Raw genomic sequence first — 72,089 nt, forward strand, 5'->3', positions numbered from 1 at the left:
AACATTTCATTCACAATAACCGAATAATGAGTAGCTTCCTAAACTTAATCAGCTCGTGTACATTCCATCTTCCAATCTTGTATCATTCTTTCAAGTTCGCGGAGGTTTTGATGAATGCGTTATTAATTTTTTTTATAACAATTGAGGGATTCTATTAATGTTCCAAATGTTTGACTCTTATCAGCTTCAATGGCTGTCTTGAGTTCCTCGTTTTTTGTAGTTTGTGGACATCCCATACGCCGTACGTGATGCATTCTGAAGGAATTCGTCGCCGTAATTAAATGAATTAAACTGCTGTTGTACTGTCCGTTTACTTACTACATTCCTATCAAATGTTTGGTGTATTTTTAAATCCGTTTTGCTCTGACACATCTACTCCCGTAAAACATGTCTACAGTTTCTATGTTAGATCTGCTCTCATTGATGTTCCTGTTTACCTCTGGCGACAACAACTGCAATATTAGAAGAAACACTATACCTTCCTCTTCCTCTTTTTTGCCTCAAAACGAAAGGCATACGGAGGGCAAGATGTACAATGACGTATAAATCTGATAGAACACTTTTAGGTGAAAATATTTCTAAGAAGGGATCCAGATTTGATTTCCAGCTGAAATATATGAGTTGTCCGAAGCCAGAGCAAACTTTTTTTTTCGTTCCGTTGAAAAGTTGCCTTTATGGAAACAGTAACAACATGATACGAACTGCTGTCAGTGGGAAATGGGCTCCACCTGACTGAAGCGTCAATTTCTACGGTTACTGTGTTGTTCTATAAGGTTTGATGAGAAATTCACTAAACTTAAATGATTTCATACTTAAACTTAGAAATCGGCAAAAATATAGTTAGTTCACTCTGGTTTAAGACAGCTCAAATAACAATAATATTATTGTCTGTAATTATTATTATTTGTTTTCCTGTTATGAAATATGTAATAATAGAAGCAAACCAGTTTTATATATAATATTTATTTTGTTGGTAATTCGTGCCAGGTTATCACTGTTTTCATACGGGCTAATTTTCCTCAGCACAAAAATGGTTTCATATAACTCGTATACGTTTAGAATACCCGTATACGTAGATCCATGTGTCATATGACATCGCTGCCAGAAAGGAAAGTTAAAATATACTTGTCTCAATTCCTCTTACCAATGTTTTTATTTCTCCGAAGTGGTATTTATTTTCGCCCATCATGGTCTTTACCTTTCTGTCTACGGGACATAAACGTGAAGGTAATAGGTCACTTTAGAAGTACCCTGCAGAAGCATAGTTTTCCTTTAATTTACCATATTTCTTTCCTGGATAAGAAAACATGTAACACTATATTTTTCAATTAGTTGGTGGTGTTGCGAAAGTAAACGAGATATTGTGTGTTGCATTATCATTGCCTGGACATTAGCATATTTCTAAATTGATTTTTTCCCTTACCCTTACATTCTTAAAAAAATATACAATTTCAGAACTCTTATGATATGATCAAGAAAAATAGAGATCAAAATCTCCTGAAATCCTCAAGTTTACTCGGGTTTACATGAATTTTTAAATAATTTTCAAGTATTGGTTTTTAGAAGTTCTACTCAGGTTTTTAAAGTACAGTTTTTATCATGTTATTAGAGGTTCAAAATATAGGTTGCATATTCCTTACAGTGCTGGTATGGGTCACAAAGTTCATGACCTATGACCCAGAAGACCGAAAGGTATTCAGACCCATGACGACTCACGAGACTCGGTGACCTGGACACACCCATGAACCATAGTGACCTAACACCCGTGCAGACCCAGATTTACTCATTACCTGGAGTAATTCAGGCAGACCCAAGATGACCCGGACAGACCCATGACTTGGTATGACCCGGAGAAGAAAGAATTTGTCATACGCATGGGAAGTACTGCTAATGAGATTGTAACAAACACGATTCTCTTCTTTATATCTGTCTTCTCACTAAATACATAATTTTCTTTTCCACTTGTTATGTGCATATGTGCATGTCAAATCATTGCACTGAAAGATAATTACAAGGTTTATCTGAGTAGGAACAAGTAAGAGTCACAGAAAATATAAGATTCGTGTTTTTCTTGTCCGGTTTCGTCAAAAAAACATGTAAAATTTGTCGTTTATAATATAAAACATGCTACTGAGCCCACACAGTTTTGTTAAATGCTTTTATATAGCCTATGTTCAATTCACTATATTATTGTATTTCAGTGTGAGAAGATGAAGAAACGTGAAATTTTGTTTGAAGTATTCAAGATATCGTCTCTCGATTAAGAAATTCCATACCGAGAATCAAACAAGTGGTTGTTCGAGTTCAAGTAGTGGTCATCATTAATGAACTATAAAATTGTTGAACAAAGGGCGAATGGTACCATTCTCAACCCAGCGGCAATTCTCAGGACAACCTCAAAATAGACGAACAAGTACCAATTAACAACTTCTCGGCAATTAAGTTGGGCATGGTAATTACCACTCTTGAGATTTTTTACAAATCCGTATCGTAACTCTCACTCACAGAAAATTTATAAGTATACTATTAAGTCGTCCTAATGATTTTCATTTTTTTTTTTTTTTTTTTAGAAAAATGACTTTTAATTCTATAAGCTGTGCCGAGTTAGTAAATAAGTCACTACCATATTAACTTTTAAAATTACGAGCAGAGGTGGACTAGCTTCATGAAAAGGGCGATGGTACAGATGTTGGAAGAGCTCCATACCAATTGGTGGGAAAATGGGAGATATATCATTTATAGACGCATGTTGTTATAAAATATAATTTCTATAACAACAAGTGATTTTCGGTATAACATAAAATAATTTAGAAATAAAGATATGAGTGCTGTTTTAATATGATTTTTAATTACAAAAGACAACCGCGACATCCCAAACAACATAGCTATAACTTCAGGTTAGGCAGACCTACACGCGGCTTGAAAATTTATTTGCAACTTAAATCCATAAGATACTCGAATTATACTATTTTGTTCCAGAAAATAATGAAAATATTTCAGGAAAATTTGTTTATTTTAGTTATTAAACGTATTTTGGGGGACCTCTATAAACGAGTGGAAGCGTCAGAGAAATGTCCGGTTGTCCAGCGGGCAGTCCATCTCTGGGCCACTCCTTCACTTTGTGAGTTTCGTATCACTCACTGTATATTGCAGAACCAATTTGGGCATAAACTCTAACATTACATCATAGTAAGTTTCGGTCGATCCCGAGAAGAATCTAGACTGTAAGATAAGACATGGTAAACTTCTACACATAGAATCATGTTTCATTCCTTTAAGGAACTTTGAAAAGGTATGTAAAGTTTGGTATTCAAGATGATTATTTATAAAAGTATCAAATATTAAAACTGAAATGAAATAAGGTGACTTGAATTCTTTAGTTGAGTTCATGTTTGTGCTTCAGGGCTGCAATAGACAGAAAATATATGCAAGCAAGTGCTGATAAAGAGTAGATGAACAAAGACGGTGCAGGGAAACGGGAAAATCCACATGCATAATGTTATCTATCACAAACTCAGATAACCGAAATGAAAAATCAAAAAAAAAAAAAAAAAATGTAATGCTGTATTCTGTATTATTTATTTGTTGAAGTTATTGAAAGCAAATAGGCAATGTTCATATTTCTCACAAGAGACCATTCTTTTTTTGACAATTTGATTTCTGAAAATGTTTGCTACCATCGAATGCAGCACCCAAAGAAACCGAAAAAACCAGGTTTTTAGCGACAGACCGTAAACAGGGCCGGAGATAAAGGGCTCCAAAGTTCGAATACAGGTCGCAGAAAGTGCATATAAATATCATGTAATTGAAACGAGTGAAGGAATTGAGATGAAATTTAAGGTGAGAGTATCTAGTGTGACGCTCTTCGGAATAAGTATAATGCACGTCATGTCGGCCATCTTGAAAGTCGCTATATTGAAGTTCTAGAAAATAAAGAAACGGGAAGGAAATCATGTAGCATATCAATTTAGGTAGCTTGTTCCCAGAAATTCAAATATGTAATTAGTTTCTACTAACCATAATGTGTTGAATAGTTACCGATGCTGGAAATTTTGAGCAGGCGAAATTAATGGTAGTGTCTTCTGCCCTTTCAGTCTATTCAACGTAAACCAAGAATAAGATCAAAATAGTGCTTGAGAACAGTTCTACAATTATTACAGGTGATAAGAAATTATTATGTTGTTAAGGCAATCTTGAAGTATGCATGAAAGCAACCGATATAAAACCTTAAGGTGTCAAAAGTTCAGAAGTAAGTTGGACTAATTTTGAACTGACAACAGCTCTTATGGACGTTTACTTGCATCTGTTGTGTACCTTAAGAATGATTGTGTGGTTAATACAAAAGTGTGAACTACAGTAAGCACATCTGGAGAACGATAAAGATAAATAATCAAGCTCATCACAGTTTTCACCAGTATTGAAATTAAAGCAGTAGTCAACAGAAGTCCGAAATGATTCAGATGTTATATTGATAGGATTGTATGCACCTTTCAAGCTTGATTTAACAACATAATACTCCTTCATCCACAGCAATAACTCTAACACTGTGCCCACACTCACAGCCATATTTTGATTATGTTTCTGGTTTACATTGAATCGACTGAAAAGGTAGATGACCATTAATTTCGCCTGTTCAAAATTTCCAGAATCCGTAACTACTCAACACATAAGGGTTGGTAAAAACGAACTTCATATTTGAATTTCTGGGAACAAGCTACCTAAATTGATATGCCACATTATTTCCTTTCCCTTTCTTTATTTTCGAGAACTTCAATATGGCGACTATTCAGATGGTCGACATGATGCGCAATATACTTATTCCGGAGAGCTTCACACTCAATACTCACACCTCAAATTTCATCTCAATTCCTCCACTCGTTTCAATTACATGATATTTATATGCACTTTCTGCGTCCTGCATTCGAACTTTGGAGCCCTTTATCTCCGGCCCTGTTTACGGTCTGCAGCTAAAAACTTGTTTCTCTCGGTTTCTTTGAGTGCTGCATCCGATGATAGCAACCATTGTTAGAAATCAAATTGTCATAAAAAGAATGGTCCCTTGTCAGAACAATTTACGAAATGCGCGTGATTCCTATTGAACATGGTGTATTTGCGTAAAAGGCCTCACATCTTTCGTTTTAAAGTTATTCTTCTTGGTCTTAAAAATACTAGTTTTTCCCTAGCTTCTGAACACGCGAGATTGGGAATAGTAGGAAACGATTATTTAGTTATCAATAATGTGGAAAAGATTTGTAGAAATCTTTGAAATTGACGTTCATTTCTAGAATATAATTTAATAATTAGGTAAGTAAGACCGATGTGCATCTACTGATTGTTATATAACATTTTTGGATCACTGGTTCTTATTTTTTAATTTTATTGTTCTTCTCGAGTATTTGGAGATTGATCAATAATATTCTTGGACATGAGTTTCATATCCTATAATCATAGTGTAAATGTTAGAAGTTTGCGAATTAGTATTTATTTTATTTTGAGAAAAAGTTAACTTTGTACAAACGATCTACAATGGAAATGATATACACCATTCTTTGAGTTAAGAGGAGGGAATTTCGGTCTAGAACGCCTTAGAAAGCATAATAATAATGGAAGCAGGGATGCTGGCTGTGCATCACACAGTTGAACGAATGCAATCTGATTAGGCAGAGATCTTCATAATGTGCAGTGGCAAGGAGCTTTCTTTGTTAGTTGGTTGGTTGATTTGGAGTTTAGTTCCCCCTCAGCATCGTAACTACATGAAACATGGACCTACAGCTTAACATGGGATCCAAACCACATGAGTTTCCAATGGGAATCGAGGTCGAGCCTCCCGCACCAAAGGCACAGGCGCTAACCATATAACCACGACTACATAAAATAAATATTTTAGTGTTAAAAATAAATAAGTGCAAGGAGTATGTATACTCCAATGAAATGAATTGAAACTTACAACAGCTCTGTTTAGTGTTAGAAAAGTGGGAAGGGGAAAATAAATTTACTAACTTTAAAGAGATAGAACTTGAATAGCATGTTCTAAAATATAATTTTACATTCTACATTGATGAAAAATTCATGTAGCTTTGACATTATTATTGCATTTTCACTAAGCCTTATTTAACTGATGCTAGTAAATGTATGCATAAAATATTTCTTCTATGTTCACTTTACCTGACGAAAAATCGACTTCTTTGTTTTAAACATTTTTGTGACTTTGATTGTTCTTTATACCCACAATGAAAGTTTTCCGTAGAAAAGAAAATTCTAGAACTAAAATAAATTCTAGAATTAAGCATTAAATTCTAGAACTCGCAGTCAGAGTCGTCGTGACTTAGCTTTCAAGGTTACTTAGTAAAATATGTGTTTTCGAAACACTAATATCTGCGGAGGTAGGAGCTGGTGAAGGCTAATTATCTCCTGCAATGCCATTGTTCTGGTAAAATCATTTAAAAGATTTTCCAACATAATACTGTAAGTAATTATGGAATTCATGTAGTTTTTCTTAAGTTTTGTAAAACTCGATGAATGATTACGCAAAGTACACAAGACACATTTATTAACACAACCATATTTAATCGGTTTCCTCTCCTTCCTTATGAGTATTTTAAGTTTTCACCGTAAAGTACTAAATACTCTTAATTAGCTATAGTCTCGTGACTGGTAAATGCTTGAAACTAACAGAAATTGACGATACGGAGACATCCTACCTATGTTTCAATGAAGTTTTCTGTTATGTAGAAAACCAATAATAATGTATTATTTCGATCATTCAGAAAATCAATGACAGTAAAGTATTCTGATTATAGAGAAAATAAACAACTTTCATGTTGATAATAATTGTTTAGGATTTGGGAGCTCTCTGGATGTTTTGGACTAAATTCTGAAATTATTAGTAAGGTTGAATTAACAATTCACTAATTGCGTTTTATATTAGGGATTAAATAAGCTAAACGTGTTTATAGTTATTGTGTGCTTCTTTATAATCATATTTCAACTGAGAAAAGGAAATGGATATATTCCCTCGCATTGTCCTTGAACAATGAACAAAGTTGATGTTAATTCAATTTCCATAATAAGTTCAAAATGTATTTGAGATATTTTTGGTACTGAGCCAGCAGTGAACAATTTGAATAAGAAAATTCTGTAGCTTGCTTTTTCTTTAATTAGGATTGATTTATTATTGATGGAGTTTGTTTTGAAGGAATCACGTAAATTGGCCTAGGAATGTAATTGTGAAATTTCAACTATGTTTTTGTCATGATCTAAACCAAAAGTAAAGAATGTGGTGTACGCAACGCGCCTCTTGAGTATGTATAAAATTTTACACGTGGTGCTCAAAAACTTTTGAAATGTATTTCCTTTTATGATAGCTCATCATCATCGTCACTACTAATCAAGAGGATAGAAAAGAAACTTTGCAAAGAAAGGGAAATGCACTTTCTTTCTCACTCTTAGTTAGATAAAGATGATTCATTTTTGCACTTTCTGTTGAGTAGTTTTGCTTAGCAATAACTTGACTATTGAAAAAAAAATACAAAAAGCTACTTTGCTTGTGTCATTTGAAAAAATATCCACTGTTAATCCCTTACTAAGAAGTTGCATTCAAAAATATTTGGCGATTGATAAGTAAAAATAATAGTTTTCCTCGAAAGAAAATATGCACTTTATGCTGGAAACATATTGTCAGAAAATATGGTGAATTTTAATTATGTTAGGTACACTTTACATCGTAAATACCTTTAAATTTTCAATTCAAGGTGATGTTTGATTGTATTTTTACCATCGCTTTTATTGAATTGAAAGTATTGTATTTTTATTAGTGAACATAACTATGCTTGGAGATGCATATTTTTCTATATCTTTTTATCATAATTTGAACTGACCATTTTAATTATATTTTGCATTTTCTCCTGATTATTGGAAACTATGTTTAATAAAAACTTTTAGTTGAAATGTAAACTTCATTAATTATGTAGTCATGTCAGCAGTATTCTATAATTATTTCTTATCTGTAAATATCGGTTTTGTACTATATTTTGCCCTTTTTAACTTATATTGTGCATTTCATGGCACATAATGGAAAAGACATAAGGATGAACTGAATTTTCTTTTTATCATTACTTCTTCTTGATAGCGTATTTTAATTTTTTATATTCATATGCAAGTTTCTTTTTGTTCATCTTATATATCAGAATGCAATTTTCACACCCCTCCTTTTTCTGAACGCAGTCCAGTCATCCGTTGATGCCTCTTGTGCCATGCGCTTTCTGTCCATCCCGCAGACTCAATGGACACTCGAATTGGATTGGGTTAGAGACCCATGCAGTCTCTATTCGCCGAGTAGATTCATTTCGTCAGTTACTCTGTCAATGATTTCTGTTCCTACCAATAGAAAAACTCCTATCCCTCTTTAAGTTCTCCGCCTTTCCTCCCCACCTTAATTATTTCTCCCACTCGGCTATTTACCTCATACCTCTCTACAGTTTGCCTTGCGGTTATTGTTCTTACGTGCGGTCATTAGGGACTTTTCCTTTTTCTTTTCTTTCTATTTTTTCTTTCTTTTACAAGGTTAAGTTTGTGATTTTTGCGACTTTCTTTAAGGATCTTTAAACCAAGATTTCCGTTCCAAATTAATTGTAAAAATAAATAATATAGTCTGAAATAATAATAATAACCATAGAGTTGATATTGCTAACAATATTTGATTGAAATTACTTCAGTAGTTCAGTCCTTTCGAAATGGGAATTCATAATCAACGTTTATTATCCTTTCAATTTGAGGAGTAGTTCTTTATCTTTAGTAGTCTATGATATAGTTTTTCTTTCTTCTATTGGTGGAAAACTTATACTTTAGTGAAGTTTAATTTCCTTTTTACATCAGATGTAACTGTTTGGCTAGTATTACAATTAATAATGTGATTTTCTATTGCTTTTGTGAATAGTATTATGGAATGTAAAACCAAAGAACTTGTTTTGTTTTAGAATGTAAGTCCTATCCTTTTTAAAAGCTTGGCATTTAACTAGAGAAAAGTATCTCTGGAGTATGGCGGAGAAATGTTTTTGTCGTCTCTTGAACTCGACTTTTCCTCCTTTCATAATAGTCATACATATTTTGTTCTTGCATATATGGATTTTTTGCCTCACCCTTTTGTTCTCTTTGCTATTTTTCTCTCCACTTCCCCTACTGGTTTGTTATATGCGCTTGTCTGTATTCTCTTAAAAAATGCGCAAGAGATGTGTGCATGTGTATATGTGTTCAAGTGAGGAAGAGAGAGGATGGGTACGTGGTATATGTTCTGTGTGGGAGTGTGGGTTGAGTGTACATGCGTTCCTATGTATACGAAGTATGTTTCTGGACATTTGTGAATGTGTGTGTTTGTATGTATGTGTAAGCATGTATGTATGTATGCATGTGTGGGTGAGAGAAAGACTAAGAGCTTTCCCCCCTGATACGAACATAGCAGCTCTAGTCGGCCGAAGCCCTGCCCAGTCCAGTCGAGTCCAAGCCTTTGCACAATCTGTCAAATAAATACAACGGACGTGACAGAACAGTGCTCCACTGGCCACAGATGCAGATAGAGCCGCAACGAGCGATCCGCCCAAGCTCGCCACTCCTAGGACCTCCCACCCTTTTCTCTGTCTGTGTGTGAGAGTGTATGCATTCGCTCTCTCTATCTTTTCTCTTCCTCTCTCTTTCTTTCTTTCTCTCGATCTCTCTCAGTGTGCGGCGCAGAGTGTGTGTGCACCATATTTTCTCACTCGTCTAAACTGGGCAGGGTCAGCCAGACTTCATCTGTATCGTCCATCGAGGGCAACATTGAAGAAAATACGAATAAGTCAGGTTGTCATCCATTCGCAAGATTCTTAAAATTGTCTTACATATGTATGTGCCCTCCAAGACATCTTCGAGTCTCCGAGCATGTTAGGTTGAGCCACCCTATAACACCTGAAATGACAAAGAAGAAAAAACTGATTAGAAAACTAGTGATAGTGAATTATTTTTTAAAATATATATATTTCAGTTTACTTCAAGCTTCCTCAGTGCAGTCCTTTCGACACTACTTACGATTGGCTTAGTAAAGTGTCGGTGTTGGTGTTAGTTTCTAACGTTGCTGTGAAGTGAAAAAAAGTTTTGAATTCTCGAACAAAATATGTAGTTTTAAAGTAAAGTGTCTTTGAAGACACAGTAGTTTCGTCGAAGTGTCTTAGGAATCCATCTTCTTAGTGTAACTGTGAAAATGAAGATTGTTCTTATACATGCTTCTAAGTGCCTTTTGCTTCACTGATCGTGTAGGAGCTGAAGATTGTACATGCCTACTCCTGAGAAGTCCAGCAAGCATCTGAGAGACTCAGCTTCTTCTTGGCCAGAGCCAGTGGACCTTCACGGTCTCCCAGCTGCGGTGTCCAGTCTCAGTGAGTGCTCGAGGAGGTGGGTTGACGTCTTTACCTCGGTTTTCTCTTCCCCTCTTCTTCTCTTATATCCCACCCTTCGCCCCCTCTTATTCCCTCAGAAAGCCTAAAGGGGGTCCATCCGAGCCATGGTAACGTTTCGTAGAATCCTTTTCCTCCTCTCCTTTTGGAGTTGTGTCGCCGATTCTTAGAGGGGGACACTGTTCACGAAAGCAAGCGCCGGGCGAATCACATTAGGACTTTGTGGAAGGAGGGAGGTAAGGAGGATCGGTCTACGTCTGCGTTGAGAGAAAATGAGCGAGGGAGGAGATCTACTCGAGGCCGGCCGTTCCAAGTCAAACTTCTCCATCCTCACAGAACACCCAACAACTTGCAAGCACCTCTTCAAACCTTCCTAAGTACCCTTGGGAATTCAAAGCGAGCATCGGCACACTTGATCACTTCCCTTCCCAGAACGTAAGAGGAAGGAAGGAGCAATCTGTCTCATCCCATTCTACACACACACACACACACACACACACACACACACACACATATATATATATATATATATATATATATATATATATATATATATATATATATATATATATATATATATATATATATATATAACACAATAAGAAAATATATTGAATTGTCAAGAAATTTGAACTCCAAGAATAATGTCTTAGGAACAAGACAACATTATAATGCAAAATGACTCCTAGGGAATTTCTTTAATTTAAGATTGGTGTCATCTCGAAAGATCATTTTTAAATATTCTTTAATAATGGAAACATTTAGTTTGTTTCTCTGTGTCTTTTTTAAATATTCTCGAACAATGGAAACATTTAGTTTGTCTTGAAACTAATTGTTATCGTGATACGATTTGCTAAGCAATATAGATCACAGAAATTCCTTGTTCATAAATTCTTCTTCATTTTTAGATTTATTTACGATTGGTTATATTTTGACATTTTTAAAGGATATTTACTGGTATATATATATATATATATTAGATATGCTAGAGCAGCATTAAAATCTAATTATAAATTAATTTTTCTTGGATTTAGCTTTTCTTTAGAACATGCTGGTGAGTCTAAAGATACATGTTATGTCTATTTCGAAGTCTCAGTGATTAGAAATAGTAAGTACCCATTGATTACAAATAGTTTCTCATTTGCCCCTGTAGACTATAATACTAATATAAAATGCGAGTTTTAGCCTAATGATGTTTAACTTCATAAAATTTCTCACTAATTTCCTTATTGATTATCGGCATTGTATTTTAAAAAATAATACTGAAATAATTGCTTCTATTAAACTAGTATATTAATATTTCAAAATAATCAAGTACAGAAACTTAACTATTTTATCTCCATGTAATAATAATGTATCTGAATATAGTTTAATGCTTGTAATACATTATACTGGAGTCGTGTCTTAAACTGTACCATTAAAAGTTTGATACGCCATATCTTTCATATAATACATTCTCATAATGATTCTCCATATTATAGAAACGGTACTAGTTCTAGTACTGCAAAATTTGATACGTACTGCAAGTTCTGCATATCTAGTTCAATATTACTGCCTATAATTTCCTCTGGTTCGTCTTTCACGGGCTTCAAACATCTAAACACCTTTCTGTCGTAAAGAAAACAATAAACTACTGTCGAAATTTAATAATAAAGCCAATTATCATGAAAGCGAAATCACAAGTTTTATTTTTTCATAAATATCATAATGCTTCATTTCTTGTTATTCTTTCAACATCATATGTAAATAAGTTTAAACTTTGAAACGGAACATCAATACGAATTGGTATCAATGTGACACCATAGCTAACAAGTACCGGCAATTGTTTCTTCTTATAAGCTTAAGTCTAATTGTTGAAAATTGCATCATAAGAAATAATATAAAATATATATATAGATGTGTAATCTACTTTAATACTTGATAGTTTCCGATAGCATGAAATATAAAATTTGGAGTACAGCCATATTAATAAGTAATACAGTTCATCGGATCCAAATTTCGAGATTTGATAAATACGTCCCTAGTTTACATATTTTGATAAATTGAACAATTAACTGTCGTAATTCGAAGTATTGCTTGTGTTTCGATATATAGAATGCTTATGGTACTTCTAATGCGTTGAAATGGTCATAACACGCAGACACAAATATTGTCTCTTTCTGACGCGCGCGCACAACGTTCCTTGACTAGTGGCTGTTCATCACTATATGAGATAACTCTTTTCACACTGTGCTTGACATTTCATGGTATATACTCCTTTAAGTCACATTATGTTTGTGCACACCGTGTTTTCAATTGAGAAACTTTTTTTTTTGTAGAACAGTTTATACATTCTAATAATCTTATAAAATTTAAATACTATAATTAACAGCAACGGCTAAAGTTGCAAATGAATACGTTTTATTTGACATTAATGATGGAATATTTTTCAATAGTTGGATTGTACGTTATGCATTTTATTTGATACTTCAATAATAACAGTATCTTGTTAATAATTAGTTTGGATCATTTTACTATAATTTCTACTGTTGCAAAACGAAAATTCAATTATATTTTTAAACCATTAGTAGGATCCTTTAAAATAAAAGTTGAGAGATATTCATGTGACCTTAGATGTGCGTGGTAAAATTGTTGGCCTGAATCCAATTTATTCTTTTTAAGAAGGGCTTGATTTAAGCTTTGTGGTGTGGTCGAATCTGATGGATATGTTTTCAAGGGCATATTTCACAGAGAAACCACATTCAGAACACTTGATAAAAGTTTTCCATTATCTATTTTATTAAGTAACTTTCTGGCAAGAATTTATTTGTTTATTATATTTCAATATACTTGCCCGAATTTAACTGATTTAATTCATTTCTAATTTCAGTTAATAATTTCTTTTTCCCCGTTGTTGAGCAATAACTATTAAAATAATATAAAATAATATATATTTGTAGCTCATATTAAATGAACTGTCCAAAGCAAACCGTAAATACATATATCTAGGTACAATATATTTTCTTTCCCTTGTAATTTAATCTTAACTTTTTGATTTGAAATACATAATCTAATTAACCTTAAAACAAAGTTTAGTTAACTCAAAGTAAAAAGTTACGGGGCATGTATAAAAATGATGATGCACGACGATTCTAAATAGTAAATGTTCACATATTCTTTGAAGCTGTTTTCAAGATACGTTTAACTACAAAAGTTGGGAACTCCTGACATTAGAAGATGGTTAGTAAATTTCAATATATATATATATATATATATATATATATATATATATATATATATATATATATATATATATATATATATAATTAAGTATAAATGAACTCTGATCGTAACTTCAAATACAGAAACTATCAAAAGTTGAAGCAGCATATTTCTTTGAACTCTGTGAAAAGCACTTAGAACGAAATTCCGGGAACATATTTTCCATCAGAAGTATATAAGATCAAACCTGAGGAAATAGTGTTTGCACCTGTCTTTACTGTGTTTAGTTCCTTTGTATGATTTTTTTATGCACTTTTCACAAAATGTTTAGGGTTGGAATTGTATATTCCTTTGCATCTCAGGGTCCTCTTATATTAACGAGAACATTTGATTAGTCACAATTTCCTATCTGAAAAAGATTAATAGTACGTAAATGTTCTTACATTATTTCTTCTCTCTTGTCGTCATCACTTGTTAGTATCACATCAGTATTGTGCGCGTGTGATTATTATCAATCTTGTAGATGTTTAGAATACAAGGAAATTTACCTATATGTGTGGAGTTACCGGTATATTGAAATATATTTATTCAATTTAAAAAAAAAAGTTAAATTAGCATCGAGAGTTAGAAAATCAAAAATGGTACATTGAAAGAGATAACGATCATATATCTTTAATATTACAGAATTATCAATGTTTACTATACACTATACATTATATTACGTGAGCACATATTGACTGGATGTTGGAAGAACTGTTAGCCAGTTTTTAGACTCATTTCTAGACTAAACGGATATCAAGATTTATTTTACATTTTTACGGAAACAGAACAAATGTTTGTTCTTTATTATTCTGTTTTTCATATATTTTTAAAAACATATATTTCTCAATATCACGTGCATCAAGTATTGAAATTAGTGTATTGAGTCTTTCGTGTAACTCCATCCATTACGACTCTGGAACTTATTACATTATAAAATAATATTCTGATCATAATACAATTATTTACCAAAACTAGAGTAAAGTGTTACAATTTCAACAACTGAACGTTATCTTAATCAGACACGCAATGAGCCCAGTCTGAGTGTCTGATGAGATAACGTAAATTGTTGAAACTATAACGCTTCATTTTAGTTTTAGTAAATAATTGTATTAAGCTCTGGTCAGAAAGTGCTAGTTATTTATGAGTCTTTCGTATAATATATTTCCTGACACTTAGTTAACTTTCCTTTGGTTTTGTTGATTTAATGCGATTGTTTAAGTTGATACAGAATGTATGTTCTGTTTTACGGCTTAATGATTTTTTGTTCCTTGTAAACTAGCAGAAAATTCTTGGCCAAAAGCTATTCTGCTCTTCAAATGTTAAAAATTTCAAAATGTTTGAAAAATTGCTATGCATATACATATTTTCAATCGGAGATATTAAAAAATACTATCACTTATAACCGTAACAGTCAGTGTTTTGCAACTCTTTGTGTTGCTGCGTGTCTCCGTGTTGCTGCGCCTTTCCTCCTGTGTTATCTCTATGGAATTTGTGCAACTTTAGAACAACTTCATGTTCTCTGAAGAAGAAATATCCATTCTCATATTTTGGATCCGAGTTGTTTGAAAGAAATATACAATAATAATTTTTAAAATTTCTTCTTAGTTTCATTCCGTCTAAGGTTATATTTAAAAAATGTGCAAGTGAACGAGATATCACTCAATATGCACCAAAAACTCCCAATACATCAAATTTCGTGCCTGTACGCCTATAAGATGGAAACGTAATGATGCTAATTTTCTACTCCTTTTACGTGATATGTCGGACTTGCTAAAAAGATTTGTGCAAAATTTCAAATTCTAACACCAAACGGTTTCAAAGACATAACGAAGAAAATAACCTTATTTTGCCTTCCTTGGGCTCAAAGTTTACAAATTTCTCTGTTTCCACAGTGTAGGTTTTAAGGAAAACAGTTGTACAAACTTCCAAATTTCTAAATTTAACGGTAACGTACATATAGTAATGAGTCACTCAGTAAAAGAGCTTAATTGTAATACTAATGTATTCGTAATTAACTTACTCATAAACAATATTATACTGAAATGCTAAGTCTCGTACATCCTTAGAAAATTATTAGTATCGTAACAATTCTGAAAACATTTCAACTAAGATATACATATAATAGTGAACAAATGTTTCGTTAAAAGTTAACAAACTGCAGTTTCCTAATGTAAAGTAATCTGACATTTTTCAATATGAACAAGATAATATTTACGATAATAATAATACAATTCGTCTCTGTTTCTTGTATACTGCACTAAGAAATATGCCAATCAGATTCGGGAATAACAAATGTGGACATTTTGAAAATTGCAAGAAAATTTAAAAATTTATATTGATCTATTACTATTATTTACTGTACTAAGTGATGTAATTAGTATAAATATTTTTTGTTCTAAAGCTTTCTACAAAATCTTGCATATACTGTAAGTAAATTATATTGTCAAATAATATGGTATTTCTGTTTTCCATCTTTTTAGACTATTAACATGCTAACCGTATAATTAGATGAATACCTATCGCCTATTTTTGAATTAATCGGCAAATGCATATCACTGGCATCAAGTAATTTGAAATGATAAAAAGGCGAGAACTAATAAAATATTAAATAAAATAATAAATAAAAGAATACCGTTTTAACGCCCACATTTCTCGTTAATTATTAATTATTTTCTACCATGTTTATACTAAACTGACATTAAATAATCATAATTAGTATAGTACTCATGCATTGTTATATATTCCCTCCTTCAAAAAATACTAGCTTTCTTAACAATAGAATAAAACTCAATATTTCGTTATTCAAGTTGCCCTCATTTCCTAGTAGCATTTTCACTTGCCGTCGTCATGTACATAAATTTTTTATATAATTACAACCAGAATTTAATTATTTAATAGTTGAAGACGGATTAAATATATAATATGGAGTTAAAGGAGTACATGAATACGCATATTTGATAGAGTGCACTGACGAAAATAGAATTGAAGTGAAGGGCTGCTTTTTTCACCGACTCCAGTGCATGGTGGGTTGCCTACCATCACGGCGTTTCGTGCCGTCTGGCGGCCGTCTGGAAACCGGTGATGGTAAAAAGATCAAGTTAGGCACTTTGACATAGTTCCTTTAATATAATGATTCTTTCATTATTTTACTCTTTATAATAATGATTCTTTTATTATTTTACCCTTTAATATAATGATTCTTTCATTATTTTACATATTAAGTACTTTAATTACAGAAACTAAAATTGTTGAAAGTTCTTAAACAAAATTTGTAATGTGGGTGTTGACAAGATTATTTATGTTTCTTAGATGTGTACTTCACCTAAGACTGCAATTACATTTTTATGTGTTTATCCTATAAGTAATTATATAAATTAAAACTTGTTTCTTTGTGCTTCCTATAGTTGCTAATATACCATGAATGACATGTTATATCTCAGAAATATAGTATACTATTTTTTTAAAAAAAAGGATAGAAAATATAAAATATTTTTTAAAAAATAATGACCGGAATATTCTCTATTCCTCGAAATGAAAATAGTAAACATGAACTTTTAAACTTCTTACGTAATTTTCTTGCATTATGTATAATTTTAGTTTGCGTTTTCTTTTCTCAGATGAATATTTGTTTTGAAACTACGTACTATAACTCATTTTTCAATCTTGTAAAAATATTTTTATTGTTAACAACGTAGATCAATATTGAACAAGATTATTCTTTTTCTACTTTCTTGTAGTTTCAGTAATTTGTGTACACCATTTTCGCATAGAAATAAACATAATTCAACAGTATTCTTTACATCAACTAAATATGCATAAACAATTGTATAACACTAACTTGTAACTGCACGAATAATACACTCTGAAATTTGCTTTGTTTTCACTGTTTCACATTTTATATTGTACTTTATATTACGTGTACTTTTCGTAAACTTTTTAAATATTTTATGGAGCCAGTTCACAAACTAATAATAATAATAATAATAATAATAATAATAATAATAATAATAATAATAATAATAATAATAATAATAATAATAATATCTTATAAAGTCAGTTAGTCTTTTTATTTCATAAAGTCGTTTTATATTTTATGGTCATTTTTATAGACAAATAGTCTTATAAAAACATTCTTTTCTTTTGTTCATTGAGACCTCTTTATTGAAATCGCATGTCCACAAAATGTTACACGAAGATTTATGATTTCCACTTTAGTAAAAATATTCTATTTTGTCTGTCTAATAATTTTCACTTAAAGATTTATTTTTGTGCAAAGTAAACTGAATGACTTAAATATTTATACTCAAGTGGAGTGCTTCAATAAAATGTCTATACATATATAAGTATTTCTAAGAAAAGTAACAGTATGGTAATAATAGTAAAAACTACAATAAAATAATTGAAATACTTGATATCTCTTAATATCAAGTATTTTTTTTCAAATTTTAATTCAGTTATGAAAGTGTCACACAAAGAGAAAAACAGTAACAAATCTTTCTGAAACCGAGGGTAGTATTTTCCTTGGTAAGATTATATATATATATATATATATATATATATATATATATATATATATATATATATATATACATAAAACACATAAGATATACATAATATCTTATGTATATACATAATATATACATAAGATTATATATATATGAATTCTAGGTATTATAATTTACCTTCATTTATTGTCTATATGTAGAGCTAGGCCAGAATTTTTGTCTGAAGGAGTAAAATGACGTCATTCAATTTATGAACTGCTGTTCCTTAATATTTTACCGGAATGTTAAGGCGTGTAAATGAGCGTCTATTTCCAAAAAATGAAAGCATATTTTTCTTATTTTTCGAATGTAATTTTTATGCAGAGTAACAACATTTTGAATAATTCAATCAAATTCAAGAAATTAATCTTGAGATTTTGTTCAAACATATATGTATTGAATCCATAATCAGATGATAGGCTTTGCACTTTTTTACAAATATATTTTTATTTCTTGCTTATTATGAGAATTTTATTATTAGAAGCATAGTACTGAGGAGTCAAAAGCGCTATCAAGAATGAATGAAACGAACAAATATAATATTAAAATTGCAGAGATAGATTATCTATCCTTATTGTCTCAATTTGTCCTTGATTCAACTCAAAGTTATTGTTAAACTCAAAGTTATTATTTTCTGAAAATTGACGGAATTATAGCATTATTATTCCATAACAGCACATTAGAATGAGAAGAGAAAGTTGCTACCAACTGATGATGATGAATGTGCATTAGGGTGGTTTGAAAAAAATCATTTTTTTATTTTCGGAACGCTATAGTGCGCAAACGTTGCCATTGGTATAGACAAGAAAAATCCCAAAAAGATTTTTTTATTTATATATCTTCTGGTCCCGCATCGCTGTTGAAATTTAAAAAATCCGGTAAAAATAAATTTTCAATATTTTTCTAAAAGGACTAAAGGATATAAGATGACTCTGTATAGCTTAAAGGTTTCTTCAAGTACATAAAAACAACTTTAAAATAAATAAAGTATATTTATATACAATCTTCTGGTTGCGCAGCTGTCAAAAATTTGCAAAATTGGCGAATTTAGCAAAATTTGAGTTTTGCATGTTTTTATTTTATTTTCTTAAAACAAGTAAGATAAGGACGCTACTCACAACGAGGGGTTGGCTGCACTTGAAGTTCCACTACCAACCTCTTGATTATTTGCTATTGTATTAACAAGTTTATAATTTTACATAATTCGTCCCCTACAAATTTGCATTTTCCCTTTATTTTTGTCCATAACTATTGACTTTAAACTCTTATTTATGCGGTGGCAGCGGTGTCTTAGTGACAGATCGTTGACCTCTTGCTCTTGGTTCGAACCCCGCTCGCGTCAACTGAGTTTTTTGGCGGACAAGCACCGTATGTGTGGGTTTTCTCGGGATTCTGCCATTTCCTCCCACTTTCTTCATTCCACTATTTCATTCATTTCTCATCATCACCGTCTCCTTTAGCCTAGCCGGCATCAGCGTGGGATGTAAAACTTAAAAAATTCCATTTTTAATTTTTTCTGATTTATGTGAAAATGTAAGCATGGATGATCTTGACAGTAGTGTAGCGCTGATGAAGCTATCTCAAGCACTGTGTCCACTCACTATACCGGAAGCTTCCGTCACAAGCTTAACGTATCCTCCGATAGCATGAGTATGACATGGAAACTTCTTGTAATTCATAACTAGCTTAGTGTCTGCTTATAAACTACCTTATTTCGTCATTAGTCAATGGTCTTAACAAAGGAGGAGAAGTAAGATTATAAGTATCCCATTGTATTATATGGTGCAACCTTTAGCTATAAAGTTCATGCTTGCTCGGAAAAAAGTCTAATAAAAATGTCTTAGGATCACTTTCAAAAGCTGCTTTCCTTGTCTTCAAAAGTCGTCTGTACCTAAGCTCTCGAATGTGGTTTCTGTCAGCAATGACCATCGCCAATAGCAAATTTTCGGGATGAGCAAAGTAAGCATTCCGTTCTATAACGGGATCCACAACTTAGCTCTTCTGGCCAAATACAACTTTTTCTGAATGGTCTCGTAAACATGCTGTTTACTTTCTGTCAAATTGTTGCTCAACTTAATGGCAAAGCACATAGGCATATACATAACTTTAAGATAAAGGTGATAATTTGCCTCATTATCTGAAGGACTTTCCACACTAATGTATAGCCGCAGAACTCTATTAGCTGTAGTGTCATCTTGAATATGACAAAGGGCCAGAGTCGCGAACTGAAAAGTCTTCAGAGCAGTGTCCTAACTGATGACTTTTGATATGTCTAGTAAATACAGTTTGTTTAGGCTGACCAACTGTATTACTATACATATCAAAAGTATCTGCCTGTCTACTTCAGGGATCACAAAATTGATAGGTTTAAATTCAATAACTGGTAGAAGGAAACGGGAATCCCGAGAAAACTCACGCACACGGTGTTTGTTCACCACAAAGTTCAGTTGGTGCGAGCTGGGATCGAACCAACGACCCCATGAATGAGAAGTGAACGCTTTAGGACTGAGCACCCGCTGCCCTCGCATAAATCAGAGTATAAAATCATTAGTAATGGACAAAATAAAGGGGAAAATGCAAATTTGTAGAGGACGAATTATGTAAAAGTATAAACTTTTTAAGACAATAATAAATAATGCAATATTTTTTTCTTTTTGCATTTTTCTTGTCTATACCAATGGCAACTTTTGCGCACTATAGCGTTCCAGAAATAGAAAATTGATTTTTTTCGAACCACCCTAATGTGCATCTCAAATAAACCTTAAAAGATGTTATGACTTCTTCGAATCCGCCCCACAGTAGTATGTGAAATAAATGATGTAATTATTTTTAGTGTAGTGAGTTCTTACCTTTCTCAGGACTAAACACAATGTTCACTACCATTTTCTATAAACAATCGTTAAAAGTAGATTGAGTCTTACTAAAATATATGAAATGCTTTCGTACATTTAAATATAATGTACTTTCAAATATAATACTGAGAGTTGTTAATCATTTTTTAACATTACAGTATAAAAACACGAACTACTTAATCTGTAGCTACAGAAGCACTAATTTCTGCATTTTTCAATACTGACGGTTTTGAGAGTGTTTTTAGAATTTGTTTATGCATATGCCGAGAACACAATCTAGGAATCATGATGTAATTTGTGAGTAAGATTATATTTTTTTCTTATTCGCTTTGTCATAATAATTTTAACATTACTTTCTTCATAAATCAAACTGTGAAGCAAGAGTGTGTCTGCAAAAAAGAAAAGAAAATGGCTGCGTTCACTTCTGTGAACCTTATGTAATTAAAGTGATATCTTAAAGGAACACATTAAATAGATGAATACCAGACATGAATAAAAGAATGATGTATTGCTTTGCAGTAAAAGCTGACACAGGATTAGAGTTCATAAATTTACAAAATTCTATCTTACTGCAGTAAAACAATTTGTGATGGCCACGTTTGGCGATATATTTGGACTTAAGATCTTCAATTAACTACTGGATGGGCAATAGGATACGGCTATAGTGTTTGGGTTGACAGAAGGAGAATTATGAACAATACTATTTTCTCGAGGCTTTTTAAAAGTTCAGTAGAGTTTCGTATTTCTCTTATGAGTCGTATTAGTGAAGTTTACAGGTGCTCTTAAAATATCTCCAAAGGTACAGAATTACCAAAATTTAATGAGATTACTTTCGAGTAATATTCACAATAAATCATGTCGAATATCTAAGTTGCAGGTTTATTTATGATTGCTTGGAAAAGGTTTCTCACGAGTTCATCCCGCCATTTTCGGTTGGTATTTCCTCCGTTTGTTTGTCGTCGAAGTGATGCGAGAAATTCTCTTCCTTCTCTCACTTCTATAGCAGCTAAACACTTCGTTTTTATTTTGTTTTTGTTGCACTTCTGGTTACTACTTCCGTTTCAGGAGATATTTTCGTGGAGTATAAATGTCATATAAGACAAGATAATGAAAAGGATTTCCAAAAAGGTGTTTGAAGAATTTGAAGAGTTCAGGCTATGATATATACATATATATACATACATCGCTTTTGGTTTCATTTAATCTGAGAATCTTGGCGTCTCGCTCGATATGGGCAGTAATTTGGCTTAGGGATTGAGTATTAAATTTAATACTTTATGAATCTTAAAAGCGATATCTGCTGAGTAAAACTAAAACAAAGAAGGAAAGTTGGGAAAGATGTAGAGAGATATTCATACTGTAGACCGAGAAATCAGATATTTTTGAAGAATTTAATAATCGTTTAACTGCTTTTGAAATAAAACGACCATTTTATCTTAAGTATCTTGCCTATGCAGAACATTATAAATTATATTACCTAAAGTGTAATAATATTGTTAAATTTCTTACGACAAAGTATGCGATACAGGTTAAACAATTTTAAGAATATTTCATATACTTTCATTCTGTAGTTATTACATATAAATAAACATCTTGCTGCAGACAAAACCTAGTTTATTAACTCAACTTAGTTTTTTTTAATTTTTTTTTTTACAGTAACCTGTATCAGTATTTATGAACTTAGTTTATATTAATCATATCGCTTCAATATTCAACATAGTAGGAAAGCATTATTTATGAAAATATTACTAAGTTATTTTTCTTGTAGTTAATGTGTAAAACAAATATCATACTTTATTTTAAATGCATCAGTTATGTGTGTATGTATGTAAGCTGGTGTTACAATTTAAATTAGATTTAACTTCAACCCTACATATATGGACGGATCAAAGTTACAATGATGTAAGTAATATTTGCTTATCTGACTGATATTACTTTTCTTATAAACAAAACAGCTGTTTTACTAGAACTTCCACTCTCGCCTTTTGAAATATGTCATCTTTCAGAATAAAGTTCTGATTTGCTTCAGATTTTGTCAACAGAATGACTTACCTAGATTTGGTGTTTGTGTCTGGATCATTATTTTGATAAAGTGACTTACATCATTGTAACTTTCACTCATCCATATATGTTTAGCTTCATTCCTTTCCGAATTTGTTCAACTTTAGTGTGATAATGTTACAATTTCGGATTTTTATTTCTTTAAAAGCATAAGCTGAAACTAACACAGAAGTCTTAGTTTTACGAAATACTCTTGATCGAGTAAGTAAAAATATCACGTGTATACCAGGTGGAGTTGTTTTTCTACGATGTGCTATTTTCCTTTACTATTATTGAAAACCAGTAGTGGGAATTTATTTATACTAGTTGTTGAATTTCAACCACTTCTGTTTCTAGTAAAGAGTTCGGGATGGAGAAATAATGTATTCTTTGCACAATTAATCGATTGCAGAAAAATCTATCTTCCATTTTATCTCCGAATCTCTTTATCTATTACCGTTTCTGTTCACCGTGATCAACGTTAAAATCGAAAATTCGTTAATTTCTACAACTTTCGGTTTGAGTATCATGTCCAGAAACAAACTCAATTCCTACTTTTTGACTCTCTACATTTTGACCAAATTTGGTGCTGATTGATCAATAGTTCTCGAGACTTTTGTCTCCCTGACGGACATGGTAAATATATAAAGGAGACTCGGTAAAAGAAACTCCTTAATAAACTGTAGCAAACCTTATGTACGTTGCTAGCTTTTAGTTTAACGTCCCACGTTTATACTCCTAAGTTAAGGAAGGCGATGGTAATGAACAAAGTGGTGGAAGAAAGGAAGTGGAACAAGCCCTAGAAAAGCAAGACATACCCTACAAATGGGCTTGCAAACTGCAAGGCCCATTTGGCGCGAACTGGGATTGAGCCAAGAACTTCATGCACCAGATATGAGCGCTCTACCACTGAGTTACCGCCCCATTATTAAATGTTTCATAAAACTGCCATGGTGGGATTGGGTGTTGCAGGTATATATATATATATGAATTATACCGATAAACTTTAAGAGTTCATTTCTGACAATGAAATAACATTTAAAAAATATGTGGACATGTGGGAAAAAGGGTATAGTTTTGGAGCTAGGGCCGTCCATGAAGAAATACATCACAACACGCGTTATTCCAAATATGAAAAACCGCAGAGCGTGAGGTCTCTAACACCTTTCACTCCCCACCGACACATTAAATGTTCTTGTTGTCAAGGCTTACTATTTGCCTACTTTAGATCCACCAATAAGTCTGAGCATATCTGGAAATTCCACGTTTATGAATTATACCCTGAGGAGAACCCCTTGCTTACCCATTCTACATTGCTGAAATATACATTTTTGGACGGCATATGGTGACTTCCTTTGCACTGATATAGCCCGCCACTCCACGATTTCTCGTGTTTGAAATAACGTATGTTGCAGTTTATTTTTTGCATGCTTTTGGACGTTCATAACTCTGAAATTATGCACTTTTTCCCGCAGATTGATATGGTTTTTTTCCTTATTTTTGTATGAAGTATCACGCCTTTCAGTTTGTTGATATAGTTCATTAACATCTTAATATCTTGAACATCTTGTATATATGCACTTGGAATAAACGTGATTAATTTTGTTGAATGTTTACTTATGAGGTTTACTTATGAAAGATAAGGAAGAAACATTTCCATTTGAATAGTCTAAATTTAAAATATGAAAGTTTAAACTGTTTTTCAAACAATTATTATTATTGTTGTAGTAGCATTGCATATTAAAATGAAAATATTTGACTGTATGCAGTTTGGTTTATGTGACCTCTTTCATATTTATGCTTATGTTATTCCAAGAATAGAAATAAAATGAAGATGAGAAATGTACTGATGTTTTGAAAGTTTAATATTCAGATTCTTTAGTTTTATAAATTTGTTTTATCAACTAAACGAGATTTAAAATTAAATCTTCAATTATTTTTAATCCAGACATATTTTTCTGTTTGCTTTAGTCGAAATATTTGTGCCTAAGTGTTTGGTTTGGTTTTTATGCAAGTTATGGGAAAGCAAGAGATTCTTTCAGAGAAATTTTATATTGTTTGTATGAGGAGTCGAATATGTTACAGGAAACTTGATGTAAAGATAAATGTTTGTGATCGAAAAATCGAAAGTAGATTGAAATTATTCCAGGAAAATTTCATTATGGTATAAATCTGATAATGGAATACATGCGTATAACGCTAAAAAAAGGAGAAAAGGAAAAAGATTTGTTAATAGAAATTTTACAGTTGATCTTCTATATCTAGGATTTGGCCAGACTATGTCGAGTTACTTCATTATGCATATTCTATTTCGTTTCTTTTTAGAAGATTTTGTTATGTCTGTTGTAGCTCCATTATGAATACTCTGTTCTGAAGATTATATCACGAGTTCGTTTGCGTGCTTTCTATTGTTTTGTTCATAGTCTTGCGTCGCATCATTTTGGTCTATGTACTCCGCGTTTGTCCATTTCACTAGTGATATAGTACACTATCATTTCAATTGCTCTTCATTTTGTTTAGCTTAGGATGACTCAATACATATATTTTCTATATTGGATTATGTAATTCTCAAAAATCTATATCTTGAGGGAATAAAAATTAATATTGGTAGTATTTATCATAAGACCAAAAAATAACTGGTTTAAATATCCGAAACACTCCACTTATTAATTCTACTTTAGTTGTAATATACTTTTGTGCTATATTCAGGACCACAGTAACACACTCTGGAATCTTAGGCTATACTTGCGGAACTACCTCCTCTGTTCCCAAAAAGGAATGTAATGTAATATCAAATATTTGGGCACGATGGCTTAGTGGTAGAGCGATTACTTCTGTGCTTGGGGTCCCTGGTTCGATTCCCAGCCAAGTAAGTTTGTGGTGGACAATATCGCGTATGTGGATTTTTCGGGGTACTCCCGTTTCCTCCCACTTTCTCATTCCACCAATTCTTCCATGATCATTTACTTGCTTTAATCATTATCTCTCTTAGCCTAACGGGCATAAACGTGGGATGTTAAACTGAAAAATTACATTTTTACAATTTCAAATATATTTCTACATATTATAAGGATATAGGTAAGAGTTTCCTATCATTCTTGAACAAGATGTTGGTGAAGGTTGTGTTTCACACTATCAAGAAATACTTCACAATAAATGTTGGGGAGGACGACAAATTTTTTAATGAAGATTTTCTATATGAAGTGGTCTGTAGTTTACTATTCTTATTTTAAAATTAGAGTCTTCGGTAAGCGTAAGCTTGCACACCACATGGTTTTCCACCACAGAAAAATGGTTACATCAACACCACACACGGAGTTATTTCAACATCGAAATAGGTATCGTAGTAACACAGAAGTGGAGTCGAACTAACAACAAAAATGGTGTTAATCTGGTGGTCTGACCTTGAATTTTAACACAGGAAGTGTCGAATTAACACCAAAACGGTGTTATTTATACGGCTCTGACCTTGAATTATGACACAGATTCGGTGTTGAAATAATAAGAAAAAGATGTTGAAGTAACACGGGGACTGTCTTATATTGATATTTGACATGGTGTAATATTAACACAAAATAATTAACACACTACACACTGTTACTTTCTTCGTGTTGGTGCAACATCTCCACAAGTAACACTCAACACTTTTCTCCACACTACCGACCCTGACATGGTGTCGAATCAACACCGAAAACACTAACACAAATCCGAATTTAACACCGCTCAACACCGGTTGTGTGTTAAAGATAAGTGCCAACACCGCGGGGTCTGTGTTGAACTAACACCACACAGTGGTAGTCACGCTGGAACCAATGCCTTGTGTTAAAATTGAGTTAAATTAACACAACCATTTTTTACCGTGTGCTTACCGAATTTGAATGTGCTGTTGTTCATTCTGTTGTAGTACTTGAAGAAAATGTTATATTTTGATCTCAAAACGGGAAAAGCGTATTATAATCTGTAATACAGAAACGCCCACATAGGAAATTTCTAGTACAATAAATTTATTTATTCTGTAATTTAAGTTGGTGGAGAGAGAGTCAAATATTACGATCCTAATTTTCAGCCTACTTAGCCTAAACCCGAGTTTGGGCCTTGGCATAATTTTTATAAATTAAGCTCATTATATTTCTGTATCCTTTCATCTTTTAATCTAATCTTCTAATTTAGTGTCAGTTAAACTTATTTTATACTATTACATACAAACATTTATTTAGAATAATGATTCGTCTAACTCCTCGGATCTGTATATTATTTACCTAGGTATATGTACCTCGAAGATGAGCATGCTGCACAAGAGGTTCCAGCAAATGAAGGAAACAATTTCTTAGAAAAAAAATTAATAGTATAAAAAAGTGACTTTCGTTTACAATATTTTTTAACAAGGCTGTGAATTTAATTGTTGTCTTCTTGAAACATTTAGCTAAATTAACTTTTCGATACGTTTTAGAACTTAGTTTGACCCTAAAATTATTCTTTTCTGTATTGTTCTATATTTTTCTGTATTAGATATAGAAATAATTGTGAAAGAATGCAACATATTGTTTACAGAAGATGACTGAAGTGGTTTGCCAAATCAATACCCACGTTCAGCAATTATATCATGAAGCTAAATGAAACGAATACTAAATGCAAGCAATAGATGGTGAAGAAAAAAACTAAAGAAATCAAGAAGATTGTAAGAAAGAACACAGATAAAACGTTCAACTTCATGTGTTCTGGAATCAAATCAAAGATCCTTAGCATCAGACGTGACTGCTCCACTATTAAATACCTACCTTCCCTCTGCCTATCAATATGAAATTATATAAGAGATCAAATTAATACCACCCCAAGCTCAAAATCTAGGAAATGTATTTATTCCTAAGGAATAAATTATATTACCGATCACTGTTTATGTTATTTAATTTAATTTATTTACTTGAGAACAGTGCGATCTTTACTTTTCGGAGAATATTTTTTTCTAAAACAAATTTATTCGAACAATAAATCATACTGTGTTTACTATTAATCATTTTAAGTTTATGAATAATCATTAACTTGTTTCCACGCTGTAGTCTGTAAGCTAATTGAGGATCTTCTTGCCCATTATTATGTTACATATGTGTGTTTTCTTGTTTAGATGTTAATGCATTCTTATTCAATTATAACTTGGATAAATCTGTTGAAACTGCTAAAAGTATTGAGTTTTGAGGTATTATTTTTTGACGTTTCGACGATCAAACATAGTGGTATGCGGTTAAGAATGTAGAGCATGTCTTTGATTTCATACTTATTAGATTTTTATTTTTGTTTTACCTGCTTCAGTATTGATCTTCGTGTATGTCTGGAATGCATGTCGTTAAACAAGCTAAATTTCTCTTGAAACTCGATAGGAGGAAAGATGTTTTAGTATCAATCAATATTTCTTGCTCGTAGATAACTTAGGAGTAGTTTGTTTGTAAAAATATGAATTTACTACCTTCTGCCGTTTCAAAATAACCGGAATTTGGCTCATGTTTTTATTACCCATTTTTATATCATGGCATAGCATTCTACCTAGTTTTAGATGATAACTTGAATAATCTTGTTTCTATAAAACTCTATGACTAATTTTGAACTTCTAGAATAGTATGCAACCATTAGTAGTCTTTACATTCTATATAAGACATCTCTCTCTTGAATCAAAGAAGCCAGAGTGTGTTGTATATTTTTAAAATACATTGAAGTTAGCAATGAAAAATCGCGTTTCCAAAGTAATACTGTATTTATCAATAACCTTTGTTTCAACAACAATGGAAAAACAAATTAAATGGTCAGATGGTAAATGTAACTATGAAAAATATTTCAAAAACTAGTAAAAGATATAAGAACCACTTTAATTATCTCTCAAACTTTCATTTTAATTCCGTGCCATTTTTACGTGAAACTTTAGTTTTTCGTATAAAAGAAAAAGCTAATGCTGTTGTTCCCAAAAGACCTGCTTGTCATTGTAATTCTTTCTGCTGACCAGCGCATGTGAAGTTTTTTTCCCGTCGATCGGCCCGGCGCGGAAGAGAGCAGGGAAAAAATTCAAGAGTGGGGATGTTAAAAACGAGAAAAAATGGTGAAGTTGAAAGGAAAAAAAGCTAACCAGTGGAGAGAAAAAGACGAGATCTCTTGTTATTTTATCCCACAAGCGCAAAGCTTAGGAGTGTATATGTAAGTGTGTGTGTGTATGTGTATATGTATGTATGTATGTGTTGGATAGAAGAGCTCGATGGTCAGTTTTAGTGATTGGTCTGGGTGCATTTTTAGAACAGTTTTCTTTCAGACGGACAAGAGAGAAGTCCAAGAGTGTATTTTGGCTTGTGGTGGATATTTAAATATATGTTATAAGGAAGTGAACAACAAGTAGGCAGGGTTTATCCGAATGCGCTTCTAGTTAGGGAAAAGAAGAAGCCGTTGACATTAGTTCGTCCTTACTGTGAAACTCGATATACACACGCTTACATATAGGGATAAACGCAAAATTTTGTGTCTGTGTATATATATGTGAACTCCAGAACGAGGAACACACAATGTCGGTGTGTTATGTAGTAGAGATGGTCACTTCGTCCCCTCCCTCCGTTGCATGTCCACTTCTCACTCTGAGCACCATTCTAACCATCTAAGACGAATATCAACTGTACAAGGGCAACATCTTAAAGAATGGAAGCTTTCCTCGATTATATTCGGTAATAAAGGATCTTGTGCAGGGGGAAAACCAATGCGTAGATAAGGTGGAAAAAAGATATAGACTATTATGTGACCTTTCTTCTATTACGCAATATAGGTTTTGGTAGTGCAGTGTCCCTTTGCTCTGCTTTATACGCATGTGACAATACTGAAGGTAGTACCGTGCATATTGCTCTCCCCTTCTCTTTTTCCTCTTTGATATTGTTTGGTCCCATACTCGTCTGACATGGTTCTACGTACTTGCATGACCTGCTCTCACGCGTTTCATCGATGGTCGAAGACATTATTGTTGCTCATTGCATGATTATAAAACTCGTATATTTAAGCAGCAGACGTTTTGTGCATACATTTACTGTATTTTTTCTATCTTTGATAGGAATGCACCGAAGAAGACCTTCTCTGTACTCTTGTCCCTTCATTTCTATTGTGTATATCCTGTTTGGGTGCAAGGGATCTTTGCCACAATTATAATAGAAAGGACGCAAAAATTTGAGAAGGGTATAGGATTGGTGAAATACACTGACCTTCGATCGTTGATGACCAGTAAGTGTATTGATATGCAACGGAATGACAGAAGAAACCGGTCATATTCATATGCGGGATTTGAATTCTGTGTAAGAAAAGTACTCGATGAGGGGAGTGCAAGCAGTAAAAGATGTATGGGGACTCGCCTGCATTTTCAAATCCAGTTTCTTCCCTCGTTTTCTTTTATTATATTATGTTCAGTTCTTTTTTCAGTCTCGTATGCAGACAAAACGCATTTCAATGTCACGGTATTGGTTAGCATGCATTTAAAACTGAATATTTATTCTCCACCCTTGTTCTGTTCACTAGGAGTTTTGGACGTTGATTATTGCTGTTCAGTTGCATCGGTCCAATTGTAATCGATAGGAATTTTGTTGTGTTTTGTGCTAATTAAGTTTTTGTGTTATTCTGTTATTTTCAGTTGCTCTCACCAGCGTGTATTTCATTTGAATTTGAAGTGATGGTATCGTACAAAGGTGCAGTTATATGTACAATAGAAGTGATTGTTAGTGACTTTCTTCTGTCTCTCTCTGAGAGATAAAAGTTTTATTGAAGCTCTGATTTTGATCGCTTACCTTAATTTTTCTTTTTGATTTACGTAAGTGGAGAAACGTATTCCAAGTGAATTTTGTTGATTATTCGAATCAAATTAATTTTATTTTGCTATTGTTACTGAATTTTAGTATTGGCGAGAAACCTTTTACACATACAAAAAGAGATCAAAGAAACGGTATTAATTTCTTTGAAAACCAACGTAGTTTTAGATTCTAATTGAATTTATTTAAGTGTTTGATTACCGATATGTTTTACATTTGGATAATTTTATGTAAGCATTTTTATAAAATCTGTCTAATTCTTGACGTTTTTGTGACTTTCTAGTTCTCATATATTACCAATCAAACTAAGTTCAAAATTATTTACAAAAAATGCACATTTCAATGAAAATCCGCAACTTAATATGAGAGTATCCTAAGGAATGAATTATGTGGCATTAAAGACAAAATAAGCATGATCTTGTCAATTGCACAAAATAAACCACCTTCAAACATTATATAAATTAAAAAGAAACGTGTTAACTTTTGTTATATGAGTATATCAATTTCATTAATTTGATACTTTAATTATGAAAAGTAACATTTTTTGGCCAATTCTAGAAATTATGTCAGACCGGTATGCGGTATTACCTTCTGTCTGATTCTGATTGGGATTTAATTATTTGAGCTAAATTACTTTAATAACCAGGTTAAATTCTTCTCGGGATATAATATAAATTTATGTATGTGGTATAATTTCCACTTTTGATGTTCATTTAGTGAATGGGTGCACAATTAGCGTCTAAAAATATGAACAAAATATTGTTTATCACATTCACAGTATTTTGTTGCAAATTTCTGTGCGTTTCAGCGCATAATTTTGTCGTCAGTAATCATAGGAAATGAGAATGATGAAACGCCTATTTCGTAGTGCTGTATCCAACTCTATATAAATATTAGAATGCGTAAAGAAGAAAATTAAAAAGCGAAATTTGACGAAAGCGGTTTATTGTAGTCTTTTTTTTGTCATATTCTTTTCAAATCCGGGGTATGTGTATAATGTGGAAGTGTATCATATTTATCTTTCTGAAAAATGAAGAAGTAAACGAGTAAATTCAAAAGTGAAAATACTGACACTATTTTTATTTTAAAAAGTGATAATACTTTCAGTGTTGTTAGAATGTGATGCAATAGTTTTCTTTCAAATTTATATCTTAGAAACTTAAGTATAATGAATACAGAAAACTTGTCTGATTTCTAATTGTTAAGCTACTAAAAGCAATTCTATATATTTCTGCCAAATACGATAGATAGTGCTTACAAGAAGTATTATGAATTCTTAGAAGTGTTGTCCCACTCAAAGTGATTGATTGGTTGGTTAAATTAGAGCTTAGTACGTCTTTCAGCACTGACTGTATGAGACATGGACCTATAGCTTCGTAGCATTCGAACCACAGAAACTCCTAGCGGGAATCTAAACCGGGTTTCCTGCATCACATTAACCATATATCCGCGATGGAACTCCGCTGCCGAAAAAGGAACTAAATTTTCTTAAATTACGTTTGTAAGTCGAGTTGTTTTATTTGTTATTAGGTTTGGTTACAACTATATAAACTGATTTAGTTATATATGTTGCAAATGTTTATTGAGAAAAACATATTAGTTATTAGCACAGAGTACAATAAGGGTTTAAATTTGTTGTATTTTCTGTGCTCGCCGATACTATCTCAATTTTAAATATTAAAATTATCGGTAATTTGGAGTATAGTCGCCTTTATCATTAAAAAGTTTTCATTTATTAGAGAATTTGAATATTTTTAAAATTTTTATTCTCGTGATATTCAAATATTTTTTCGAATTCAAATAAATAACGCACATTGCCACGAAATTTTATTTCTTTGCGATTTTGTATCATAGAAAAAAAATAAAATTTGGAGTGTTATACAGACCAGTATTTACTAAAGCTAATTCTGATAGCCTGTGTTTGAATTGTGAGTTAGCTGTAGGTCTCAATGTACAATTTAGAAACTAATGCTTGTAAATTTAAATTTAAATTTTCAATTTAGAAACTAATGTTTGTAAATTTAAATAAAGGGTCAGCATTGATGATTACAGAGTTTTTGTAGGTATATTAATAAAGGAGAATAAACCGAAATTAGACTTTACGTTAATTCATAAGTAAATTACTCATAGTTATTTCACTTGTAGGGTCGTCAAGTCTAGGAGGCTTAGGTGGGCAGGTCATGTAGCTAGAATGGAAGAAAGTAGAAACGCTTTCAAAGTCTTGTCTGGAAGACCAATCGGATAACGACCATTAGGAAGACCAAGGCGCAGATAGAAGGACAATATTAACATGGATCTCGCAGAGATAGGAATACAAAGTAGAAACTGGATCCAATTTTCTAAGGATAGAAGTCAGTGGAGAGCTTTTGTGAACGCGGCATTGAACCTCCGGGTTCCATAGGCCATAGAGTTAGTTAGTTAGTTATTTCACCTGTACTTCGTATTCATTGAACAAGTTATTTATATCTTCCGTAGAACAGTGCGTGATTTGTGCTGTTCGAATTATTGCGGACAGTATCATCTGATACTGTAGTCACATATAATTAGTCTATGAAATTCTATTGTGATTGGTATAATACGTGGTCAAAATAGTATTAGAAGTCCGTCCAAGTTCCTTGGAATATTTTGTTTCTGATAACTGATACTTTACAATTAATTTGTACTTATAGCAGTAACTTTTTAGAGGATATGCTTACTTCTAAGAGTTCCTTGTTTTAACGCATGATTAGGAAGGAAAAATATTAAATTAAAATAAAATTTAAATTATTAAAATTCGTGAAGATCTTTTTATATTTCCAAAGTTAAAACAAAAATATATAGCATTTAATTTAAATGCTTTGCTATGTAATACTTGTCCATAATGATTTATAAATGTATCAGTTGTCAAATGTACTTGACCAATACCAACGTTCAAACTCATAAGTAGTTTTTCTATTTATTTTCACGGCATAAATTATTCTGAATAATTCTTTTACTTAACAATCTATCTGCAAATAAGGGAAACATTATTCTCTCAGTATGTTTTAACTCTCAATTAGAAACGTCTTGCAAATCTCTAAATGACACAACTGATTCAAAGTAAAACGCGAATTTCATACTTCAAAGATAGGTCTTCCTTTTTTGAAATGTTTTAATTAGAACTTACTGAGTCTTTGAAATAATGTTGTGGTATGCTGACTATTCGTTAGAAAGTAAGTGCAATGAAGCTTTCGATTGTACCAAGAGACTTGACTCTGTAAGTTTCATGGTTTTCCGTTATCACGTCACTCACATTGTAAGATTTCGATTGTTCTTGGGAGTAGCATAATGACAGGTGGCTTATTTTATATTCATGAAATGGTTGTAAATTTCTTCTGTTGGTCTTTCTTTTGTTTTTCTTTTTCCTCCTCTTCTGTAAAGAAAGGAAAGAAAGGGATGATGTCTGAGAATTTCCTTTTGTTTGCAGAAACAAAAGACATTTTGAGACTTAAATAAGAGTTGAATTCAAAAGAATTTAGCAACATGAACTGTATTTTATACTAAGTAATATATTATTTCATGGTCTTGTTTGAATTAATACAATAAATGTTTCAGAAGACATTAATTATGGACATAATTAAATTAAATATATATTTAGTACGTCTTAAAGTATATTAATTATGTTTATATTACTATTGCTTCTTCCGTATTCTATTTATTTAAATAATTTCTTTCTATTTTTATTGAATCTTTGTAAATAATAACAACAAAATAATTTCCTGCAGCCACAGCTCATGAAACGCATGACTTGCCAGATGGTACATGTTTAGTTAATTGAAATCTGATCATTGCATGAGCTCCCAGTTCCATTATTTCCGGTATTCTAGACTGCGAAGCGCTACATCTTAGTACTTTAATACAGATAGTTCTCCAATTGTTTTGTGCTGTATTACACTAAAAAGTCTGTCCTCTACCCTGAAGTTAAACTGACAACAGAGGAAAGGATGAACTGCCCGTTCTATGTTTCTAGTAAATTATGTTTTCCGACTTTTTAAAATAAAAATTTACATTTCTTTGCATCTATTTTTCTTCATCGTTAAACATTCTTTTTTAATAGAATGAGATTAAAATTTTAAAATCAACGTGTAATTTAGCTTTCAATAATAATAAAGCTACGTAGTGATCCATTTTACGATATGGCAGCCAGAGAATGCATAGTATACATGTGGATACTCCGTCACCAGCTATCACATTTTTTTTAATTCTTTATTCGGAGGGAAGGATACAACAAATTTGAAGAATTATTAGTTATGATTCTGGTCGAGGGTTTGGTATGAATTAATAACATTTTTATATTCTGTAATTATATTACTCTATTAATCTATTACGTAAATATTTTTTAAAAATAAAAGTTTATGAATACGGAAAAAAAGTATATTATCGTGGTGATTTTTGACGTGAAAAACGAAATCTTTAATGTCAATCTGCGCAAAATTCAGATAAAGAGAAATAGTATTGTCTCTCAAGTAAATAATTATAAGAGACTTTGTGGAATGATAATATGAAGGAAAACGAAGGATCACAAGAAAACTGACGGGTTCAGTATTGTCAATCATAAACTATGGTATGGAATCAGTCGATCTACCCCTCACATCAGAGACGAAGGCTCCACTACTGGTCTAACTTGGTTCCCTGTATATTTCTTTTGGAGTGATTACAAACGAGTTTTGGAGCGTTTCCGCGATTTTTATTGCTTTGAACTTTCACTAGAAGGAAGTGGGGGCAAACTGTTATCAGTATTAGTATACACATTTTAACTTCTGAACGTACACGCACGAAATTTGATATGTGGCTGTCTCATCCTATACAGAGTACGAACAGTTTATTCACTAAATCGAACTCTGTAAATTCAATCTTAAATAACGGAATAAAAAATTCATCTTTAATATTTCTATTTCTATTTATATTCATCTTTACACTGTAGAGTGTAGATCACCAATCAAAGAATGCAAATAAAACTATATAATATGATGTTTGTAAGTTCCAATACTCATTCAATAGCATTTCTTCATCTTGAAATATTTTACTCTGGATCCTAAAATGTATTATATAAAATCGAAATCTAGTGTAAGATTTTTAATAAACCTGCTAACATTTTTAATTAATTCTGTAATTGTTTGCGTTTTCCATTTTGATTTTATTTCGGTAATGTATTTTAAAACTTCAAATATACTTAAACACTTTGTTTATTTTGACTTCAGCATATATATATATATATATATATATATATATATATATATATATATATATATATATATATATATATATATATATATGTGTGTGTGTGTGTGTGTGTGTGTGTGTGTGTGTGCAAAAGCTGGAGTGTTGTAAGATTTAACTATAAAGATTTCCTTTAAAATTCTATATTCTTAAGTTTGATGGAAATATATTAGGACCATTTTATTAGCGCTGAGCTACAGAAAATATAATTTGAATTTTTATATTTTGATTTTTTGAATCCTTCATGACTTTATGCGAGTGTCTTTAATATATAAACGACTCGTCGTCAGATTATAATTTTTATACTACCTTAATATTTTTCTTCAAGTTTATATGTAAATTATAAAGTTCATATACAAATTAATGCATATAAAGTAATACATTTGTTTCGTTCAGAAAGTAATTGCTAAAATGGTAGAATTAAGAAAAAGGTTGCGATTTAAAAAAGCTGCATAAATATTGGTTTTAAAGTTTTATATACAGTTTATTTTGTATATATTATTATAATGTTATTATTAGCTGTAGGCGTATGTTTTGATTGTTATACAAGAACATGTGGCTGCATGCTCAGCTGATCTCGAGGTGTTGTTGTAGGCGGTGCGAAGACATGGGGCGTGGTTTACCGCACACACCGCCTCCACTGTGCGGTTGCTCAGAAGAAAACACCTCCCTGACTTCACGCGACAGCAAGTGTCTCGTATCCACACACATCTCATCGTCACATTATAATTTTTATATACATATAACTGCATAAACTCTTATATAAGTCCTTACTAGAACGTTATAATAATATGCAATGTAATATGTATTTATTTTTAAAGATATAAATATGTTAAAATTTTAAAAAGAATTTCTTGTGAAAGCGAACATCTAAGCATCTAATTGAAATTCTAAATAACAGTAGCAAAATATTTTTTTTCTCCAGAAAAACAATACTCGTTCGAAATACTTTCGAATAACTTTGTTCGTATACGAATAGCAATTGTGATTAAATCATTTAATTAATTTCCTTTTAAACAAAATTAATATCTTTTATGTCTATTTCAGTAAGATAAACACAACATGTCAAGAATCGGTGCAATCGTGTATACAATGTTATTGTAGGTTTATCAGTAGACTTATTTATTTTACTTTTAAGTGAACATAGAATTGAAGAAAATATTTTACCGGTGAAAATTGTTCGAATTAAAGATTCCAACTATTCAAATTGACTTTCAGAGTTCCTCTGCCTTTAACTAGTGGCTCTCAAACTAATGTAAATACACAAAATGTTTCAATAAAATTAAATTGTCTTCATATGGAAACATATATTTAGAACTAGATAATATTTAAAATAATAATATCTTGTTAACTTTCCATTATTAAACCTGGCCTCACTTTTTTAATTGTTCAAAAATCAATATAATTATGCTGATTTCCGAAATATTTCCAGTATAAGCAATGGTCTAAACATATTTTTGTATAGTTGTACCAAAATATTCTTTTATCGTTATTGCCAATATTTCTATTTTACTTCCGAAGTATTTCTAGTAACCATCATCATTATATAACTTGCTGTAATTTTAGAAGTTCCTGTATGGTCCAATATAACAGTTACTTTTTTTAAATATCACACTTAAAAATAATAAAAACCAAAATGAATCTCTACGATTAGAACTAGTGGACATTGCTACTTAAGACACTGAAATCGTGCTGGCGAGAAACGTGTACCGATTTTATCCCTCTTACTTTTGTGAGTTTAAAGTTCCAATTGGAATATTTCCAATATTAGGGATTAAATATCTTTTTTAAAACCAGGTCTTGTATTCTCTTCATTATTAAAAAATATATTTATCATAAATATAGTTTTTCTTAACAGAAGGAAGAAAGCAGATAATCGAAATTACAGAGTGAATGTAGATTAACTATCGGCACTGTGCAATCTAGAACTCTCGGTTCCAATCTTGAGGCCGACTTTTTTTCCTTGGGATTTTAAAGTTTTTGTTAGTTCCACAATTCAAATGCTGAAATGGTTTCTTTCATATATAGGACCTGGTAGCCTTCCGTCGAAATTTTACTTTCTTTCTTGTATTTCCTAATGTTTCAGTATGAAGTGATTTTCGGACCTGATCTGATTTTTTTAAAATCAATTAATTAAAGTAGTAATAATACATTGTTCATTATGTCGTACACTGAAAAAAAGTGTAATTAAATTGCCATCAATATAAAATCATTTATCGTTCATTTTGTAAGTCGATATACATTTCCTTAGATTAAATTACAACATTTGCTAGCTTTTTTTTGACAAATTTGCAATAAATTTATAAGAAAGTATGACATTTTTGATAAAAATTTAATTTTATTCCATTACATATCAGTAATTTTACTTTCTAGGTGTAAATTGATTTTCATAGAGGAGTGGCAAAAAGATTGCCACCGTTTTTTGTAAATTTACCTATTAAAATTTTTACAGTGCAGTTCATATTATTAGGAAAGTCTTAGGTTTAAGAATAGATGTCACTCAACTCACATACGCAGAAACTGAGTTTGATATACGTACCTATAATAGTAAAGTTTATTTTAATTTTAATTTCTTTCAATTTATTCATTTCCTTCGCAAACTGGAATTTTATTTATAATGAAACTATTTTTTGTTTTGTTTTCCCATTTCAATTAGTTAATAATTTTATATTATATACTCCATGCAAATTGAATCCCTATAGTAATCCTAACTACGTCAGAATGTGTGTTGAAGTACTTTTTCATTCTTATTATTTTAGAGCTATATTTTGGAAAATTAGCTCATTTTATTTTCTGGGATGAAAATAATCAACATTTTATTCCACATTCTTTCCTCTGTGTGCAGCAACATCTAATGTAGCATCCACGTAAAATTGTAAAGTGAAAAATCCAAGGAATTTTTACGACAGAAATTAAACGACACTTTGCATCTGGCTGTTGTTGTCATCCGGTGGTTTCAGTTTATGGTCTAAAAATTCTTCTATGGAAGCTCTGCTCTTTTTATTTCCTTTGCTTCTAGTACTTGGTTTTCGCGACAAAAATTTTTGGAAGGTGCTTCAGAAATGTTGGATACATTTTATCGCCAAGGAAATAAACGTTTTCCCATAAATCCTAATGGTCTCATGGCCTGTAAGTGTGTTTGTGTGCAAGGAGATATAATGGTTTTACTAAAAGCTGTTTATTCGTTAGAATGGCGGGAAACATAATGTTCAAAGCTAACTAACGCTTTAAAGCTACGGCGTTCGGACTTACGGCATTGAAGCTTTATAACATGTTTAGTAAAATAATTATGTTCAAAATTATATACGGCTCTGTGTATCTTATGTGTCGCTTTATGAAAAAAGTGTTGTCAAAGAAATATATTTTTCAATATTTTTGTCTTTTGTTACAGTCCTATACGCAGGACAAAACTATAAATTAATCAGACATTTTGCTTAAGAGCATACTTGAAATTTGAATCATTCTTGTTACAGGTGTTACAGGCCTCCATGCATAGGAAAAATTAATTTCCTTTATAATAATAAAATTTGAAACATATAGTATCTTTTTAGACATTTAGAGGGTAATAATCTTATATATGACGACTTACGTTGTTATGTATACAAATATTATTTTATTATTAATATTATTATTACTAAAATAAAATTTGCTCGGAAGTTTTCTTTTTCCAGAAGTAGGAATATCGCTTATTTCTCTGAGAGATACAAAAATAGTTAATTTACAGTTGTGGACTATTTGTTATGAATTCATTATTTCTTGTTGAAACGAAACAATTACATAATCTTGAAATTCCTTCGCAGGATAAATAGTTTTTAAAGTTGAATGAGTGCAAATCTAAGAATCGAATTTCGCAGGTTACTTTTTTCCTCTTCTTGATTATATTGGATCAGTGTGACGTAATTTCTCTTTGAAAGTTAGGTCACTCTTGTGTTTGTCTTGGTGGACTCGGGGCTCCGTGATAGAGCGTTCGTCTTTGGTGCATGGAGTCCTTGGTTCGATTCCAGCTCGCGCTAAGTGAACTTTGTGGTGGGCAAACTTCATGTGCGTGGGTTTTCTCGGGATTCTCCCATTTCATTCCACTTTTTCATTTCACCATTTCATTCATTTCTCATCATCACCGTCTCCTTTATCATAGTCGACATAATCGTGGGACGTAAAATGTAAAGATTTCACTTTAATTTTCTGTGTTTGTCTTATGTTGATTGAATGTCTATTTTATGACTTCTTTCTCGAGTGTGTTAACGTCTATGTGCTTGATTGTAAGTGTGAGAAATTTCTGGGCGTTTTACGTATGTAGAAATTATAGACACATACTTAGCTGACGCTCCGATTGTAAAATTGCGTGCATTCAGATCCTATTTTGATTACTTGCTGGGGCTTCTTGCGGTGCGGTGTTTTATTATTACTGATAGCTGCCTACAATGAACGTAATTTATTGCATATTTTTGGTGTGTGACCTGTACTACATAATAGATATACCTTCTACAACTTGAAACGTAAGATTCCTCTGTACGTATTATGTTTTACAGGAACTCTTTGCTTATTTGTTACATTTTGTTACATCAAGATTGGAACCACGTCATTTTTAACGAGTTTGGTTGTTCAACACTCCTTTATATGTTTACCCTGTCTGTGTTCGAGAGATAACATTTTCAAGAACTATTCGGTGAATCACCACCAAAAATTTGTCTTGGTTGTAGAGGGTCAAAAATTAGGAATCGACTTCGTTGGTGGAGCTGATTTTCAAACCAGAAGTGGTAGAATTCAACCATTTCCAAGTTTAACATTGATCACTATGAAGCAAAAATGCAAATAGGAAGAAACGGTTTACTGCAGTCGATAAAGTGTCCCAAGAATACACTTTATCTGTATTCTTAGCTTTCTACCAAAGCCGGAAGTGATAGAAATCCACTACAACTTCAGCTTTCAATTTGATTTAGATAGAGCAGTGGTTCTCAAACGTTTTTGATTGATGACACACTCTACTGTACACCTACGAGATCGCGACACATTTGTTTCATCAAGGGGGTGTCAAGCATTCAATCTCATTTCCTTTCAAGACATGCATGATTTATGTAAATATATCGCAATATAGTAAATCTTAATATTGTAAATATTTCTTTTCCCATAATATCTCGCTTAAGGGAGTTAAAATCCCGCAACCTTCCTTGTGGTGTACGCCACTAATAATACTGTAAAACTATAAGCTTCTAAAATGTAGTGGCTCTATATAGCACTGAGCATTGCTACTGCCGTTGCAGGTGCTGACTGTTTCTGTTTGTCTCTAAATTGATTCTGACTAATTGACTTATTAAAAATCCAAAATTTCACTACATACTTTATGGGACTGTGCGACACATCAGTGTGTCAAGATACAACGGTTGAGAACCACTGAGATAAAGCAAAATCGATCAGAAATAGCGAAAAACGGTATTGAGAATCGATTTAGCGATCTGGAAATATACACCATCTCTCTTAATCTACATCAAACCAGAAGAGGCAGAAATTAACTAGTTCCGCTTTTAACTTTCATCTGTATAAAATGAAAACGGTAATAGATAGAGAGAAGTGGTTTTCTGCAATCAATTAAGAATCTCAAGAATATACTCCGTTCCTACGAAAACTGGAAGTAGTAGAAAACTACTACCATTTCCGGTTTCAATAATAATTGATAAAATATCACGTTATACAAAACCTAACGTGCTCTACACGTAACAATGTGACTTGTTTTAAAGTGTAAATGTCAATTCCAATGAAAAGTGAGGTCATGTTAGTGAATATTCAATCCCATCAAAATCCATGAATATTCAAACGCTGTAGTCGTAGCGTCCACTTCAACTCTTCAAGGTTGTCAATTAAATTGTTACTATATGTCTGGCATTTTTTGTTCAGAATTTTGTTGAAATGTTTAGGTTTTCATACAAAATTCAGCTTAATAAAAATAATCATTAATTGCTAGTAATATTGTACTTAGGTAGGAGGTGAATTGGAAAGGCTTTCATTCGTGACATTTTCCTTAACTATTGCTTTTGAGATTAAGTTGAACGTAATGTTAAAACTTGATTAAACCTATTCCCAATTTTGTCATAGGGCTTAGTACTAACATTATTTGTTTATTTATCTCATACGAATATTTCATTTAACGAGAAGCAAGTTTAATACTTGTCTCCTTTTAGACTGAAGAATAATGTAATAAAGCAAACAAAAGCCCACCCATAAACTTCCTTACAGTAAGTTTTCATTATGAAACTTTGAATTAAAGGCGTCTTCCATATTTGAGATGAGAGTGAACCCTCATTGGTTAAGCAATTTAATGAGGAACCTTATGGCGGGTGGCAAAGGAAAAGTAGAAGGAAGGAATATTAACATAGTAAACACTGTTACTAACTCTTATACAACTCCAAGCTTTCTTGCTTTTGATGGTATTCATGATGCAGCCTTTAATTAAGAAACTGAGGGGTAATGCAAGAAGTTATCCATAAGTGAAGAAAGATGGATATAGTTAAAGGTAAAAGATTTCATGATGTATCATACTGACAGGGAGGGAAGGAAGAAATATAGCATATATATAAGAAGAAGAGGAATGAGGCAGTATTTCCTCAAAACCTTTGTGTATGCATATATATATATATATATCCTAAGATTTTACCCTTGTACAGTTTAGCTTTCATCTTGTTTTGATTACATCTTTTAAAACTTGCAGTTTGTCTTATACTGAAAATGTCTTCTGAAAAGTTCTTTCTAAAAATGTTATGATCTTCTTTACAGACATGTAAATAAGTTTGTTGCTTCTTAAAACGCATATTTCGAAACTAACTTAAAATTGACTAGTTGAAAAAAGTAGCAGAAAAGTATCGGAGATGAAATGTGTGTACAAATGTATGTGTGGGTGTAGGTGTGTGTGTGGGTAAATGAAAGAAAACACACAAAAAGAGGAGATACTGAAGAAGAAGAAATGCTGAGAATTCGGGAAATGGAGACAAGATGGTACGAGATTTCATTCATGGTGTAAAGTTTTGCAAAGTTTTGTCGCATATTCCAAAACTTTGTGAAAGGTATGAAAAACAGAGTAAAAAGGAATTCAGGAGTCCTGTGACCATTAGTGTAAGCAACAAAAAAGACTTTTTCGTCTCATCTTTCTTGTGTTTGATTTCCTAAGAGTCGATCTCTTTTACTATTTGTATCTAGTTACAAATTAGCTGCGAAAGAGAATTGCTTATTGATTCTTTCTCAGTCTCTCTAACTGTAATACTGTGAAGTTATGCAATAATGCCGTTTTTGATCACAAACACATATTTCAACACAGATTTGAAAGTTAGATTCGTTCTTCCTCTATTAATGTTCTTATTGTGCTACATGATTAATTTTAAATGGAAATTCATTCCACAATCTACAAATGATAATAGTCTTTATTCACACTTTCTAAATCATATTCATCGTTCCACAGTTTGTGATTTGCTAATATTTTTACATTGTTTTCTCATGAAGAAGTTTGTATTTCCATTTGAATTTGAATTGAAATTGATTTCATATCGCAAACTTATGGCTCAACTGAGATCGTACTGGTTTTGCAATTTGCTTACGTCAATAAACTTTATCATTTTAAAATTTCATATGACTGTTCTAAATAATGAAATATAGATCACGGAAATAAGTTGGAAAGATAAGGAATATACCACTACGCATAGAATAAAGAACTGAGAGAGAGAAAAATTCCTAAGAAATTAAATCAAGAGTATAAATATATGTAAATAAAGAACAATAGGATAAATTATTATTTTTTAAAAAAAATTAATTGATAACCATGTTCAATCCTCAACGAACGCACACAATCCTTCCTCTATATATCGCTCCCAGAAAGCAGAAAGGAGCTAAACGCCACTTTCCTTGATTTCCAACTAAGTGCATATTCTGACTACCCATTTCATATTTAATCTTGTGCAGAAAGGAGATAAGTGGCAGGAGACAATATGAAAGGTCTGCAGTGAAAACTGAATTCTAGAAGAAAGAAAGAATCCTAATTAATTAGTATTTCATTCGTTTTTATACTCTCCTGAGAAACTTGCATTTCGGCGCTTAGCACTTTTCTAGGGGCGATATTATTTTGCCACTTTGTAACTTTGTAGTGACTGAAGTACAACTTCTTTTGATGTTTGGTTAAATCGTTTATTCGTTCTACCGTGTAAGATACCGAAAATAGTTCTGCACAAATTTATTCTTTCCTTCCGAAATTATATTGGAATATGTATAGATAGGACTTTATATACTTTTGCTGATGACTGCACAAACAACTAGATATTCACTAAAACAAAATAATTATTTTCAACTGAAGTGTGAAGGCCTAATTCTGTTCTTAATACTGGATGGATGCAAAAGTTTAGCACAAATTTATTTTATAGTAACACAAGTTGAGAGGTTGTGATAAAAAATATTAAGGATTGCATTTAATGCTGAAGGGACAAATAGATAAATAGAAAAAGTTACATACTGCAGAAATTGTCATTAAATGCATACAAACTGCACAAAATTGAATTGCCTAAGTATAATAGGGTAGGTGTATACGTCACTTACGCGTCACCTACTTATGAGACAGATCAGGTTGTATTATTTTCATTTATGATCATTTCTGAGGTTTACATCCTTCAGTTCAGACTAAAGAAGGTGATAAGAATTGAATAATAATGATGAAATAAATAGTAAAAAATAATAGATAACATCAATGCCCTGAGCGGGATTCGAACCCACAACAGGAATATGTTGGGATTACTAGTCTAACACTTGAGACTTCTCAAATATGCTAGCTAATGTTTAAAGTTGTTATTAGGAAGCCAATGGTAAGATTTGGTGCGAAGAAATAAACAAAAATACTTTGTTTCCTTTTGTTTGAAAAATAATGTTTGGAGATTTCTTCATAATTTGTTGCTTTCTTGGTATTCAATCTCAATCATGCCTGAAATATTATGTTACATATGCAAATGTAAAGCTTGGATATGTCAAAGTCAATAATAAGAAATTTAGATCTGGAAGGTGAATGAAAGGATATACTTGAGATATTTATAGCTAGAACTGTCAGTGTTTGTCAGTGTTTTCTTCAAGGGCACAGAATTGCGTCAAAACGTTATTTGAATGTAGATTGTTTATGTCTGTTGACAAAAAATTGAATAACTCAACATTTTAAACAATATATTTTCGCGTTATAAAAGTAACTAACTCTAAGTGTTAACTGGAATTAGCTCGTCTATTAAACACTAAATGATTATTGAAATGAAGTTGGCAGTTAGAATTTTGTTTTAAAGAAGAATTGGTTCCTTAATCAATTTTCTCTATGTATTTTTAATATAAGAAAAAAGTTGTACACTTCAATTCCGTGCTATTTTTCACATTAAAATTGAACAAACCTTACAGCCATAACCTAAATAATTGTGATCATTCATTTCCTGCTATAATTAGATAATATTTTACTTCATATCCTGTTGAGTGCACAGGTATAATAAAATTCCCCCTCTCCCTTTCTCTCTCTCTCTCTCGCTATATATATATATATATATATATATATATATGGAACATGATAACACCAATTGAGGGAAAAATAAAGCAAATGTAGAGAGCAATTTTAATTAAAATCTGAAAAGATGTTTAATCTACTTTCACTTACTAACACTTGTAGCAGAAAATTTGGTTTCTATGATAAACTTACTGTACACATGTGTGCAGTGCAATCAACTAAACTTTGCTAATTCCTGCAGTAATTCCTATTTGTTACAGACGAAGAAACATTGTTCATATCTTTCTTCTGAAGAAAGATAGTTGGGTGAAAGACGCGTGCATGAGACAAATTCCCTAAGCATACTTAAACAATTTTGTCATATAGTCAGTCACAACAGAACAAGGATGTTCCGCCATCTTGTTATGGTTCGTTTCCTTGTTTGACGTTTCTAAGGAAGAAGAAGATATATATGGAAACTGTAACTTCTTTGGTTTAGAAGGCTTTTCGAACGCGTTCTCTCTCACACACACAAACAAACAAACACTCAGATAAAGATGTAGCACAAGAACATTGCGAGTTTAAGACGCTAAACGAAGTTGGAAGCAAGAGAAATTGAGAAAACAGAACACAGGTCTGTGTGCAAGAGAGGAGGGTTTTGGAGTCAAATTTCCATAGAGGCACGGAGGCTACAGGTGCAGCAGCAGATTTTTTGTATCAAAAAGTGTCTTACTTAACTTTCTGGAGTAACAAAAATTGAAGAAGTTGCTCTGCTTTGTGTATATGTGTTTGTATGGGAGCATATTCTAAGTTTTTGCCTCTAAAGGTGTTAGAGAGGTGTAGATGTTTTCAAAAGCTTCAGCATAGTAACACTTGTCTTCATTATGGAAACACGGAATGCAACGGATGTGGAAACAAAGTTGATGCTCATTGCTGTTTCATCTTTTCTTTTTCATTCTCTCTCTCTATCTCTTTCTCTCTCTTTCTCTCTGTCTCTTTCTCTTACACTCACGCATATTGTATCTGTATCTGCTTGGTTTGCTCTGTATATTTGTCTTTTTCTCTTCTGTTCAATACACTGAACATACCCGTTTCCAAAGACTTATTTTAATCCTCTGTAATGGCGTTCTTGAAGTGATACTGTTTCTTTTTCTTTTTTTAAACTCTTTTGTTCGGTGGCTCACAATCACTTAGTTCTTAGAATCTTAACAAACAACGATAATTACACCATTCACGATAGCTACAGATTTTTTTCATGCTATCTTTTTTTGTGAAAAAACATATATGATTGAAGGAAAGAATTATTATATCACAATAAAATAAGTTGTTTATGCATAGTTATTTGAGAATCAGTGATTTGCAATAAGTTTACAAAGTTTTCAATATATTTTAATGGTACGAGTTACATTAACTAATATTACTAAAAATACTTGAAAATAGTGAGAAATTACAAGCAATAAGTTTTTTTTTTCTGCAATATTTTGAAGCTCTGGATTGTTTTGCGTTAATGCTATATTTATTTCTTTGCAGACTACTACAGCATAACATAATTTAAAAGAACGCTGTGAAATACTAATTTTGTATACCATATGAATGCACTTATAGATTAAAACGGTTTTGTTTTGAGCATTTCCTAAGAGCTCAAAATGTATTTTGCGAACGTGATACTATGTGTTACATGTGCAAGTATTATTCCTCTGTAAATGAATAACAAACTCGTCAAAAGTAAATATATAATATTATTGTGTGGGAAAGATATTAAAGTTAGCCCGATTACTGAAACACACTGGTAGTATTCATTGCATTAATACCACTGAAATTATCCTACTAATGCAGATATTAATTAAAGTATAGGGCAATTAAAATCTAATCCTTGCTTTCACTAATACAGTATTTGTTAGTATTTTGACAGATTAACATTTTTATTAACAATTTAATTAACATTCAACTAATGAATTATCATATTTGTTATGAGTGATAATAATATTAACAAAATTTTCTTAATAAGAAAAATTGAATTCCCCAATACATAACAATGATTCATGAAACTGGTACTGCTGTAGAATAATTCAAGTGATTAGCAGGATCTATGCTATAAAAATTGTGGGATTAAGCAAATATTTTTGTGATAAATGCTGACAAACATAGTGTGATAACTTTAATTTTGTAGAGGTTCAAGGGCTTGGAAAGAAGCAGCTCAAGAATCAAGTTTTTCCACAACTTTTATTGGCTGGGAAATTTTGACTTTTTTAAAAAAGAAATAAATCAAATTTAATGTAGATATAATAGTACGTTCTAAATTTCTTTTCCCATTGTAGCTCACAAAAAACAGTGTATTACTATGTTCTGCAAGGAAAACATTTAAAAAATCATGAATTAAAGGAAGTTAGTTGTGCGATAGGAACAAAAAAAGGGCAGTTTGGTGGACGCAGTGAGTTTTCTGGGTCAAATGAATTGTTTTTAGAGCAATTAGAATAATGTTCAACAGCAAAAATGTTTTTGTATTAGTCCTTGGTTTTTGGTACCTTTTTCTTGCTTCCCGTTTTGAATTTAGCAATCTGTGAAACATATACGATCTTTTGCGCACTTGGTAAAGTGGGTAGGCAACGAAGCTGCCACTTCCGATATATTGGGTTGCACAAGCTGCATTTTGCTATAGACCAATGCAATGACAGTTTGGAAAACAATCAATATAGAAATATTGAATATTATAAAGGTACTTTTAAGTTGTAAAATCCACTACAGGAAACAAAGGTGATACTTGAATAAGAACATCAAAAAAGTGACAGTTCTCGTTTTCTTAAAAAAGATCTTTTATGAAAATCAAACTTTCATCTAAAACAACCTGCTTTTTTATATCTCTATGCCAGGCATATAATTTTATACTAATAATACGCCCATAGAGAGTGCTTTGACTACCTTTATTGCTGTTAATTATTTTAAATAAAAATTTCGAGATTTTCTTTAGTGGGGAGAGACTTTGCATCTCCACCTAATTTATAATGAGTAATGAATCGGCTTTTGAGGGAACCACTTCAATTTACTTGTTTTACCAAGTAGAATAGTTCCCTAAGCTTTTAGTTTAGCATTTTTGTAAGTGAATAATGTTTGTTTCCAGTCAAAAAAGAAATTTTGTAATAGCGTGATTGGTTTAGATATTTCGTAGTTAATAGGAACCGAAAAGTGCCTTTTGAATTCCTGTCTGTTTGTCTGTCAAGAGACCTCGTGATCAGGTCTCCATCAACGAATCAGAACCAAATTTTTAATTAAATTTTTAGAAAATTTGTTATGTCTTTAACTATTACCTCTAAAGAAGAATAGTGTAGTGATGATTTTTTAAAAAAAGAAAATTGCATTTCTACTTAATACAATAATTTATATAACAATTAGTTTATATAATAATTTTGTATGTAGTTCACATACATTAAGTCATTAATAACCCTACGTTTCCAGTATAATTATTTTTCTTTCGGAAATGCTTAGAAGGAATTGTTTAATTATCATTCCTGTTTCAAAGTGAAAGCACGATGGATTACTGGTAGAACGCTCACCTCTGGTCGAAGGGTTCTGGTTCGATCCTATGCCACATGAATTTATGGTTGATAACAGTGATGTGCGCAAGGGGAGTTCGGGATTTGAAACCTCCCTTGAGAAAGATATTATGGAAAACTAAGTATTACTATATATACATGTTGTATATATACTGACTGTATATATTACTATATATACAAAAATCACGCCTTTCTGAACGGACATATGATTGACTGCTTGAATCCCTTTGGCGAAATTGTGCCTACGTCACTGTATATAATACATTAGTTACAAAATATAGTAAGCAAGAATCACAACACCAAACAAGGTAGAAGGTAGACAAGGTGTAGAATACCATCTGTGAGTATTCAGTTGGGCACCAAATTGACGTATGGCAAGATAGCCCCTCGAGTTTAAAAAATTGAAACAACGACTAGGTCATTCGTTTGTACTACGTTTGTACCGTATGTACCGAAAATAGTTTCGTTTCTACCATTTTCCTTATAGGGTTACTTGAGAGGTCAACTGGGAGCGCTAACTTGGCGCCAAATACCCCCCCCCCCGTATCATAGCACAAAATATTGAAGTACACCATTCGAAAGCAAATCTTTTGTACCGTTTGTACCGAAAAAAGTTCTGTTTCTACCCTGATAGTTTTCGAGAAAGAGGGGATGACATTTCGGGGGCTATCTTGGCGCCAAGATGCCCCCCGTATCACAGCACAAAAAATTGAAATACGCCATTCGAAAGCAAATCGTTTGTACCGTTCGTACCGAAAAAAGTTTTTTTGTACCCTGATAGTTTTCGAGAAAGATGGAATGACATTTGGGGGTGGGGGCTAGCTTGGCGCCAAGATAGTCCCTCATATCAAAGAACAAAAAATTGAAATACACCATTCGAAACCAAATCGTTTGTACCGTTTGTACCTAAATAAGATAAGATGGGATGACATTTGGGGGGCTATCTTGGCGCCAAGATGTCATCCCCTCTTTCTCGAAAACTATCAGGGTACAAACAAAACTTTTTTCGGTACAAATGATTTGCTTTCGAATGGTGTATTTCAATTTTTAGTGTTGTGATACTGGGGGCTATCTTGGCGCCAAGATAGCCCCCCTAGTTGACCTCTCAAGTAACCCTATAAGGAAAATGGTACAAACGAAAATATTTTCGGTACAAACGATACAAACATAGTACAAACGAATGACCTAGTCATTGTTTTGATTTTCTAACGTCGAGGGGCTATCTTCCCATACGTAATTGACAATGGTATAAGGTACAATATAAAGAAAATGATAAAAACGAAAATATTTTCGGTGCAAACGGTACAAACGTAGTACAAACGAATGACGTAGTCATTGTTTCGATTTTCTAACGTCGGGGGGCTATCTTGCCATACGTACCAAATTGGGACCTTCAAAGCTATTTTCACGCTCTTAATTCTACTTATCTGATGAAATATTAGCGGAAGTTCGTAATGTATTTTGTTTAGCACATTATGTCATATAGGACGCACGCTAGCCACTATAGTGTGGCCAAAAAGTAGGTATACAGTCCCGTACTGATCATCTCACTGCATTTTATATACCGTATTTTCTTATTGTTATCCATTTTTTTCTTTATATACTGTATCACTAGTAGAGCAAAAAATATTCCTCTGTTTGCGCTATTGAAAGAGATTCAAAACTGGTGACACATGTAAGGAATGGACATGTGTTTTTGCAGGCTACTGTACATTTCGAAAATGATGGTACGTTTATGCAAACAACATTCACTATACTGGAATATATCAAGTCTAATATTAATTCTATCTTTTGTTTTGGCAATCTCGGGTCCGAGTTCGGTTCGAGTAAAAAAATCTTCATTTTTCATCATAGTAATAGTTTATTTCTCAAAGGTTAATTCATTGCTCCAGAATGGAGTAGTCCCAGGTTCTAATCCGGTGGTCGATGATCGTGATTGAGTTGTTTTCTAGAAACTTCCTCAGTTCCACGAAACGAATGTTGGAATTCTACTCTTAAATTCCTAGCCCTGGCCTTGCCCGACTTCTTTCTACTTCTGTTTCTTTTTCGTTCTGTTGATTAGTAATGATTTCAGTATAACTTTTCCTCGTAGACTGAACCTGACGTTTGTTAAATAAAGAAATGAAAATATATTCTAAAATAGTTTAGAAGCTCATTCTATAACTACAGTTTCTGATGTAAGCATTTTATGCATTGTGTGGGAAATATCCAAATAGTTACAACCAAGTGCAGCGAAAGAATGTACATAAGCTTTATCTCATATGTGTGCAAAATAATTGTGTAAATTAGATTAAAATACTATATTAATAGTTAATAACTACTAAAGATTAAATTATTGTGTGCTGTGCATAGTTTGTATTATTTTCCATCAGGCAATTATTGAGATTTTTTTTTTAAATCTTCACCGTTATTTCTTTCTTAGGAACATCCATATTTACTTCTTTGAAGAGTAATTGCGTCAGTTGATTTGATTTTCTTTCAGTCAAGTAAATGTTTCTAGATTCAAATTGTGTCCCAAATTGAATTTCCGGGTTTCTCTATAGGGAGAAAATGAAGGAAAGCATTACCTTCAATGTCTTCCTCTTTAATTAACGAAATTCTTTGCATTCTATGTTAGTGTATGATGAAGACAAGCTGAAAATACGTGCACCTGAGTGATTTATTACACTAATACAAAATGTAAACAACATTTAGTTTTAATATGAAATAGTTTCGTTATGGTTATTATAACCAAATACCATTAAGTGGTAGTGTATTATCCTCTTGTAGGACTTTGAAGTAAATTAATGTCTTTGCCAATAGTAAAATATGAGCTGTTTGTTGCTAAACTTTAGTCCTATTGTTTAGGGAAGTGGGAAATAAATTTGCTTCTTTAGTTCTAGATACCTTCAGTACATCCTGTAAGTTAAAGGATACTTACCTCTAGTGGACAAACACCGTGTGCTTGGGTTTTCTCGGGATACTCTCGTTTCTTTCCACTTTCTTGATTGCACTATTTTCTTCATTTCTCATAATCACCGTTTCCTTTATCCAAGACGGCATAATCGTGGGACGTCAAACTTAAAGATAATATTGACCTCTAGTGAGAGTTGAACTTTGATAATGCGTAACAAACGAGAATATGCTAATCACTCAACTGCAGAGAGGAAGGACATAAATATAGACACAGACAAAAATACACAAAAGAATTAGTTAAGACAGGGACTTCAAATCTGCAAGAGAGAAGGGAGAAAATATGTCATTCTTTAATTTAAAAAGATACAAAATGAGAACCTATAGAGCTATTCAGAAAGTAGACATATTTGGAGTTTATATTGCCAAAATATCTCATTTTGTTTATAAAATTTCAATTTCACTTTTTGGTTGAAATTATGAAACTGAGAGATTCGAACATTCAAGATAAAACAAGTGTGTGTGATTTATAGATGAACCCCAGACTAGGACAGACTATATTTCAGAGTTTTGCAGCATACAAGTGGGAATACCTGAAAATCTTTCAGTTTTACGTCCCTCAGTTATGTAGTGTAGGCTAAAGGAGACGATGGTGATTAAAAATAAATGAAGTAGTGGAATGAATAAAGTGAGAGGAACCAGGAGAACCCGAGAAAACCCACGCACACGCTGTTTTTCCACCACAAATTTCACTAAGCTCGAGCTAAAATCGAACCAGGGACTCCATGCACCAGAGGTGTACGCTCTACCAGTGCGGCTCGCTTAGGAATACCTGAGCTAGAGCATTTATTCAACGTACTGTTCCGGCACTTAAGTACTATAAAAAGTAATTTTGATCAGATCAGTCGGAATGAATGAGACTTCATCATTATCCATTAATAGATTCGCACACAATTACAACTGTAAATTGAGAGAATATTTAGAAAGATAATTGAATAATATGTCTGTTGTGATGTGTGTTCATATATTGTCTTTTTTTAGCTTTTTAACCTTAGCATGGTCGTCTTTTCAAGTCTTACCAATATGTTTAGTGACTTTATATTAAAAAGAAAAATATTCATATCTACTTTCAGAAAAAAATACGGAATTTTGTCATAGATGATTTTAGAATTGTAATGGCGTTATAAACTTTCTCTTCTAAGAAATGTATCTCTTCGTTTGAACAATGTCATCTTTTGATTTTAAAACCATATACAAAACTTCTTCTTTCTCTCCGTCTTTTCCTACTTATGTTGAGTCGACGTTTCTGATGAGTCTTCCCCATAAAGTCTGTCCAGGAATTCTTTCCCTGTTAGACCTTTCTCTTTGAAGTCATTCTTGACCACGTCCATCTTCTTGAACTCTCTCTACCTCTCTTCTGACCATGCAGTCGTTTGTTCTTCTCACAAAACGAATAGAATATACTTAATTTTATTATAACAAAATTACACATGATTACGTAAGTAGGGTTTGTGTTTATGCATTTGTTGGTATATGTATATGTGCATGAAACTGTTCATCTAACAGCTTTCAAACAGTTTAAGGTTTAGTGGTAAAACTTGAATAAATAAACTACAAACAACAACAACGTGTTCTTTTTGTTGTTTCTAACAAGAATTTCTCAAGCTGTACCATACGAAAATCACTCTTAATGTTGTTGTTTTAGTTAAACAAGACATACGTGTTTGTAGCTAGCTCCAATAAGGAGATGTTAAAATATTAACATGCTGTAAAACAATATGAATTCGTGCATGTGTTTGCAGGTTGAGAAATTAGTTCTGTTGTGTTTTCAAATTACATAATAATTGAAATGTTCTAGGAAGAATTTTATTTACATTCTGACAACCAAGTTATATTTACTTTAATTTACTAGCTTCTACTTTCACACTTTTGACGATATTCCAAGTATTGTAGCCTTTTTTCTTTCTAAATTTTCTCTATTTTTCTATGATAAACATGTTATTTTTGTTTTCATATTCAAACGAAGTTGTAAAAAGTTAGTTCCTCTTTTTTTAAGAAAAAGGTGAACAGCACTTACCGTGGCATAAAACTTCAATACAAATAAAAAATAGTCAAGTTCTCACTGACGTGTTATTAAGTAGGTTTTGGTTTCATGCTTTCCGCAACATAAGAGGGAGAGAGGGAAACATCTGCAATCACAAGTAAATGCAGTATGGAAGTATAAGAAAATGTGTAACTATCAAAAAGAAAGAGGAATACGTTAATATGTGATGGCAAAGAAATAATACAACCTTGTATTATTTTATTATATTACTAAATTTTGATTAACTGTTCACTTTGATGTAATATCTACATCTTAATTAAGTTCCAAATTTGTTCTAGAGTCGCGCATGTAATAGATTCATCTATATTATCGGTTATCCTGGAGAATTCATGTACAGGGTGACCCAAAAGTAGGCATACACCCCTGCATTGATCAAGTATAACATTCTAGTTCATGGGTTTATTTGCTTCGGCTCTTCCAAACTTACGATGTGAGTAAAAACACATTAAGAACAAATAATAAAGAAACTAAGTCTACTTGATAACAATAAGAAATGATATAAAATGCAATACAGTAAGCTGATCAGTACGGTACTGTAATCCTAAATTTTAGTTTGGATCATCTTGTATATTGTGAGCACTATTTTGATTTCGATTTTTTTTAAAGGATGGGAATCTGCTAAGTTTCTTGCATCTTGCTTTTACATTATGGCTATGTTTAACCCTTTATGGACGGGCACGGCATATAAAAACAGCCTATTAGGAAGAGAGCACAGTGGCTCAGTGGTAGAGTGCTTACCTCTGATGCGTGAGATCCCTGGTTCGATCCCGGGCAAGCAAGTTTGTGCTGGACAAAATCTTGTCCGTGGGTTTTCCTCTCACTTTCTTATTCCACTAATTCTTCCACCATTATTCGCTTACTTTAATCATCGTCTTTAGTCTAAAAGGGCATAATCGTGGGATGTTAAACTGAAATATTTCATTTTTCCGCTGAGGACAGGTGTGGTTTGTAAAAGCAAAATCTGAAAGAAGAGAGCGGATGTGGTTTAGAAGCCCCATTTGCTTTTAATTTGTTAAATAAATAATTCTATGTATTGTAATATAATAAAAATTCAGTTTGAAAATTGTTTAATATACCGTATTTATTTTTAATTTTTGCTCCTCTTTGAAGAAAGATTGGTGTGAAATAACTGTCCCTAATGTGTTAATATGTGCTAATTTTTAAAATATTTAATTATTACATCTAATTTTATCAGTAAATTTTTGTGTATTCTTTTGACTCGATTTCCTTCTGCATTTGAGGAAATGCTGTTTGTTCAAATGAAAATGGAGGCTAATTCACGAGATATTAATCTTAGAACATTCTGAATTTACTCGTATCTTATATGAATAAATTCAAAATGCTTTCAAATTAATAGTTTTAATTTCAGTTATTATACGTATATTTGTGTTGAATTTAATTTTCTTATACAGAAACAGAGAGAGAGAGAGAGAGAGAGAGAGAGAGAGAGAGAGAGAGAGAGAATAAATAGATGTAAACATGAGAAAGAACTGAAACACTGTTACGTTAAAATTTCAAAGCACTGTCTCGCAACTTGTTCTGAGTCTTGTCTTAAATAAGCTAAGTGGTTTATTAAAATTAAAAACGCTTTTATTTAAAACTTTTTGTCGCTTATATAAAGAAAGTAATCGTGAATTTCCTATTGTTAGTGCTGAATATAACTAATTATGAACCAATGACTCTGATTTATGACGTAACTGATTCGCTGTCAGCAAATCATCTTTGGGATTCGAATTCGGTTTGTATTTACTTTTCAGCTTTAACTTATAATTTGTCTTTACACGCGCAGTATTAAACTAGTATATTTATATTGTGCTTATTACACAGCTAATGTCAAATTTACTTTGGTTACAGTTGACTGTGTACATTCTTAATACACCAACTGAATGAAATATTTCACCAACAAAATTTCTTTCGTCTTGCAAAAACTCTGTTTTATATTATTTTGTTACGTTCCAAGGAAAGAAAGAAGGATGACCTAGAATTCGTCGCGAGAAGGAAGAGTTTCTAGCGTGCCTTCTTCACATTTGCACATGTTTCTGTTTCAAATAGTTATACTAGCTCTGGATGCGAGTTCAGCAACAGTTGATATATTTCTTTTGTTCCTTTTTAATGCCGTGGTCATTACCACAGCCAGTAGTTTGTTGTTGTTGTTGTTACTTTTGTTGACGATGATGCTTTTGTGACTGTTGAAAGTTTTCACAACCGTGCAGAGAGCAGTTTGAAATAACATTGTAGAATCAGATGAAGTAACGTCTGTCTAAAATCTGACGACTTTTGCATGTTTCAGAGGCGCCTGTCGGGAAACGCAATGGAGAGGGGAAAGGGTTCTCGCAGTTCTCAGTTATCAGATTGTTGGTCTGAATCTAGACATATTTGGAAGTCTTTGGGTGACCTCATAGCCCTTCACATGCATAAATGCTATTCTCACTAAAGGCATGGGTTTGTAGAAATTGAAATGTATGTGGTTTATATCTTGCCTTAAATGGCTTGCTACACCGTAGATGTGAAAATCTACATGTTTGCTTTTCTGTAGAAATTGTAAGAATAACCTAAAAGCATTTTTATTTCTTAGAAAAAGGATGTTTCATAAAGCATTCCATAATGGCAAAATAGTTTATTTTGATATTAAATATAAACTGCATTATTTTCTAGATAATTTTAAATAGAAATTCTAAAAGGTTGTATTATATGATAGATTATACGTAATTTAAAATGACTTGTATGTTTTTATTTACTTTTGTAATCATTTAACATTTAAAGTAAGAAACTGATAAATAGTAAACTGGAGATTCGTAATAGATTGGTTTTTGAGGAAAGTAATAGCGGTTTATACAAGACAGAATTTGCTCGATGTATTCATAGTAGACAAATTACTATTGTTTTATAATTTATTAATCATTGCTAACTTTTGAAGTAGTTTAAGACTTTTTCCTTATTATTATTTATTGAAAATCTGTGAGAAAGAAGACATTCATTCTTCTTGGCAGGTAGGAAGGTAACTTCTTTTTTACGCTGCTTTTTAAGTACAATTATTTTTATATTGAATTCTCAGCCAGGAATAATAATTATTTCCTTCTTCAGTAGTCTTAAACTAATGGTTCATGCTTGTAAGTAATTAAACTTTAGCTAATCTTACAATTCCTGAAAGATATAATGAAAGTATAAAACTACATTTTGTTCCTGATGAAAAAAGTAAAAATAATGAAACTTCATTACTTCATTAATATTTTTCCGTGCACTCTCATGAACATGACAGTTTAATATATTTTCTTATTTTTCACTGTTTTTTTACTGTGATGTTTTATAAAATCTTTCTTTCATATTCATGATTTTTCTATATTGAAATTGATGCAATATTTAATTTCTATTTAAAATGATATTTGAACTTTTTGCTTACCTGCAATTGCAATTTTAAAACTATTTTTTTTTTGTTTAAAAAAAGATTTTTTTTTTTTGAAACATCATTTTCTGCTATGTGACTTCCTTTCTCAAAACCAAACAAATTTTAGCTTTACGAAGAATAGTATAAGGTTTCTAAAATATCGTATTCAAGTTTTGGTGGTGCAGGGGAAGAGATAAATATTAGAAAATTAAAAATTTGAAGTGTTGCACATGTATTTCGGCTGTGATTTCGTAGCATAATGGCATTTTCTTGAAACGAAAATTAAAAAAAATAGGAAATAAAAATTCCTTTGTATATGCTCATATTCAATATTAATCAATTTCCACATAGTGGCAAATCACTTGATTCTCGAATTGACGATATACTTTAACAATATTCAAAACTCAAGAAACAAAATTCCTGATTTGGTGAATAATTGAGTGAGGAAGTTGGATTTTGGAGAGATTAATGTAATCTAATTAAAAGTTTCCCCTTTAATTTCCTTGCAATGGAAAGTTAACAAATCAAACGTTTGTATCTTGAAAAGCAGTTTCTCTTTTTGATGCCATATTTCTAAAAGAAGAGCGAGGGGATGTGGAACATAACATAAACAAAATTTGATATTCTCACTACGCTTATATGTGTATATTATTAAACTTCATTAATTAAATGAGAAGAGGGAGATTTATCAAAAATTTTCTTCTTACTTAAAATTATACCTGCTTGAAACAGTTAACAAACAACGATTACAGATTTCAATAGACATTTTGTGTTTCGTGCAGGCGATTTTGAAAATTTACGAGCAGCTAGGTACGACATTAGGAGTGAAAAAAAATCAAAGAGACTGCTGAAAGGAAATTAAAAAGGAAGGAAAATAAAATGAAAAACAAGTACTTGAAGAGCTTATTTCCGAAGCTTTGGCGATATATTATTATTATGGAAGGAAGGGACTGTGATTGATTTTAAGAGGCTGTACCTACACGTCTAAAAGGAAATGACAAAGTTTGGGTGAAAACTTGAAGCATATGGTGGAACGGTAACAGCTTTCTGTTCCATCGTTTGCGAAGGAGATTAAGTATCTAGGAAACTCAACAATGTTTCTCTGACGATCATTTTACCCATATATTCTCTCTCTTTCTCTATATGCCATTTTCACTCTTTCCTCGTCTTTTGTATTTTGCTGTATCGTTAGGCTTGAGAATAAGCTTGCATTAGCCGGAAATTTACTTTGAGAAATGTTTTTTTTTTTAAACCTACTACCACAATATTTTTACCTTTTATGCTCTAATACATCAATGCTACTTTTGATAGTTTTTTTTTACGTATATAAGTATAAATTTTGTCTCACATTATAATGATTGAATTATTACTTTTTTTGCTGTAACTTAATTTGAATTAGTTATTTAGGTTTTTCTCGTAGCGTACGCGACTTCGGCGCGAAAGACCCAGATTCAATTCCCAGTAAGAATTTATGTTGTTTATATTCCATGACAAGTTGTAGATCTCATTTAGCCTCATTACTGAAAGGGACACTAACGTTCGAAATAACCAAACAATTCAATATATTTCCTTTCCTTTTACTTCATTCTTTCTTAGTTTTCGCTTCGTATCATATTTTCCTTCAAATTTTAATAAATGGTATTGAGAAATGAAATGAATATAAATTGGAATAGGCTGTGGTTTGTTTTCAAGTATTCAAAGTTCCAAACATAAGAATGGGGAAGAATAATTATAGTCTGAATGTAGTACCTTACACTTGTTACCATGAGGAGAAAAAGGACGAAGGGATGTCCATCTAGCGTGAAAGATGTTGAAAGAGAAGACGCCTTGCTACATCGAGGTAGATGACGGTCAACGTCGAATGGCAAGACTTGAGCCATGGGCCTTTATTATTATTGTTGTTATTATTATCCTTATGCACGCAATTACATTTAATCCACATGACAGATCTTCTGGAATACAAGAACTTGTCTTTTCCCCTTGGCCTGCTTCTCTGCGCGTTATGTCAGTCGAGAACCAGAGTGGTTGATGCCGCTTCTAGCAGCCTTAGATAAAGGCACAACGGAGCGTGCAGTTGGTTTTCCTATGATGGAAGCAACTACTACATGCGTATTTGTTTTCTTGTGTGTGTGTGTATGTATGTATATTTGCATCTCTTCTCTCGTCTCCTTTTCCTATTTTCCTATTTCTGTCTCTAACCATCCACAAAACTCAACTCGAACGAAGATGCACTAGTCTTTTCCCCATTCCTCTCGTTGAATCCGCTTTCAGAATCCTGACGAAAGTCTGCACGTGCAGAAGAGACAGAGACACTCACACAGAAGATGATGATGGCCTTCAAGGTTTCTGTTCATTGGTGCGTTTGAGTGAGGGAGCTCCCGTGGAATGTCAGAGGCTTACGCCTCTTCTTGAGCATAAACACAGAAAAGCCTTAAAGCTTAATTTATTCGCTGGCTGTGTAATGCTCTTCTATGTTGCTTCCGTTGTCGATAAGAGAAGGTTGATGAATTTCTTCAGCTTGGCGCTTCTCTCACGTTGTAGGTCTTTTCTACATCTGCCAGAGGTATAAGAAGAATGTATTACTGAGAGTTTAGGAGATTTTAACTGGATGGGGAAACGAAGCCAAGACATCAATCAGATTTAGGAATGAAAGCCGATGACACTCTGTCGGCATTCTTTGTAATAGGATTAAAATTTTTGGAACATATTTTACTATTTACATTAATTTCTAAAGATGCTGATAAGATATGATGTCTTAAAATTTAATGAAAACTTGTTTTAAATTGAGGACGTAATTTTAACATGGTCTTGATACAAACTGGGTAAAATGGAACTTATTGTAAACGTTACTTAATACCCTAGTAAGGAGAAGGTGATAGAAAATATTTTTTTATGGCTTAAGACCATCAACACGTTTAATGCTACAGAAACAAAATACACCAGTATCTTGCCTGTTATTATTATTATTATTATTATTATTATTATTATTATTATTATTATTATTATTATTATTATTATTATTATTATTATTATTATTTACCCGTTTCATCCAATCCGAAGATTTTTCCTGACAACTTTATAATGAACATTCTAGAACCAAGTGGTTTATTCATTGGCTAGGCATCTTGATCTAATTATAGGCCTATACACTATACTCGATGAAGAGAGAATATTGTGAAACTCAGATTTATATAATCTAAATCTCTTTTCTGTTTTTCGCCTGGTTTCGTTCCAAATACTTTTTCTGGATATTTCCTTTTCAAACATTCTTAGCCTACATTCATTCTTGCAAATTAATTCTGTAGTTTTGTATTTTACTTTTGAATCGATAAAACAAACTATAGGTTTTCACTTCAAATTCTTTTATAGTATTTGCATTAATAACAAATTTTGTCAAAACAATACCATGTATTTACTACTATGCCATGTATTTAATCTAATTTTAATATGTGGTGAATTTCTTTCTTGTTTATTGGAATTACACCTAGGTATTTATTTGCCTTCTCTGTATTACTATTATTATTCATTACTATATGTCTTCCAATAAATTAGTTAAATTCATTAACAAATTCACTTTTTCATAAATATTTCTATTTTGTCACTAACGGTTTATTGGTTTTGTAGTGAGCACCGACCAAGTCTCTTTAAGTACCGGCGCTATATGAGGCGTAGACCTATAGCTTAAGAACGTGTGATCCATACCACAGGAGCTACCACTGGGAATCGAATCCTAACTTCTCACGCCAAAAACGTAGTATACTAATCATGTAGACACGGGAAAGCTATTTTATTAGTACATGGTTTTGATAAAAAGTGTTGGTAATACCGCTCTCATGTCAGAGAGAGCTGTGTTTCAGCACCACAAGAGTTGCGTAGCTCATAAGGGAATGTGAAGCAATGAAGTATGGCGAGTTGTAACGACTATTATTCAGTCCAAAAAATTTCCGTAAAGCAGAGGAGAAAAGTGGAAGCACCATAACAATATGTATCTGTAAAACGAACAGTGCGTGGATCAAGATTGAAATGGCACATAGATGAAGTGCACAACAATGTGTTCAGGACTTCATGCCGACCTTTTCGTCAAAATCAAGGAATCACTTCATGGAAAGCACTATGATACAAGAGCAGCCACCATCCGTGCCATTTAGCAATTCCTGCTAGACATCGACAGAGATTGAAGCGCTGACGGTGTACGACGCTTTCCACATATGCGGGAGAAGGTGAAAGAGATGAGAGGCGATTACATTAAAGGAATGTAACTGGAATTCTTCTGTGCATAAACTCAGGCGCGAATTATAACCAAATTGCGTTTACATTTTATCCAGCCCTTGTAAGTTTCACAAACGGAAAAATGTTAAGAAAACGGTTGACTAATAACTTTCTTGCAGTTTTACTCTATGCTTAGGTGGTAGAAGCAGAGATGTAATTGAACACGGTGGAATCTGATTCGAGATCCCGTGATGTATCTTTAGTGGAAAAACACCATATGATAGCAGTTATATTGATTCATTTAGCATCAGTAGAAAGTTAATGTACTTTAAATTTTATGATGTGCTAACTAAGATATTTGTAAGATGTTTGAGAACTTTTTAATATGCTTTTCATTTTTCATATAGAAATAATGAAGTAATGATTCATTTATTCCTGTTTGTGCTTGTTATTTGTTTGTTTCGAAGATATCTCATACCGTAGTTTCTATGTTGTGTAAAATATAATATTCGCTTTCAACAATTACAATATAACACATCATTTCTATTTTAGATATTCATAAATAATATTTACACATGAAAAGACATGAACTTTGATATTTTTAGTAAATTTTGTTGCACAGATTTATCGATTTGTTAGTTGCGATTTTGATGTTTTCATTGCTTTGGGTCTATCATTTATGATAAATTCAATTCTTAGTTCGACTTTAGTTGTTCTCTTGTCCTCAATCAAAGTTTGATAGGAAGGCCCTCAAATCCAGCAGTTTAAAATGATCAGTTTCAATTGTATTTAAAGGTTGTGCATTAATCAGAAATAACCTATCGGTTTTGTCTAGCTGTATGTAGGAAACCTAAGGATCGTAAGTACAAAACAACAAACTACTTTATGATGAGTGCAAAAGGCCAGTGTATAATCTATTTTTTCAAATATATATTAGGGTGATTATATTCATAGTAATTCAACCAAATAAAGGAAAGGAGCAGATTCGAGATTAAAATAATGGAATTATAGGAGTAATTGTGTATAGTACTAAATGTTTTATTTTATATTATATTATATACGTATAAGTTATTTGTTATGTAATATATATTTTTTTAGTATGTATTTATTTTTAACATGTTATTAGTACACACATATAAAACTAACACAAGGAGTTCATAATATTACAAAGCAGAGTAACATTTTAAGCACTGAGTAACCTTATATCATATGGAGTCCTGGAAGAATATTCCAGAAGTGACAAAAGAAACAATATTATATGCAATACAATTAATTAGAAACATTATATAACTGCATTAATAGGGAAAACTAATAATTATTAAACAATATATATCGCGTCTAGATCTCTAGAAGCTAAGTGTAATAAAGTGACTTACAAATGAAGGGTGTGAAGCAAGAACATGGTAACCCACAATGTTATTATTTTAAGAAGTTAGATGTTTTCTCCTGCACAATTCATTTTCAAAGTCGGAAAGATAATTTTTCACATAAGACTATACATGAAGGATTAGACTGACAATATTAAACGAAGCGGTATGCGTTGCTCTCCATCTGGTGCTGCATAACTCAGCAATTGAAAATTTGTTGGCTACCATGTTCTTGCCTCACACCCTTCAAATATTGACATTGCTACATTTTCATCTATGATGCAACTTAGGAATAAAACAATTAATTGGAGCATGAGCTAAGATCTGGATAACTAAGAGATTTGGATATACTTCCAATATAGAGTAATTTGAAAGAAAGAAATGGCTTTGAGACTTTGCCCGAAGATGGGTTGAACCAATCAGACCATGCACTGTTCTATTCATTGCTGGGAGCACTTTATTTTATAACCTAGCAACATGCATTTAATCTTGAATAGTGAAGGAAGCAAAGTATTAAGAAAGTGCACAAGTATTCAATCGATTATTGCTTCAGTTTATCTTTAGGAAGAGCTTAATCTATTTTTGAATTTGATGAAATTATTGTAAATATTGTCACTTTCTAGAAATTGCATTAGAAAGAAGGAAAAGTGATGCCAATTGTTGTCTCCACGCTTACCTGAAATTGTGTCAATATTAACCTAAACCAAGTTTGCTAACCTTGTGAAGGTTTCAAATGTAACCAGGAAATAAAAGCATGAGTAAGAATGGCAAGGGAATGTTTTTGGAAGAAAATAAGTTCATGTTTGATCGTTGAATAAAAACTCGAAAACGAAATTCGTAAATCGTTTTGTCTTCAGTATTGTTCTTTACGAAATAGGAATGTGAACATTGCAAAAGTGTGATTTTTTTAAAAGTTAATTTCTGAGTTGTGGTATTGAGAAATACTGGGAAGGTAAAGTTACTTGACATAATTAAAAGAGTTTTTACAGGAGATTGTTTCAATGGAAATAGTTATTGGAAGTGTTGCAGAAGATATGGTAGATGAGGAATAATAGAAAACTACAATTCGTTAGCGATAATATAAGAAAATTCTTACGTTAAAACGATATCAGTTAAGGAGTAAGGTACATGAAGCCATTGAATTTATGACAAATGGTCTCTCAATAATAACATCATATTTATAGTGACAATGATTGTCTTCTTCAATTACATTGTGGCCAATATTTCTCCGAAGAAATATTTCTTATTAATTTTATCAGTTAGCAATTTTTAACCACTAATGCTTATACTATTATTACTGTAAAGAATGTACAAATTTGTTTACGTCAACATTAAGTGTTTAGATTATGATTCTGTAGAATGCATTTACGGCGTTCTATACAGTAGATAGTTGGAACATAAAATTAAAATATCTTATTTTCTCATTCTACTTGACAATTTGGATACCAAACTAAGGATAATTTTTGACAGATATAATATTTTTTATGAAATTAGAAAGGTACAACACGTTCTGTCAATTTGGATGAATTGTTTGCTAATAATAGAAAAAAATATTATTTCTACTGAGAATTCTTCGTAGAAATGTTCAGTGGAGTTTGCTGTGCCTTATTCAAAAACAAGGAGTAATAATGAAAGTCTTTTAGAGAAGCAGATTTAATACATGTACTCCCGTCGGTTAGTTTCCAAAGAAAATGTCACATATTCATAGAGGCAAACGATAATGTGATAGATGCGTAGTGAGAGGTATTAGCAATAATGCGGAATAGGAGTTTTAGAACTTGATTTAACAACGGAGTAAAGTCTATTATGCAAATTAGTCTTTCCAAAAACCTAGAGAAAGCACCACAATATAATCTTGCCTTCTGCCTTTTCTCGTCTGTTCCCGTTAATATCGTACGAGAAACTCGCTCCCAACTTATCAAATTTCACTTACATCATCCTGTTTTGGATAACTACGTTAAGCCCGCTTGAGCTGGAGTTATACTCAGAAAGAACGGAAGAGATGAGAAAAGTCGTTCTTATAGAGCGGCATATAACCATGAAAATTGAGATCAAAACTTTGGCAAAGCAAAAATTATTCTCAAGCGCTTATCTTCAAATGAACAAAAAGAAACAGAGTTAGAAAGGGAGAGTGAGAGAAAATGATAGAAAAAGTACATAATTGGAAGTGCCTTGTAATCCTTTTGTAGCGACGTCTCATCAATCTTGTCATGACGTCATCAGAATTGTTTTTGGTAAGAAAGGAAGATGGGAGGTCTTTTCGAGCATGCAACGAAAATGTAATGAGAAAGATAGATAAAGAAAGCGTATGAGCACGTCAGAGAAAGAGAAAATAACGTCAAGGTACATTTCGGAGACTTGCCTTGTTTTCGTCAATCAGTTCTTTCTAAATCCAGATAGCTTGTCTACTATTGTTCATACGAGCGCAAATATATATAATATTTTTTGACAGCCGAGCAATATAATATATTCAGTTTTCTGGTAAAAATGCAAAGATCACAGATTTATTTTTTCATATGAAAAAATATTGATTAATAAGGTATCTAGATACAGAGGCAGATCCAGTCTATATTCTCATAATTTAAAATTTTAAGGATTTGGATTAGTCTGTGCAAGATTTTTGGAGAGAAAATGCTCCTAATTTTCTCCCAGCGGATCTGCATTTGTTTTTTTTAAAATATAGATTTCGAGTAATGAGGTAGGAAGATATTTCTTTTAGGTTTACATTGACGTTGGTTCATAAATTTATTTATGTAGTGAAATCAATTTCAAAAGTTTTAGTATTTTGTTTGGAGAATGATGGCGGGATTAGAACAGTTTTTTTTTTCAAACGGGGGAGAGGAGCTCTGAGAGTGCTTCCCCCGGAGAGACCAAAATAATACGTCTACAATGTAATAATAAATATAATAGTACCGTGTGAAAATATGTGCCCCTCCGAATGCTAAGTGTCCGTCCCCTGGAACATTTTTTCCGAAATGACATTTTTCAAATAGAAATTACCCTATTTCCCTCTCATGAATCTCCACTTATTAGGTATATTTTAAATGCAAAATAAATTATCTTTAAAAATGTGGATAATGTCGTTTAGAAATGTAATCAGATATAAATCTTAGAACTATTTATTAGATCTAGCCGCTTTTAATTTTTTTTAAAATTTAAATATCTAAAGAATAAACATCCATTTACATGTGTATTTTCAAATACATAAAAAAATATTATTTCGTAGACTTTTGTGTGTTCTAGACGTTCGGAGTAGGATTACATGTAGGGAAATAGACTTCTTACAGAAAAAAATACTAATATCAAAGACTGCGTCGACAGCAATAAGAATTATATTTATTTTAAGTATTTTCTATAGTGCATAGTTGTGAACGAATCGAAACATGAACAATTTGGAAAACAAAGAAAAGAAAATTAGAAAGTTTAAAATATATATGGTGGGAAAAAATCAGGGGTAACAGTGAAGCGTTGAAAGCAATAGAAAAAAGTGAGTAAGTAATGCAACAAGGAAACACGATGAATTCATTTCGGCCACGATAGAGGAAAAGAGAATTTCATTGTTGACTAGTTAATTTGCTATTTCGAATGGTCTAACATATTGCTTGAAGCGAAAGGTAAAGGGAAAATTAAATCTAAAAAAGTTAAGTATGAAGTACCTGAATGATTTGGAAATGAACCACGGTATTAGCGTATCAAACAATTTACATCAAATAGAAAAATAAAAAGTAATCCTTCCGTGTTGCCTATCAGAAGATATATATATATATATATATATATATATATATATATATATATATATATATATAGCTATAAAAATAACGGAAACACCTTGGTAAACACGCCATTGGACTACCTTTAGCCTGTATCCCAGCTTGTACTCATTTTTGATCTGTTGTGTTTGTAATTCGTGAGTACTTTTCAGCAAATTAGTAGTTTATTTCTCATATAGTGCGATATTCAATTGTGTCAGCGATTTCTGCGCCGAAATTGCTGTCTCAAAAATAACTGTATGTGCTCAATAATGTCGAGCTCGAAGATTGAAAGGGTGAAGGGAAGTGTTGAGGTTCATCCTGATATTCCTCAAACCACAACTGATCAAACCTGGTTGTGTGCATTGATATATTGTCATCTTGGAAGATTTCAGAGAAAACTACATCTGTATCATAAAATGCACCTGCTCACCTAAAATGTACACATAATCATTGCCAGTAATTTACTCCTTGAGAGCAATGGTAGGGCCAATGGAATACAATGAAATTGCTGTCTACAGCAGAACACAACTACTGCCGTATAAATACTCATTGTCCCAAATTTATTTCCTATGTATTGGATTTTATATGGTAGAAAGTAGGCAGTCTGGAGACAGAGAAGAGAACTTTAGGCATCCGCCGTACATAAACAAGGCCTTTTGTTCGAAACAAGGAGAGAGATGAATCATCTTACTATATTACTTTATTCTAATCGTCAACAGTCCATGTTTTCCCCCCTCAAAACTGTCGTTTTCGCGCTATCAAGTTGATGACACTGACAAAAGTGTTGATATTACAAATATTGAACATATAGCGCCCTCATTGCACTGTAATTGCAGAAACAGGTCGTTCCAAGTTCTGATTGAGTTGTTCTGCATTCAGTTGTGAAGCATGAGCTTTACGGTTGTGTGTGACAATACTCTTTAATACTCAACGATACCTTTAGCCAGATTTGGCTTACAGTCGTGCCACACTTTGTTATGTCTCCATTACCTTGGAAATTGTCGTTCTCGATACACGGTACACACTGGAAGTCCTAGAGACACATGCCTCAACTAACAGCTCAATTACAGTTTATTCTCTTCGAGAAAGGAAAAGTTCCAGCTTCTATACCACAGCATTTGATCTGTTGCACATATGAATCCGTACTACACCGTCTTGCATACTACTCACTATTACACAATGCAGGAGGGGCCGTTGTGACTCTGTAGTTGAGAGTTCATCACTGGAGTTTTGGGTTCCTTGGTTCCATCAAAGCTTGCTCCAAGTGGGTTTTGTGGTGGACAAACAACGTGGACGTGGACTTTCTCAGGGCTCTACCATTTCATCCTACTTTCTCCATTTCACCATTTTACTTATTCTCATCATCACCGAATCCTTTATCCTCCAAGGGCATAACCATGGGATGCGAAGCTGAAAGGTTTTATATCATTTCATTTCACACATTACAGTGCACGAATGTTTAAGTTACTAACATTAATTCACAAAGATTACGTGTTGCAGTAAGTAAGTATTTTCGTTAGTTTGATATAGGCTATATACATTCACATATATGTGTGTGTGTTTGTAGTTCACATATAATATTTGAGTAAGATGAGAATTTTGTCTTGATAAGTTATCTGATAAAATATAAATTGCAACTTATTATAATGATGTTTTCCATGTTAATGAAAATCATCTTTAACTAGCAACTACACAAGCAGATAGGTATGCTAACTTTATCGCTCTAAAGAGTTATCTTATGAATAGCAGGTACTTTGTGTGAAGTCAATGTGAGAAGTTGTATTTAAAAAAAATAGCTCTATTGTGAGAAACTTGTGTATTGTAATGGAAAGGAAAGGATCATGGAGAGAATTTACCTGGGTAGTTCAACCTGTCCTCTGCAGCTTTCAGCGATGTTATTGAAGAATTTTCGTAAACAAAGATTCAAAATATGAACGTATAATTGACCGTTAACTGAATCTGAAAGCTTATTTGTTAGATGGTAATTTAACATTAAAAACATATTAACAAAACACACCTGGTTATATTGAATTAATCAATTTATCAATATTGTTAGGAATTATATTCTTGAGAATGGTAAGAAAAATAAGGACGATGGGATCATCTTGTTTAAGTTTTACTTAGTTCCAGCAAGATGTTTATAATAGAACTTTAGATTTCCTATGTATTTGTTGATTTGTATTTTTTTTAGAAACAATGCATTTCTATGCTATTGATTACACCAATCCTTGCAAAATATGCAGTATTTATCTGAAATTGAATAGAGTGTACAGTACTAGCAACGTTTTTATATAAAAATCTAAATTTTATATAATCTATTGTTCATAACTTCGAAAAGATTTGATCAATTTGACCCCGGATTGAGTAATTTCCAGAGGATTACGCACGCTCTATATAATATTGTTTTATTCTTTTCAAAATTATTGAAAAGATGAGTGTGTGCTGTGTATTTATTGTTATTATATTTATGTACCTATTTTTATTACTTTTTATACTTTGAATTCAAATTCACATCAATTTTGGTCTTATAGTAATGGAACATCCTTGTTCACTTCTTTATTGAATTTATTAAAGCCTATATGACTTAATAATCAAATACATTCGCCGAACATAATTTTAAATAAAGTTATTTCTTTAAAAATCAACGTCAGAAGAGTAACATATTTTAAAATTCAAGCTTCAAAATTCCGTTTGATTTATGAACAGATTTGAATTTTACTGATATATGCATCTCCGTGAACGGAAAGAATCATCATCTTGCAGACATGGGCGTAACGACGACTTGATTATCATCATTATCGCTATTAGTACTGTCATCACTGGCAGGTCATTTACCACAAACTTTTTATGTACTGTGGTGGTCTGATAACATTGAATGAATTATAGATATCAACTTTCTAGTTTACTTTGTATAATATTCCCAATGATGCGTTGTTTTGTTTAACGCCTTAACCACTTTTTCCTTCGGACAGGGTTAAAACATTAGTCTTCGTTAGTATTTCCTCATGTGTTGAAACTAGGTGCAGATTTTGTGATTAAGAGTCAATTATTGCTTGTGTTCCTTCACGTATAGCTTCATGAAGAAACCTTTAAGTTAATTTTCCTTAACACTTCGTTATTAACAGAAACCGTACATTTTCTAATGTAATGTTTATTTCCAGAGAAGACTTATGGTATCAACTAAATAACCGCTTATTCAATAAATCAACATATGGTAGCAGGCAAGTATTCTGCTGAATTTCATGTTTGAATTTTATTTGTTACATACAAGTAATTGTTTTATCTCTTTCATTTAACAAGTCAGATTTCCATTATAAGAGTAAATGTTTGAAAAAAGTATTTCAAATGAAGCGTGACAAATAAAGTAAACATTCTTTCTTATCAAAGTTTTGTTTCGTAACTATATTATATTATGAATTCTCAAATTTGGCTTTCGAGGAGTACTTGCAGAGTGATTTAATTTTTATGTAACTTTGCAGACGCTTTTAAAATTCTAAATTGCTGGGAACGAGGAACACTGTTAGGAATCCCTTATTTTAAAATAAAGATAAACTCAAAAATGCGATTTAAATATAATAATCTACTCTCATGCAATAGAGCACGTAATTTAGAATTATTAATGTTTTCGTAATGGCGACATCACTACTGGACTCGAGAAAGCTATTAGGTATTAATTGATCTCCATACGCCCATATTTCTATACATCTTATATTAGTATTAATGTGATAAATATGTTATAAACAATTCATCTAATAATTATTAAATGAAATTATAGTTTTACAAGTAAAAGGATTTCACACAACAGATTCATACTATCAACAGTGGAAGGCAGAGATGAACTTTCGTTCATTTCGTCATAATAAAAATGTTTAATTTTATGCAAGAGGTGTGTTTACAAATAACGTTCTTCCTTAGATTTTTTTGTTTGCTAACTTTAGGTCTTTATAGCATTTTATTTCCAGAGGGTCGTGTTGGGCATCGTTCTCTAGAACGCAATATTTTTTTCTATTGTTAGTCATTTGCAAATATCATGTAATAGACCTAGGATTATGTTAATCAGTACACGATCCTAATTTCAATTTATGAAAGTCAGTTAACATATTAAATAATAACATTAATCTTCATTGTTCTCTTTTAAGATTTTCAAATTTTTATTATTCATTTTATATTTATTTTACATATTTTCCATATTTTTCTTTTGTTATTGATTGGAATTTATCAGAAATCAAATAGTATCTCTATTAATTAATGCAGTGCATGTTGTGTCAGACATTGTTTTCAGTAAATAGAGGTTTCTTTATTGTCTCTGCGTCATCTGGTCGAATATACTCATTCGTTTGTAATTGTGCCAGGAATTGAATTTCATTCTATTTAATTTTGGTTTAAATAATTTAATTCTATTAAATTTAATTCTATTTAATGTTTTATCAGTTTATTATCTTAAAACTTATTAAAATGTTATTTTAAGTAATTTACAAATTTACTTCTTTACATAAGGTTCCCAAATTTGAACTTAATATTGAAACTATTCTTTCTTTTCATAGCACTTTTATTGTGATCTTTTAGACGCTTTGATAAAGTACTTTTTGTTTCAACATGAGATTTTTCTTAGTATTTACATATTTTAATGTAAGATATTAATACAATGTTTCTGTGTAGAACTAAAGCCAGTTATATTTAGTCGTGCCGGTCATGATCTTGCCGTTCAAACAGCTAAGATTCATCGGCAAGGAAGCTACTATATTCCCGTTTCGATAACGTTCGGTCGACTGGGAACTTGTTACAGCCTGCATGCACATTACTTTGAAAGTTATTTACAACGGAACTCTAACACTAAATGTTTATTGTAGTAATTTTATTCTAATTGTACTAATTTCGCATTAGCTATAAAAATCGTAAAATCGTAATATATTCATAGAGTAAGTTGTGAAATTCATTGAAGTTTCACTGCACGTTTTTCAGTTAATTTGATTTTTGGACTGACAAATTATTTGAAATTTTATAATACACTATGTACTGTATTATATTATTGTATTTGAATTCTTTATTTTATTTAATATCATACTTCTACAATAACTATAAATTAGAATGAATATTTATACTACAAGTATATTTATCTTCATATCTTGTTTGATTATTTAAAGTTTAAGCAAGAACTCCAATTTATCTAATGTAAATAAATTTTGT

General features: G+C 32.0%; 1 long non-coding RNA gene across 2 annotated transcripts; it reads left to right on the forward strand.

Moving 5' to 3' along the window:
* Positions 1 to 9,397: 9,397 nt before the first annotated feature.
* LOC145671210 (uncharacterized) lies at positions 9,398 to 57,423 on the forward strand. Of its 2 annotated transcripts, none has more exons than XR_014128474.1 (2): positions 9,398 to 10,422; positions 33,066 to 36,070. It is a non-coding gene; the product is annotated as an uncharacterized LOC145671210 (long non-coding RNA). The 2 variants fall into 2 exon arrangements; XR_014128473.1 differs by lacking the exon at positions 33,066 to 36,070 and adding an exon at positions 56,480 to 57,423 and having other exon boundaries at positions 9,399 to 10,422.
* The last annotated feature ends 14,666 nt before the right edge of the window (positions 57,424 to 72,089 follow it).

This window comes from Thermobia domestica, chromosome 15 (assembly GCF_964235325.1).
Source record: "Thermobia domestica chromosome 15, izTheDome1.hap1.1, whole genome shotgun sequence".
Classification (NCBI taxonomy): Eukaryota; Metazoa; Arthropoda; class Insecta; order Zygentoma; family Lepismatidae; genus Thermobia; species Thermobia domestica.